The sequence below is a fragment of the Pan troglodytes genome, chromosome 11 (genome assembly GCF_028858775.2).
Source record: "Pan troglodytes isolate AG18354 chromosome 11, NHGRI_mPanTro3-v2.0_pri, whole genome shotgun sequence".
Lineage (NCBI taxonomy): Eukaryota > Metazoa > Chordata > Mammalia > Primates > Hominidae > Pan > Pan troglodytes.
Window position 1 is genome coordinate 25,406,919 of NC_072409.2, and position 72,089 is coordinate 25,479,007.

Sequence of the window (72,089 nt, forward strand, 5' to 3'; positions counted from 1 at the left end):
CTGCACCGCAAACTCTACGGCGCCCTGCAGGACGGCGGCCTCCTGCCGCTTGGACGCCAGGAGCTCCCCGGCAGCAGCAGAGCAGAAAGAAGGATGGCCCCGCCCCACTTCGCCTCCCGGCAGTCTCCCTCCCGCCGGCTCACGGAGAGAGATGGCTGCCTAGCTCCGGAAGCCTAGCTCTTGTTCCGGGCATCCTAAGGAAGACACGGTTTTTCCCTCCGGGGGCTCACCACATCTGGGACTTTGACGACTCGGGACCTCTCTCCCATCGAATGTTTGCGCGTTTTCTGGGAAAGTGAAATGCCTAACCTTGTTTTTACTCTAAGTCGCTACTTTGAATCTTCCCTGTTTGTCTCTTTAATCACCTAGCCTTGCTTCTCATGTAAATAAGGCTCTCTGTAGCTGGGAATGCTGGACAAACTCCAATCGACCCCTTAATTTACGAGACACGAAGGGCTCCTTACCCAACCCCCTTCCGCAAGGAGTTGACCTGTGTAAGCAGATACTCAGCATTTCAAGGGAGCCCAATCAACTGATAAGGTACTGGCACAAACAGTGCATGAAGTTCCCAGGATTTTTCTCCAAGAGATAATAACAACATAAAGCCTTGAGTTCGTGTCCAGCACAGCACCTATATCTAAGTGTCATGAAGGGTTTAGAGCCCTGCACCTGGTACCGTTGCTTTTTGTAACCATTTGCCTTTTAAAATTGTTTATCTCTCTGTAACCATTTGCTTCTTTTGATTCCTGCATGTTTTTACTCCTGTAGAATTACCGCATTTGAGTTCCCCTCCCCTTCCTAAACCAAGGTATAGAAGTTAATCAAGCCCCTTCCTCGGGGCCGAGAGAATTTTGAGCGTTAGCCATCTCTTTGGCCGCCGGCTTAAATAAAGGACTCTTAATTTGTCTCAAAGTGTGGCGTTTTCTCTAACTTCTGTGGGTATAACAAAAGGAAGAGGTGTGGGCTTTGGGCTTGGACCTGTGATTGTCCTTCTTTGAGCCGAGAGCGTGGAGAAGCCTACCTGGAGTGACACCCGGAGAGAGGCCGAGCCATGCCGATTCGCGGAAGTGGGGGTGGGGGCTTGGGGAGGTACCTCGCCATAGGTGATTTCCAGGGGAAAGTGAAATGCCCCCGCCATAGGTCATTTGCAGTGGAAAGGAAAATGCCTGGTCGGTCAGCTTCTCCGTGTGTCCCGAGAAATGTCCTCAATGTTTCCAACCTCTGCCCCCAGGGTCAGGAAAATATTCCTGAGAGGGTTTGGTGAGCCTCTGGAATCTCTCCACCATTCCGTGTTTGCACCCTCGGCTTTGGCGTGGGTGAACTGCATCCACGTTTTTGGAAAACAGTCGTCAAGTGTTTAATGACCCTTGTGGCTACCTCTTCGAGTCGTGTGTGTGTGTGTGTGTGTGCGTGTGTGTGTGTGTTCACGACAGCGTCCTATGCCTTGTAACTGAAACCTGGGGGCTTCTCTCCCTAACCTGTGATGAACACCTGGGCAACTTTGGAGAAGGAGGTGGAAGGGGAATGTCCCACTGGGTGTCTTGGAACGGTGGCTTCTTTCTTGGGAAAAGAAGTGGGACGGAGAGAATGCACCCGAGCTCTTCAGAAAGGACCTGCACCGATGGGTGATAGGCAGCATGGGCTCAGGAGAGCAGGGAGAGTTAGGGGAGACACCCACGTGCCTGGAATAGTGGAGGGCCATTTGGAGCAAGCCCCAGATGGAGAGCGACGTATCCTGGTGTTCGGTCAATCCTCGTGAACCCGAGAGCGTTCCTACGCACGTTAGACTCTCTTAGAGGTGATCTCTCTTTGAAGTTTTGTCTTGCGATTTAATTATTTCCTTCGCCCGCCGGTGCCTCCAAGTATGAATGACAGTAAACATGATACACACGTACCGTGCGTGACGTCTTCATTAGGGAATTCACTAGAATCGGCCGAACTCACACACCTATCGCCCCACATGCGTCCCCTGTCCCTTTCGGGAGAATTTTCAGCTCTGCTCCCGTGGGTATATTCAGGAGAACCTTACATTCTGCTCCACCGTACTCACGTTGCCCTGCCATGGATATCCAGGAAGCACTCCACCTGTCTCTGGGAAACTTTGTGCCCTTTGACCCACATCTCGCACTGGCATCTTTTCCCTGCCCCTACCCCGGCCCCAGGCCCGGCCAACCACCTTTCTCCTCTCTACTTTCGCGATCCTCGCCGCTTTCCATCCCACATCCCAAGGAGATCACGCAATACGGGTCGGATGGGCCTGGCTGATTTCACTGGGCACCATGACTTTTGGGTCCATGCATGACGTCCCAGATGACAGGCTTTCCTTTCCTTTCCCTGATGTGTTTCTTCTGGGAACCCCGTTCCTTTGTCCTTCTCTAGTCATCTGCTGATGGGCACTTAGGTCGATTGCACGTCTTGGTTACAGGCAGCGTGCCAACAACCAACGCAGCAGGACACATATTTGCACCACATCCCGATTTCGTGTCCTTAGGCGATACGTCCAGAAGTGGGATGACTGGACGTATCCCGCTGGACTGGAATCCCAGTTCCAGCGGTGATTTCTTGAGCAACCCCCCGTATCGCTCTCGACCACCCCTTGACCAGCCCTTACTGTGTTGGCACCTCCCACACCCAGCTGGCCACGCAGCCCTGTCCTCAGGCCTCACTCCTCTCTGCGCCAGGTCCAAGGTGGAGACAGCGAGCCTGAGATGTCCCTGAAAGCCGTCAGGGCGTGACCGGATCCCACGGCACCGGCCCTGCGGACATTCCATTTCCTTTCGCCCGCTTCCTTTCTGGCGGACGTCTCCGCGCACGCCGTTGCTAAGACTCGCCTGGGACAGCCTGCGCCTCGCACGTCTCACTCTCCCTCTCTTCTCTTACCGAGTTTCTCCTCCCCACACCCCGCCGGGTCCTGCCTAGAGTCGTGCCCCTTCCTTGATTCACGTGCTCACCGAGCGAGCGAGGCGGAGGGCTGTGGCCACACACACACGATGATCCCATCCGCAGCCCGCCGGGATGGTCCTGATCTCAGAGCAACACCCGTCGGGTACAGAAAGGGGAGGAGAAAATCAGACCGTGAGGCCTAGGAGGAACGAACTCAAACCTGGCTGGTCGTGGGCAAAGTGTGGCCCTCTGGCCCACTCTCCTCTGCTGCCTGTTTCTCCATAGAAAACTAAGTTGGGACGAAAGCACACCCTGTCCTTTCCTAACGTCGGTAGATGGATTCCTGCCGCCGTGGCAGAAAGGAGTTTTTCCTCCGCAGACTGCAGGAGCAACAGAACCTGCGGGACTCGGTCTCCCTTCACTCGAAATTTGCCCGACTCTCGGCATAGTGTGCACACACCCAGGCACGCGCGCGCGCGCGCGCACACACACACACACACACACACACACACACAGGCACGCACACACGCAGGTGCGCACCAGGAAGTGGAGAAATCGTCCAACGCAGAGGTAGAGAGGACTTCGAAATGGGCAACGAAGTAGGGCACTTTCTTTGAAATTACCGTGAAGCCCACAGCTACCTTTGTCTCTGTTGTGCCACTCCGCAAAACTGCTCATCACTTGCCGGGGAGAGAGCGGCAGGGACCCAGGGAGAAAGCAGAACCCCTCCAACCCGCCTAACCTAATCAAGGTAGCCTGCCACTGTGGGCGTGTCCGCAGCCAATCCTCCTGGGAACACCCAGCGGGGGGTCCTGGCTCCCTATAAAAGCCCGCCGGCTGCGCCCAACCGGCCACTTCCCCGCTTGCGCTGCCCAGGCTGCCAGAGGGTAGAGCCTCCTCGCCGGGAACACAGAGCTCTTTCCTGGATGGGGAAGCTGTCCTTTGAGGAGACGGGAGAAGACAGACCTCCCTGTGCAAAGCAGGGGAAGATGGAGACCCGCAAGAACCGGGAGGGCTCTGAGAGAGGACGAGGTGAGTGAGGGTCGAGTGTCTCGTCTGTGCGGATTGGTGTGTGCAGGGGGTGGCAGGGGCCAGGGAGGCAGGAGAGTTAGAGCTGGGGTGACAAAGGCAGCGGCCCCCGCCCCACGGGCCCCGATCCCGCAGGTGGTGGGGAAAGCTGAGGTCAAAGAAAGGCAGACTTTTTGTGTGCTGGGTGGCTCCGCCAGCTGGGCCATCCTCTGGGTGCGCCCGCGGAGGAGGGTTTGCTGGAGGGTGCCAGGCAGCTGGGGAACAGCCAGAGTCAGGAGACAGGAAGGGACCCGGGGAGTGGGGCCTGGAGGTCTTGGGCAGCTGGAGAAAGAGGAGGGGGTGGGGGGGCACCTGGGAGCAGAGCCATTCCTGCCTTGAGGTCACTCTGGGAGCTTGGCCCTTGCAACCCTCCCGCAGCCGTCTGCGGACGGGTCATGGCCCACTCACTGTCGACCTCCTCTTCCCCCGCAGCTTTCAGCGGGCACAGCCGGGAGGCCTCTGCGTCCAGGCACAAACGGTGGAGAAGCCCCGACGGCTCCCCTCGCAGTCCCGGCAGAGAAACCGGAAACCGAGGGCGGAAGGTCAAGCCACCACCAGCCCCAGCCGGAGAGAGAGGCCACGACAAGCCCGAGTCCAGCAGAGCACGACGCCCCCACGAGCGCAGAGGAGGCAGGTTTAGGGGCTGGGAGCTTGGAGGGGTGGGGAGGAGGGCGCAGGGCCCCGGGAAGGGGAGCGGGGAGTGGGGGGCCCCGAGGGGGCCGAGGAAGCCCTCAGTGCGCCAGGAACCCGGGCCCCCGGTGGCCCCAGATGAGATGTGCTTCAAGTTTGAACGGGCGGAGAGGAGGGCACCCCGGACGGGGCACCGGAGTCCCCAGGATGCAGGGAGGGGCCAAGAGGATGGGGCGCGGAGGCGAGCCGCGGAGGGGTGGGGGATGGAGGGCAGGGGGAGGCGGGGTCGGGAGGGGCTTTGGGACCTTGGAAATGGGTCCCCTAGCGCTGCGCGCAGTCCCTCGGACACCTCCCGCTCTGTCTCCCGCGCAGGTTCTGTTCCCAGCCCGAGGCGCCCGGAGGAGCCAAAGCACCGGCCTAGATCGCCAGGGAGGACGAGCGGCCCGCAACGCCGCGCTGACGTCCGGGAGGAGCGACCCACCTCCCCAAAGCGCCGCCGACGCCACTCCCCAGAAGCCTGGGTCTCCCTCCCGTGCCCGCTCTCGCGAGCCGTCAACCACCTGGGCGGGCTGGAGGTGGCCCTGGGCGAGCTTCGGGCCCCGGGGGGCGCCTTCCTCCCGGGGCCCGCCGGCGGCACGCAGCCCAGCGCCTCGCAGCGCGCCTGGCTCACCTGGCAGCTGGCGCACGCCGGGGCCGCCCTGCACTGGGCGCTGGCCACGCTCGACAACCTGCTGGCTGCGGGGCCCTGGCCCGCGGGCCCGCCGCCCTTTGCGCCCGCTCCTGGGAGGCCTTAGGTGCGCACGGGAGCCAGCACCCTCGCCTTGGAAAAGCTCGAACCCTCTGCCCCAGAGGCGATCCCGACTCTGCACCGCAAACTCTACGGCGCCCTGCAGGACGGCGGCCTCCTGCCGCTTGGACGCCAGGAGCTCCCCGGCAGCAGCAGAGCAGAAAGAAGGATGGCCCCGCCCCACTTCGCCTCCCGGCAGTCTCCCTCCCGCCGGCTCACGGAGAGAGATGGCTGCCTAGCTCCGGAAGCCTAGCTCTTGTTCCGGGCATCCTAAGGAAGACACGGTTTTTCCCTCCGGGGGCTCACCACATCTGGGACTTTGACGACTCGGGACCTCTCTCCCATCGAATGTTTGCGCGTTTTCTGGGAAAGTGAAATGCCTAACCTTGTTTTTACTCTAAGTCGCTACTTTGAATCTTCCCTGTTTGTCTCTTTAATCACCTAGCCTTGCTTCTCATGTAAATAAGGCTCTCTGTAGCTGGGAATGCTGGACAAACTCCAATCGACCCCTTAATTTACGAGACACGAAGGGCTCCTTACCCAACCCCCTTCCGCAAGGAGTTGACCTGTGTAAGCAGATACTCAGCATTTCAAGGGAGCCCAATCAACTGATAAGGTACTGGCACAAACAGTGCATGAAGTTCCCAGGATTTTTCTCCAAGAGATAATAACAACATAAAGCCTTGAGTTCGTGTCCAGCACAGCACCTATATCTAAGTGTCATGAAGGGTTTAGAGCCCTGCACCTGGTACCGTTGCTTTTTGTAACCATTTGCCTTTTAAAATTGTTTATCTCTCTGTAACCATTTGCTTCTTTTGATTCCTGCATGTTTTTACTCCTGTAGAATTACCGCATTTGAGTTCCCCTCCCCTTCCTAAACCAAGGTATAGAAGTTAATCAAGCCCCTTCCTCGGGGCCGAGAGAATTTTGAGCGTTAGCCATCTCTTTGGCCGCCGGCTTAAATAAAGGACTCTTAATTTGTCTCAAAGTGTGGCGTTTTCTCTAACTTCTGTGGGTATAACAAAAGGAAGAGGTGTGGGCTTTGGGCTTGGACCTGTGATTGTCCTTCTTTGAGCCGAGAGCGTGGAGAAGCCTACCTGGAGTGACACCCGGAGAGAGGCCGAGCCATGCCGATTCGCGGAAGTGGGGGTGGGGGCTTGGGGAGGTACCTCGCCATAGGTGATTTCCAGGGGAAAGTGAAATGCCCCCGCCATAGGTCATTTGCAGTGGAAAGGAAAATGCCTGGTCGGTCAGCTTCTCCGTGTGTCCCGAGAAATGTCCTCAATGTTTCCAACCTCTGCCCCCAGGGTCAGGAAAATATTCCTGAGAGGGTTTGGTGAGCCTCTGGAATCTCTCCACCATTCCGTGTTTGCACCCTCGGCTTTGGCGTGGGTGAACTGCATCCACGTTTTTGGAAAACAGTCGTCAAGTGTTTAATGACCCTTGTGGCTACCTCTTCGAGTCGTGTGTGTGTGTGTGTGTGTGCGTGTGTGTGTGTGTTCACGACAGCGTCCTATGCCTTGTAACTGAAACCTGGGGGCTTCTCTCCCTAACCTGTGATGAACACCTGGGCAACTTTGGAGAAGGAGGTGGAAGGGGAATGTCCCACTGGGTGTCTTGGAACGGTGGCTTCTTTCTTGGGAAAAGAAGTGGGACGGAGAGAATGCACCCGAGCTCTTCAGAAAGGACCTGCACCGATGGGTGATAGGCAGCATGGGCTCAGGAGAGCAGGGAGAGTTAGGGGAGACACCCACGTGCCTGGAATAGTGGAGGGCCATTTGGAGCAAGCCCCAGATGGAGAGCGACGTATCCTGGTGTTCGGTCAATCCTCGTGAACCCGAGAGCGTTCCTACGCACGTTAGACTCTCTTAGAGGTGATCTCTCTTTGAAGTTTTGTCTTGCGATTTAATTATTTCCTTCGCCCGCCGGTGCCTCCAAGTATGAATGACAGTAAACATGATACACACGTACCGTGCGTGACGTCTTCATTAGGGAATTCACTAGAATCGGCCGAACTCACACACCTATCGCCCCACATGCGTCCCCTGTCCCTTTCGGGAGAATTTTCAGCTCTGCTCCCGTGGGTATATTCAGGAGAACCTTACATTCTGCTCCACCGTACTCACGTTGCCCTGCCATGGATATCCAGGAAGCACTCCACCTGTCTCTGGGAAACTTTGTGCCCTTTGACCCACATCTCGCACTGGCATCTTTTCCCTGCCCCTACCCCGGCCCCAGGCCCGGCCAACCACCTTTCTCCTCTCTACTTTCGCGATCCTCGCCGCTTTCCATCCCACATCCCAAGGAGATCACGCAATACGGGTCGGATGGGCCTGGCTGATTTCACTGGGCACCATGACTTTTGGGTCCATGCATGACGTCCCAGATGACAGGCTTTCCTTTCCTTTCCCTGATGTGTTTCTTCTGGGAACCCCGTTCCTTTGTCCTTCTCTAGTCATCTGCTGATGGGCACTTAGGTCGATTGCACGTCTTGGTTACAGGCAGCGTGCCAACAACCAACGCAGCAGGACACATATTTGCACCACATCCCGATTTCGTGTCCTTAGGCGATACGTCCAGAAGTGGGATGACTGGACGTATCCCGCTGGACTGGAATCCCAGTTCCAGCGGTGATTTCTTGAGCAACCCCCCGTATCGCTCTCGACCACCCCTTGACCAGCCCTTACTGTGTTGGCACCTCCCACACCCAGCTGGCCACGCAGCCCTGTCCTCAGGCCTCACTCCTCTCTGCGCCAGGTCCAAGGTGGAGACAGCGAGCCTGAGATGTCCCTGAAAGCCGTCAGGGCGTGACCGGATCCCACGGCACCGGCCCTGCGGACATTCCATTTCCTTTCGCCCGCTTCCTTTCTGGCGGACGTCTCCGCGCACGCCGTTGCTAAGACTCGCCTGGGACAGCCTGCGCCTCGCACGTCTCACTCTCCCTCTCTTCTCTTACCGAGTTTCTCCTCCCCACACCCCGCCGGGTCCTGCCTAGAGTCGTGCCCCTTCCTTGATTCACGTGCTCACCGAGCGAGCGAGGCGGAGGGCTGTGGCCACACACACACGATGATCCCATCCGCAGCCCGCCGGGATGGTCCTGATCTCAGAGCAACACCCGTCGGGTACAGAAAGGGGAGGAGAAAATCAGACCGTGAGGCCTAGGAGGAACGAACTCAAACCTGGCTGGTCGTGGGCAAAGTGTGGCCCTCTGGCCCACTCTCCTCTGCTGCCTGTTTCTCCATAGAAAACTAAGTTGGGACGAAAGCACACCCTGTCCTTTCCTAACGTCGGTAGATGGATTCCTGCCGCCGTGGCAGAAAGGAGTTTTTCCTCCGCAGACTGCAGGAGCAACAGAACCTGCGGGACTCGGTCTCCCTTCACTCGAAATTTGCCCGACTCTCGGCATAGTGTGCACACACCCAGGCACGCGCGCGCGCGCGCGCACACACACACACACACACACACACACAGGCACGCACACACGCAGGTGCGCACCAGGAAGTGGAGAAATCGTCCAACGCAGAGGTAGAGAGGACTTCGAAATGGGCAACGAAGTAGGGCACTTTCTTTGAAATTACCGTGAAGCCCACAGCTACCTTTGTCTCTGTTGTGCCACTCCGCAAAACTGCTCATCACTTGCCGGGGAGAGAGCGGCAGGGACCCAGGGAGAAAGCAGAACCCCTCCAACCCGCCTAACCTAATCAAGGTAGCCTGCCACTGTGGGCGTGTCCGCAGCCAATCCTCCTGGGAACACCCAGCGGGGGGTCCTGGCTCCCTATAAAAGCCCGCCGGCTGCGCCCAACCGGCCACTTCCCCGCTTGCGCTGCCCAGGCTGCCAGAGGGTAGAGCCTCCTCGCCGGGAACACAGAGCTCTTTCCTGGATGGGGAAGCTGTCCTTTGAGGAGACGGGAGAAGACAGACCTCCCTGTGCAAAGCAGGGGAAGATGGAGACCCGCAAGAACCGGGAGGGCTCTGAGAGAGGACGAGGTGAGTGAGGGTCGAGTGTCTCGTCTGTGCGGATTGGTGTGTGCAGGGGGTGGCAGGGGCCAGGGAGGCAGGAGAGTTAGAGCTGGGGTGACAAAGGCAGCGGCCCCCGCCCCACGGGCCCCGATCCCGCAGGTGGTGGGGAAAGCTGAGGTCAAAGAAAGGCAGACTTTTTGTGTGCTGGGTGGCTCCGCCAGCTGGGCCATCCTCTGGGTGCGCCCGCGGAGGAGGGTTTGCTGGAGGGTGCCAGGCAGCTGGGGAACAGCCAGAGTCAGGAGACAGGAAGGGACCCGGGGAGTGGGGCCTGGAGGTCTTGGGCAGCTGGAGAAAGAGGAGGGGGTGGGGGGGCACCTGGGAGCAGAGCCATTCCTGCCTTGAGGTCACTCTGGGAGCTTGGCCCTTGCAACCCTCCCGCAGCCGTCTGCGGACGGGTCATGGCCCACTCACTGTCGACCTCCTCTTCCCCCGCAGCTTTCAGCGGGCACAGCCGGGAGGCCTCTGCGTCCAGGCACAAACGGTGGAGAAGCCCCGACGGCTCCCCTCGCAGTCCCGGCAGAGAAACCGGAAACCGAGGGCGGAAGGTCAAGCCACCACCAGCCCCAGCCGGAGAGAGAGGCCACGACAAGCCCGAGTCCAGCAGAGCACGACGCCCCCACGAGCGCAGAGGAGGCAGGTTTAGGGGCTGGGAGCTTGGAGGGGTGGGGAGGAGGGCGCAGGGCCCCGGGAAGGGGAGCGGGGAGTGGGGGGCCCCGAGGGGGCCGAGGAAGCCCTCAGTGCGCCAGGAACCCGGGCCCCCGGTGGCCCCAGATGAGATGTGCTTCAAGTTTGAACGGGCGGAGAGGAGGGCACCCCGGACGGGGCACCGGAGTCCCCAGGATGCAGGGAGGGGCCAAGAGGATGGGGCGCGGAGGCGAGCCGCGGAGGGGTGGGGGATGGAGGGCAGGGGGAGGCGGGGTCGGGAGGGGCTTTGGGACCTTGGAAATGGGTCCCCTAGCGCTGCGCGCAGTCCCTCGGACACCTCCCGCTCTGTCTCCCGCGCAGGTTCTGTTCCCAGCCCGAGGCGCCCGGAGGAGCCAAAGCACCGGCCTAGATCGCCAGGGAGGACGAGCGGCCCGCAACGCCGCGCTGACGTCCGGGAGGAGCGACCCACCTCCCCAAAGCGCCGCCGACGCCACTCCCCAGAAGCCTGGGTCTCCCTCCCGTGCCCGCTCTCGCGAGCCGTCAACCACCTGGGCGGGCTGGAGGTGGCCCTGGGCGAGCTTCGGGCCCCGGGGGGCGCCTTCCTCCCGGGGCCCGCCGGCGGCACGCAGCCCAGCGCCTCGCAGCGCGCCTGGCTCACCTGGCAGCTGGCGCACGCCGGGGCCGCCCTGCACTGGGCGCTGGCCACGCTCGACAACCTGCTGGCTGCGGGGCCCTGGCCCGCGGGCCCGCCGCCCTTTGCGCCCGCTCCTGGGAGGCCTTAGGTGCGCACGGGAGCCAGCACCCTCGCCTTGGAAAAGCTCGAACCCTCTGCCCCAGAGGCGATCCCGACTCTGCACCGCAAACTCTACGGCGCCCTGCAGGACGGCGGCCTCCTGCCGCTTGGACGCCAGGAGCTCCCCGGCAGCAGCAGAGCAGAAAGAAGGATGGCCCCGCCCCACTTCGCCTCCCGGCAGTCTCCCTCCCGCCGGCTCACGGAGAGAGATGGCTGCCTAGCTCCGGAAGCCTAGCTCTTGTTCCGGGCATCCTAAGGAAGACACGGTTTTTCCCTCCGGGGGCTCACCACATCTGGGACTTTGACGACTCGGGACCTCTCTCCCATCGAATGTTTGCGCGTTTTCTGGGAAAGTGAAATGCCTAACCTTGTTTTTACTCTAAGTCGCTACTTTGAATCTTCCCTGTTTGTCTCTTTAATCACCTAGCCTTGCTTCTCATGTAAATAAGGCTCTCTGTAGCTGGGAATGCTGGACAAACTCCAATCGACCCCTTAATTTACGAGACACGAAGGGCTCCTTACCCAACCCCCTTCCGCAAGGAGTTGACCTGTGTAAGCAGATACTCAGCATTTCAAGGGAGCCCAATCAACTGATAAGGTACTGGCACAAACAGTGCATGAAGTTCCCAGGATTTTTCTCCAAGAGATAATAACAACATAAAGCCTTGAGTTCGTGTCCAGCACAGCACCTATATCTAAGTGTCATGAAGGGTTTAGAGCCCTGCACCTGGTACCGTTGCTTTTTGTAACCATTTGCCTTTTAAAATTGTTTATCTCTCTGTAACCATTTGCTTCTTTTGATTCCTGCATGTTTTTACTCCTGTAGAATTACCGCATTTGAGTTCCCCTCCCCTTCCTAAACCAAGGTATAGAAGTTAATCAAGCCCCTTCCTCGGGGCCGAGAGAATTTTGAGCGTTAGCCATCTCTTTGGCCGCCGGCTTAAATAAAGGACTCTTAATTTGTCTCAAAGTGTGGCGTTTTCTCTAACTTCTGTGGGTATAACAAAAGGAAGAGGTGTGGGCTTTGGGCTTGGACCTGTGATTGTCCTTCTTTGAGCCGAGAGCGTGGAGAAGCCTACCTGGAGTGACACCCGGAGAGAGGCCGAGCCATGCCGATTCGCGGAAGTGGGGGTGGGGGCTTGGGGAGGTACCTCGCCATAGGTGATTTCCAGGGGAAAGTGAAATGCCCCCGCCATAGGTCATTTGCAGTGGAAAGGAAAATGCCTGGTCGGTCAGCTTCTCCGTGTGTCCCGAGAAATGTCCTCAATGTTTCCAACCTCTGCCCCCAGGGTCAGGAAAATATTCCTGAGAGGGTTTGGTGAGCCTCTGGAATCTCTCCACCATTCCGTGTTTGCACCCTCGGCTTTGGCGTGGGTGAACTGCATCCACGTTTTTGGAAAACAGTCGTCAAGTGTTTAATGACCCTTGTGGCTACCTCTTCGAGTCGTGTGTGTGTGTGTGTGTGTGCGTGTGTGTGTGTGTTCACGACAGCGTCCTATGCCTTGTAACTGAAACCTGGGGGCTTCTCTCCCTAACCTGTGATGAACACCTGGGCAACTTTGGAGAAGGAGGTGGAAGGGGAATGTCCCACTGGGTGTCTTGGAACGGTGGCTTCTTTCTTGGGAAAAGAAGTGGGACGGAGAGAATGCACCCGAGCTCTTCAGAAAGGACCTGCACCGATGGGTGATAGGCAGCATGGGCTCAGGAGAGCAGGGAGAGTTAGGGGAGACACCCACGTGCCTGGAATAGTGGAGGGCCATTTGGAGCAAGCCCCAGATGGAGAGCGACGTATCCTGGTGTTCGGTCAATCCTCGTGAACCCGAGAGCGTTCCTACGCACGTTAGACTCTCTTAGAGGTGATCTCTCTTTGAAGTTTTGTCTTGCGATTTAATTATTTCCTTCGCCCGCCGGTGCCTCCAAGTATGAATGACAGTAAACATGATACACACGTACCGTGCGTGACGTCTTCATTAGGGAATTCACTAGAATCGGCCGAACTCACACACCTATCGCCCCACATGCGTCCCCTGTCCCTTTCGGGAGAATTTTCAGCTCTGCTCCCGTGGGTATATTCAGGAGAACCTTACATTCTGCTCCACCGTACTCACGTTGCCCTGCCATGGATATCCAGGAAGCACTCCACCTGTCTCTGGGAAACTTTGTGCCCTTTGACCCACATCTCGCACTGGCATCTTTTCCCTGCCCCTACCCCGGCCCCAGGCCCGGCCAACCACCTTTCTCCTCTCTACTTTCGCGATCCTCGCCGCTTTCCATCCCACATCCCAAGGAGATCACGCAATACGGGTCGGATGGGCCTGGCTGATTTCACTGGGCACCATGACTTTTGGGTCCATGCATGACGTCCCAGATGACAGGCTTTCCTTTCCTTTCCCTGATGTGTTTCTTCTGGGAACCCCGTTCCTTTGTCCTTCTCTAGTCATCTGCTGATGGGCACTTAGGTCGATTGCACGTCTTGGTTACAGGCAGCGTGCCAACAACCAACGCAGCAGGACACATATTTGCACCACATCCCGATTTCGTGTCCTTAGGCGATACGTCCAGAAGTGGGATGACTGGACGTATCCCGCTGGACTGGAATCCCAGTTCCAGCGGTGATTTCTTGAGCAACCCCCCGTATCGCTCTCGACCACCCCTTGACCAGCCCTTACTGTGTTGGCACCTCCCACACCCAGCTGGCCACGCAGCCCTGTCCTCAGGCCTCACTCCTCTCTGCGCCAGGTCCAAGGTGGAGACAGCGAGCCTGAGATGTCCCTGAAAGCCGTCAGGGCGTGACCGGATCCCACGGCACCGGCCCTGCGGACATTCCATTTCCTTTCGCCCGCTTCCTTTCTGGCGGACGTCTCCGCGCACGCCGTTGCTAAGACTCGCCTGGGACAGCCTGCGCCTCGCACGTCTCACTCTCCCTCTCTTCTCTTACCGAGTTTCTCCTCCCCACACCCCGCCGGGTCCTGCCTAGAGTCGTGCCCCTTCCTTGATTCACGTGCTCACCGAGCGAGCGAGGCGGAGGGCTGTGGCCACACACACACGATGATCCCATCCGCAGCCCGCCGGGATGGTCCTGATCTCAGAGCAACACCCGTCGGGTACAGAAAGGGGAGGAGAAAATCAGACCGTGAGGCCTAGGAGGAACGAACTCAAACCTGGCTGGTCGTGGGCAAAGTGTGGCCCTCTGGCCCACTCTCCTCTGCTGCCTGTTTCTCCATAGAAAACTAAGTTGGGACGAAAGCACACCCTGTCCTTTCCTAACGTCGGTAGATGGATTCCTGCCGCCGTGGCAGAAAGGAGTTTTTCCTCCGCAGACTGCAGGAGCAACAGAACCTGCGGGACTCGGTCTCCCTTCACTCGAAATTTGCCCGACTCTCGGCATAGTGTGCACACACCCAGGCGCGCGCGCGCGCACACACACACACACACACACAGGCACGCACAGGCACGCACACACGCAGGTGCGCACCAGGAAGTGGAGAAATCGTCCAACGCAGAGGTAGAGAGGACTTCGAAATGGGCAACGAAGTAGGGCACTTTCTTTGAAATTACCGTGAAGCCCACAGCTACCTTTGTCTCTGTTGTGCCACTCCGCAAAACTGCTCATCACTTGCCGGGGAGAGAGCGGCAGGGACCCAGGGAGAAAGCAGAACCCCTCCAACCCGCCTAACCTAATCAAGGTAGCCTGCCACTGTGGGCGTGTCCGCAGCCAATCCTCCTGGGAACACCCAGCGGGGGGTCCTGGCTCCCTATAAAAGCCCGCCGGCTGCGCCCAACCGGCCACTTCCCCGCTTGCGCTGCCCAGGCTGCCAGAGGGTAGAGCCTCCTCGCCGGGAACACAGACCTCTTTCCTGGATGGGGAAGCTGTCCTTTGAGGAGACGGGAGAAGACAGACCTCCCTGTGCAAAGCAGGGGAAGATGGAGACCCGCAAGAACCGGGAGGGCTCTGAGAGAGGACGAGGTGAGTGAGGGTCGAGTGTCTCGTCTGTGCGGATTGGTGTGTGCAGGGGGTGGCAGGGGCCAGGGAGGCAGGAGAGTTAGAGCTGGGGTGACAAAGGCAGCGGCCCCCGCCCCACGGGCCCCGATCCCGCAGGTGGTGGGGAAAGCTGAGGTCAAAGAAAGGCAGACTTTTTGTGTGCTGGGTGGCTCCGCCAGCTGGGCCATCCTCTGGGTGCGCCCGCGGAGGAGGGTTTGCTGGAGGGTGCCAGGCAGCTGGGGAACAGCCAGAGTCAGGAGACAGGAAGGGACCCGGGGAGTGGGGCCTGGAGGTCTTGGGCAGCTGGAGAAAGAGGAGGGGGTGGGGGGGCACCTGGGAGCAGAGCCATTCCTGCCTTGAGGTCACTCTGGGAGCTTGGCCCTTGCAACCCTCCCGCAGCCGTCTGCGGACGGGTCATGGCCCACTCACTGTCGACCTCCTCTTCCCCCGCAGCTTTCAGCGGGCACAGCCGGGAGGCCTCTGCGTCCAGGCACAAACGGTGGAGAAGCCCCGACGGCTCCCCTCGCAGTCCCGGCAGAGAAACCGGAAACCGAGGGCGGAAGGTCAAGCCACCACCAGCCCCAGCCGGAGAGAGAGGCCACGACAAGCCCGAGTCCAGCAGAGCACGACGCCCCCACGAGCGCAGAGGAGGCAGGTTTAGGGGCTGGGAGCTTGGAGGGGTGGGGAGGAGGGCGCAGGGCCCCGGGAAGGGGAGCGGGGAGTGGGGGGCCCCGAGGGGGCCGAGGAAGCCCTCAGTGCGCCAGGAACCCGGGCCCCCGGTGGCCCCAGATGAGATGTGCTTCAAGTTTGAACGGGCGGAGAGGAGGGCACCCCGGACGGGGCACCGGAGTCCCCAGGATGCAGGGAGGGGCCAAGAGGATGGGGCGCGGAGGCGAGCCGCGGAGGGGTGGGGGATGGAGGGCAGGGGGAGGCGGGGTCGGGAGGGGCTTTGGGACCTTGGAAATGGGTCCCCTAGCGCTGCGCGCAGTCCCTCGGACACCTCCCGCTCTGTCTCCCGCGCAGGTTCTGTTCCCAGCCCGAGGCGCCCGGAGGAGCCAAAGCACCGGCCTAGATCGCCAGGGAGGACGAGCGGCCCGCAACGCCGCGCTGACGTCCGGGAGGAGCGACCCACCTCCCCAAAGCGCCGCCGACGCCACTCCCCAGAAGCCTGGGTCTCCCTCCCGTGCCCGCTCTCGCGAGCCGTCAACCACCTGGGCGGGCTGGAGGTGGCCCTGGGCGAGCTTCGGGCCCCGGGGGGCGCCTTCCTCCCGGGGCCCGCCGGCGGCACGCAGCCCAGCGCCTCGCAGCGCGCCTGGCTCACCTGGCAGCTGGCGCACGCCGGGGCCGCCCTGCACTGGGCGCTGGCCACGCTCGACAACCTGCTGGCTGCGGGGCCCTGGCCCGCGGGCCCGCCGCCCTTTGCGCCCGCTCCTGGGAGGCCTTAGGTGCGCACGGGAGCCAGCACCCTCGCCTTGGAAAAGCTCGAACCCTCTGCCCCAGAGGCGATCCCGACTCTGCACCGCAAACTCTACGGCGCCCTGCAGGACGGCGGCCTCCTGCCGCTTGGACGCCAGGAGCTCCCCGGCAGCAGCAGAGCAGAAAGAAGGATGGCCCCGCCCCACTTCGCCTCCCGGCAGTCTCCCTCCCGCCGGCTCACGGAGAGAGATGGCTGCCTAGCTCCGGAAGCCTAGCTCTTGTTCCGGGCATCCTAAGGAAGACACGGTTTTTCCCTCCGGGGGCTCACCACATCTGGGACTTTGACGACTCGGGACCTCTCTCCCATCGAATGTTTGCGCGTTTTCTGGGAAAGTGAAATGCCTAACCTTGTTTTTACTCTAAGTCGCTACTTTGAATCTTCCCTGTTTGTCTCTTTAATCACCTAGCCTTGCTTCTCATGTAAATAAGGCTCTCTGTAGCTGGGAATGCTGGACAAACTCCAATCGACCCCTTAATTTACGAGACACGAAGGGCTCCTTACCCAACCCCCTTCCGCAAGGAGTTGACCTGTGTAAGCAGATACTCAGCATTTCAAGGGAGCCCAATCAACTGATAAGGTACTGGCACAAACAGTGCATGAAGTTCCCAGGATTTTTCTCCAAGAGATAATAACAACATAAAGCCTTGAGTTCGTGTCCAGCACAGCACCTATATCTAAGTGTCATGAAGGGTTTAGAGCCCTGCACCTGGTACCGTTGCTTTTTGTAACCATTTGCCTTTTAAAATTGTTTATCTCTCTGTAACCATTTGCTTCTTTTGATTCCTGCATGTTTTTACTCCTGTAGAATTACCGCATTTGAGTTCCCCTCCCCTTCCTAAACCAAGGTATAGAAGTTAATCAAGCCCCTTCCTCGGGGCCGAGAGAATTTTGAGCGTTAGCCATCTCTTTGGCCGCCGGCTTAAATAAAGGACTCTTAATTTGTCTCAAAGTGTGGCGTTTTCTCTAACTTCTGTGGGTATAACAAAAGGAAGAGGTGTGGGCTTTGGGCTTGGACCTGTGATTGTCCTTCTTTGAGCCGAGAGCGTGGAGAAGCCTACCTGGAGTGACACCCGGAGAGAGGCCGAGCCATGCCGATTCGCGGAAGTGGGGGTGGGGGCTTGGGGAGGTACCTCGCCATAGGTGATTTCCAGGGGAAAGTGAAATGCCCCCGCCATAGGTCATTTGCAGTGGAAAGGAAAATGCCTGGTCGGTCAGCTTCTCCGTGTGTCCCGAGAAATGTCCTCAATGTTTCCAACCTCTGCCCCCAGGGTCAGGAAAATATTCCTGAGAGGGTTTGGTGAGCCTCTGGAATCTCTCCACCATTCCGTGTTTGCACCGTCGGGTTTGGCAAGGATGAACTGCATCCACGTTTTTGGAAAGCAGTCGTCATATGTTTAATGACCCTTGTGGCTACCTCTTCGAGTTGTGTGTGTGTGTGTGTGTGTGTGTGTCTGTGCGGGCGCGCGCGCGCCCGTGGGTTTGTGTGTGTTTGTTCATGCCAGCGTCCTATGTCTTGTAACTGAAATCTGGGAGCTTGTCTCCCTAACCTGTGATGATCACCTGGGAAGTTTGGAGAAGTAGGTGGAAGGGGAATGTCCCACTGGGTGTCTTGGAACGGGTTGCTTCTTTCTTGGAAAAAGAGGTTGGATGGAGTTAATGCACCCGAGCTCTTCAGAAAAGACCTGCACTGATAGGTGATAGGTAGCATGGGCTCAGGAGAACAGGGAGAGTTAGGGGAGACACCCATGTGCCTGGAATAGTGGAGGGCCATTTGGAGCAAGCCTCAGATGGAGAGCCACATATCGAGGTGTTCGGTCAATCCTTGTGAACCAGAGAGTGTTCCTACGAACGCTAGACTCTCATAGAAGTAATGTCTCTTGTAAGTTTTTTTGCCTGATTTAGTATTTTGTTCCCTCCCCACCGTGCCTTCAAGTATGAATGACAATAAATAGCATACATATTTCCCATGTGTGACGTCTTCATTAGGGAATTCACTAGAATCAGCCGAATTCACACAGTTATCACCGCACTTGCTTCCCCTGTCCCTTTTGGGAGAATTTTCAGGTCTAGTCGAATGAATATACTCAAGAGTACAACATTATGTTCTGATCCTCCGTACTCACTCATCTCTACCACATATATATATATATGTATATATATTTTTATATATGTGTATATATGTATATATATGTGTATATATGTATATATGTATATATGTGTATATATGTATATATATGTATATATGTATATATGTGTATATATGTATATATGTGTATATATGTATATATGTGTATATATGTATGTATATGTGTATATGTGTATATATGTATATATGTGTATAGGTATATGTATGTATATATATGTCTATATATGTTGGTTTCAAGAAAATCCTTGAGAAACTGAACTGCCTCTCTGATTTGTGAGGAAGAAAGGAAAGGAGAGGTATTGAAAAAAATATTGTACCTTTTTATGACTCTAATATCAGGAACAATTAAAGTCAGGAACATATCTGAGGCAGAAACAAAGCAATTGCCTATCCCTACAAAGGTGATGCTCAAAGAATACTCTCTCGGGAACACAGTGTAGGGGGCCGTGTCTTAAGTAGGTGAAGAGTAATGTCAAGCCATCAATTATTTTTCAGTCTTCACTGAGTCCTTAGTTTAGTATTGCTGGATAACAAATTATCACCAGCTTTAGTGGATTAAAGTATCACAAACCTATTATCTCACAGATTCTGTAACCTGGAAGTCTGTGTATGGCATGGTTAGGGTGATGGTTAATTTTATCTGTCAACTTGACTGGGCTAAAGGATGCCCAGAAAACTGGTGAAACATTGTTTCTGGGTTTGTTAGTGTGTTTCTGGGAAAAGATTAGCATTTTAATTAGCAAACTGAATAAAGAAGCCCCCACCAATGTGGGTGGCCACCACCTAATCCACTGAGGGCCTGAAAGGACAAAAAGGAAAAGGAAGGGTGAATCCTCTTTTCTATTTTTTTAATCTTTAACTTTTGTGGGTACATAGTAGGTGAGTATATTTATGGGGTACAGGAAATAGTTTGATACAGGCATGCACAGTGTAATAATCACATCACGGAAAATGGGGTATCTATCCCCTCAAGCATTTATCTTCTGTGTTACAATCCAATTATACTTTGTTATTTTGAAATGTACAACTAAATTATTATTGGATATATACACCTGTAGTGCTATCAAATACTAGGTCTTAGTCCTTCTTTCTTTTTTTAAAAAAACCCGTTAAGTATCCCCACTTCCCTCCCACCTTTTCTTTTTTCTTGAGCTGGGACATTCATCTTCTGCCCTTTGACATTGGAGCCCCTGGTTTTCCGGCCTTTGGACTCTGGACTTACATCATCCCTACCCCTCTCCACTCTTTTTCCAGTACCTTGCATAGCGCAGCACCTAACCTGCACATATTCAGTGAATGCAATTAATGCATGAAATGGCGCATTAAGGAATTATTTCTCCAAGTGCTTGATTATTCTGGTGAAATATCTTCACCAAACCTGGGCTCTCACGGAGGAGTGGTGTGTTTACTTAACTTTCTGTTTCAGTTTTTCTTATTGTTCTTATACTATATATAAAAAGATTTATCGTATATCTCAAAGATTAACGTCCTCTCCCTATAAAATAATGTTATTTGTTCGACCAGGCTTTTCTCCGTTCTGCTTCCAATTTCTCGCATCCCACCTTTCTAAAGTCCGCACTAAGCATTGTGATTCCCGGACTTCTAGCCGCTGGCCGCACTGACATGTATTCGGAAAAGCAATTCCAAATTCTGTAAAATATCTTCCGGCAGTGATGCGATCCGAACGCCGGCAGTGGGTTGTCAGGCCCAGGTCAGTCCTGTAGTGCGTAACGGAACTGGGTTCCGGCTGGCTCTGATCGCATCACTCCTGCATCCTGCAAGTAACGCCCTCGCCAGCTTCCACCTCCCGATCTAATTGTCCCAGAAGTCCCCGCACTTCCGCTGTACGGCTGGGTCTTTGCCAAGATGGCCGCGCCCATGCTCTATTACCGAAGGGCGCCGCCATCGCAGCTGCCGGACCCGCTAAGGCCGCCCTCCGGGTAGCCGCCATGTCGGTCTCCAGCGGCGACCAGATTCTGACAAAGCCAGAGACCGTGGACCGGAGGAGAAGTGCGGGAACGACCAAAGAGGCCGGGCGACCACTGGAGATGGCTGTGTCCGAGCCCGAGGCCAGCGCCGCGGTGAGAGCTGTGATGAGACAGGGTGTTTTGGCGGTCAGGGATGGTGTACTTGCGGGGCAGTGATTGGAGTAGTCTGTGACGATAGGTGATTTGGGAATTGGTGGAATCGATGCTAGATGGTCTTTTGGGAGGTCGGTGTTCTGAGTTATCTGTGGGGTTAATGATTTGGCTTCAGGATATCAGTATTAGGAGGGATCTGCAGAGACAATGATGGGGAGGCGTCTGTGGCAGTCACTGAGTGTCAGAGTTTGGAAGGAGATCAGAAATGGAGGCTTTGTGATGTGTCAGAGATAGGGAAGGACCGTGGGGGTTGGCGGTTTGGGATGTCTATGGGAGCCAGCGATTATGGGTGCCTGTGGTGGTTAGAGCCTGGGTTATCAAAGAGAGTCAGTGTTAGGATTTGGGAAATTCAGTGATTGGGAGCATCTGGGAGCATCAGAGATTGGGGCTTGGGAGTCAGTGACGGTGATGTCTGTGGAAGTTTGATTAGCAGTATCTTTGAGGGTCAGTGGGTAATGGAGGAATCGGGGGGCCAGTGAGGGGGGAATATGACTGTTGGAGTTTGGGGAGTCAATGTTGAGGTGTCTCTGGGGATGGTAGATGATTCGTATGTCATCTGGGGAGAAAAGGTAATTGGGGATGTATGCAGGTCAATAATTAGGTGGTGTCTAGCAGTAATAACTGTGCTTTGAGTAATGAGGTGATTAGTAGGAATTAATGTTTGAAGATCCTCTATGATTCTGTGACTAGAAGTCTAAGGGGGTCAGGAGTTTGAGGGGACTGCTGCATTTAATGATTGAGGGTTCTTTGGTGGTCAGTGATTGGAGGTCTGTGGAGGTTAATGATTGTTCTGTGGAGAGTGATAGTTGGGAACTTGCAGAGATCCATAATTGGGAGAAGTTTGTGAAGGTTAGTGATTGGGGAGTATTTGGGTGTCAGTGATTGAAAACTTGCAGGAACAGTAGGAACAGTCTGTAAGATGAGCATTTATTTTATGCCAGGGGGTATTTTTTATTTTATTTGTTTGTTGTTGTTTTGCAGTCCCTGCTTTGTCCTCAAAACCAGGGAATGTTTTAAATGCTGGAGACACACCAGGAAACAAAACCAGAATCCCTCCCTCAATGACTTACATTCTAGAAATATGAAAGATATCATAAAATATAAACAAATAAAAGTATTCCAGACACTAATAAGTGCTGAAGTAAGTAAAAGAGGATGATGTGGTACAGAGTGATTGAGGGTAGGGAGTGCATGACTTTAGCCAGGTTAGTCATGGAAAGCTTTCCTTAGCGAATGACAGTTGGGTTGAGGCATAAATCATCACAAGGAGGCAGCCATGCGGAGATCTGAAGAAAGAGTGTTTCAGGAAGAAAAAAACATCAACTGCAAAGGACCTGAGGTAGGAGTAAACTTGGTGTGCTTAAAAAAGAGAAGGAAGATTAGTGCTGTTGGAGCACAGTCAGAGAGAAAGTAGAAAGCTGTGAATCATAGTGGTAGGAAGGTATCAGATAATGTAGGATTTTATTGGCTAGTGTAAGGATTTGGATTTTATTCTAGATGCAGTGAGAAGCCATTGAGTTTAAGCAGGGGAATGATCTGTTCTGATTGACACCTTGAAAAGATCACCATGGCTACCTCATGGAAGATGGACTGCAGAGGGGCAAGAGTAGGTAGATATAGGGAGGTCAGTTAGGAACTTTTTGCAATAGTCAAAGACAAGAGATTATGGTGATTTAGAATAGAGTTATAGCAGCAAAATGAAATCAAATTCAGAATACATCTGGAGATAAGCAATAGAACTTACTAATGTATTGATATATGGAGTATGAGGGAAGAGAAGAATCGAGATTTACATCTAGACTTTTAACCTGAAGAACCGGATGGATGGTGATTCTATTTTCTGAATGGAAAGGGTTATGGTGGAAAAGACTAGATTTGGTGGATGGAAATGGGATCTGGGGTGATGTCAGTGGCTCTATTTTGGCCGTGTCAAAATGCTCATTGCACATCTACCTAGAGATATTGGGTAGCCACTATATATATGAATCTGGAACTTAGGAAAGGGGTGAGCTAGGGAACCATTTTTGAAATGCATCACAATAAAGATGGTATTTAAAGCCTTAAGATTGGCTCGGGTCACCTAGGAAGAGAAGACAGATAGGGAAGAGAAGAGAGCCAGGGACAGAGGGCTGGGACACTCTGACATTTAAAAGTCTGGTAGCAGACCAAAAACAACAGAGAGAATAAGGGGTGCCCATTGAAGTAAGAGGAAAACTGCGCAAGTGGGTGTCAAAGTAGCATAGAGAAGAAAGCCTTTCAAGACAATAGAAGTAATCAATTGTCATATATGCTTTTGAGTCCTAAAAGCAGGACTAGAGATCATTTGATTTTGTCAGTATGTAGCTCAATGGTTATTTTGATTGATTAGAACTCTTTTATTGGAGTTAAGGGGATAATATCCTGTTAGAGTGAGTTGAAAGAATGAGAGGTAATGAAGTGGAAACAGCAAGTATAGGCAACAGTTCTGAGGAGTTCTGCTGGTAAAGGAAGCAGAGAAATGGACGTTGTATAGGATATGAAATCAAGAGGGGGTTTTCTTTAGATGAATGATATTAAGACAACTCTGTGTCAATGGGAATGATCCAAATAAAAGGGAGACACAGATGTTACAAAAGAGAAAGAGGTACTTGCAGGAGTGAAGTCTTTGGGAAGGCAGTTGGGGATGGGATTGAGAGCACAAATGGAGAAACTGGCCTTAGGTGAGAGAAGGAAGACTTTCCATTTTAACAGAAGAGAAGGTGTATTGTATATGAGTTTGGAAACAGGTTGGTGGAATTGGTGGTAACAAGACAGGGTAATTCTTGTCCATTTGGATTTATTTTCTCTTGAAAGCATAAAGCAAATTCATCAGCCAAGAGTGGGAAAGGAGTAGATGTTGGAGTTTTCAGAGTTAAAAAGGAGAATGTTCAAAATAATCATCTAGGAAAAAGGAAAGGTGTATTTTCTAGGGTTAGGTAGTAGGACTACTGACAGGATTAGGTGTCCATTTGGCAAATGTGTTATAAATTTGAAGTTAGTACACTCAGCAGTTTGATTTTTCTCTTGCAATGTTCAGTTGCAAGGTTTCAGGCAGAGATTAAGAGGAGAGTTGGATTTAACCAAGGTTGAGGCTTTGACAGGTGAGTACAGTGGAGAAGAAGAGGAGCAAGGAAGTTAAAACTTTATAGTTTTCAATTGATTGTGTATGGTGCTAGAACAAGGAATCTGAACAAGAAAGAAAGGCTAGGTAAAGGTGGAAGATTGTGAAAAAGTGGTTAGGATCAGAGGGCTCAATGAGTTTGGAGAATTATTGGAGTGAAAGTACTAGAAAAAGTAGCAGGATAGGAAATGATGGTCAGAGGGTGGAATGTCTTAGAGATTTTTGCAGGTGGTATAGTGATGGCAAGGTGTAAGTGCAGATGATTGATGAATAGGTGGCTGAATTTGAGTGGAAGAAGAGGTTGCTGACCTCATGAAAAAGAGAGGCAAGGGTGTTGAATGGCTCTTCCACGTTGATACGGAGGTAGTGCAGCATTATGGCAGGAATGTAGCTGGTGCTAAAGTTTTCAGTGAATGGGGTGGGATGACTGCAGAACAGAGTTAACATAGAAGTGAAAAACTGCTATCCTTAGACAGGCCTGCTGCAAGGTCTGCTTTTTGCTGGCATCTGGGAAATTAGATTTCAGGAAGGATCCCACCATTCCCGGAAATGATTAAGAGTAGTTCCGAGTGCTTAAAGAATACACAGTGTGGTTTATGCTGAACACCTACTTTCTTCTGGGAGTCTGGAATTTTTGTACATGCAGGCAGAGAGTGCCTACCTGACCAGCCCCCAGTGAAACCCTTAGGCAGTACTGGTCTCTAATGAGCTTCCCTAATAGACAACATTTCATACATGTTATTATAACTCATTTCCAGAGGAATTAAGCATGGTTTATATGACTTCACTGGGAGAGGACTCATGGATGCTGGTGCCTGGTGTCCTCTGGACTTTACCTCATGCTGATTAACTGACTTTGTACACTTTTGCTACAATAAATAATAGCTATGAGTACAATTATATACTGAGTCATGTGAGTCCTCCTAGCAAATCACCGGACCCAGAAGGGTTAATGGCTGAAAACCTGGTGATACTATAAATAAGCTATGAATTTTGAAGGAAGAATGAGAAATTGTTGAAAGTAATCATTTACCTCATCTTTAGACCCTGAGGTACATGGGTCATGGCAGGGAGAGGGGTGGTGCAGGAAAGACAGCCTCCACTCCTCTGAGGCTCCTGTAAGGAAGCAGGATCCTCAGGAGACAGGTAGATTTCAGGTAAAGCATGCAAATGAAGGGAGTGGCTAAAGAGGTTGAGGGAGGAGTGGAATTTGCTGGCAGTAATTAGAGTTTCTATAAAGGCCACTGCTTGAGAATTCTGTTTAGTGATTGGGGATTGATAAGATGAGGGATTTGGGGTAATGGGAGATAGATTACCAGTGTCCTGTGGGTATCATTGGTTGAGGAACCTGTGAGAATATGTGATTGGAGTGTCTGTGGGGGCAAGTGGCTGGGGAGATCTGCTGCTGCTACTGATTGGGAGGTTTGCTTTACCCAGTCATTTTGGAACTATAGGCCCAGTAATTAGGCAAGGCTGTCTGTATCAGCTCAGTGATTGGAAGGCCAGTGACAATCAATGATGGGAAATTATTGGTAGTCAGTGACTAGAGGTCTGTGGGGCTAATTTGATGACTTTTGCAGGTAATTGAATGGTGGTCTGGCCAGGCACAGTGGCTGACATCTGTAATCTCAGCACTTTGGGAAGCTGAGGTGGAAGGATTGCTTGAGCCCAGGAGTTTGAGCCCAGCCTGGGCAACATAGCGAGAACCTGTCTCTACAAAAAAATTTAAAAATCAGTCAGGCATGGGTGGTGCATGCCTGTAGTCCCAGCCACTTGGGAGGCTGTGGTAGGAGAATTGCTTGAGTCCAGGAATTCAAGGTGTCGGTGAGCTATGATTACGCTATTGCACTTCAGCCTGGGCAATAGAGTGAGACTTTATCTGCTCCCCCACCCCACTGCAAAAAAAAGAAGGAAAAAAAATTTGGTTGCCTGTAAGGATAAGGGATTATCTTTAAATGTTAGACAAACATGTTTGAATGTATATTTATTAGTATCAAAATTCTCTAATAGCTGTGCCATCCTCCCCCACCTGCCTAATAAGAGGACTTCAACATAGTCTAATTTCTTCCCTACTCCCACCCCCCTAGTTAGGGTTCTGCTTATTTTTTAATATCATACCTCTTGATTTTAAGGATACTTTCATAACAGTTGTACAAGCACATTATCAAGTTACTTAGATTTAACTAGACATTTTACTGGTTGTATTTTTCATAGCTCTGTCTTGCATATTAAGTCTTTCCCAATTTTGAAATCTTTATTCTGATCCATTTTTACTTCTTTTAAAAATCATTCATTCTCTTTTTCTGCTTCTTTTCCTCTTTCTCCTCCCCTTCCCCCTTCCTCTATTTCTCCCCAACTTTCTCCTTTATTTCTAAAGAACATTGGTAGTGTACTTTCTGCATTCTTACATGCCTAAAATATCTTACTTTTGCTGCCAAACATAAATGACTTTTTTTTTTTTTTTTTTTGAGATGGAGTCTCTGTTGCCCAGGCTGGAGAGCAATGGCTTGATCTTGGCTCACTGTAACCTCCACCTCCTGGGTTCAAGCAGTTCTCCTCCCTCTGCCTCCCAAGTAGCCGGAATTACAGGTGCCTGCCACCATGCCTGGCTCATTTTTATATTTTTAATAGAGACCATGTTGGCCAGGCTGGTCTCAAACTCCTGACCTCACATGATCCACCTGCCTTGGCCTCCCAAATTGCTGGGATTACAGGCATGAGCCACTGCACCTGGCCCATAAATGATTTCTTTGACTGGTTATAAAAATCAAGGGTCTCAATTCTTCTACCTCAGAACTATAAATACTGCTCAATAGCCTTGTAGCATCCCCTGTTATAGAAGAGGAGACAAAGATTGATTCTGTTCCTTTTTTCTTTTTTCTTTTTTTTTTTTTTTTTTTTTTTTTGGCTATTTGTCTTTCTCTCCGATATGCACGTGATTCTATCCTCTTGAATAAAGAAATCCACAATAGGGACATTTCTGTTTGTCGAGACAGGGTCTCACTCTCTCAGCCAGGCTGGAGTGCAGTGGTGTGATCTCAGCTCCCTGTAGCCTTGACCTCCTGGGCTCAGGTGATCCTCCTGCTTCAGCCTCCTGAGTAGCTGGGACTACAGGCATGCACCACCATGCCCAGCTAAGTTTTGTATTTTCTTGTAGAGATGGAGTTTTGCCATGTTGCCCAGGCTGGTCTCAAACTCCTGAGCTCAAGCAATCCTCCTGCTTTAGCCTCCAAAAGTGCTGGGATTATAGGCATGAGCCACTGTGCCTAGCTCAGTAGGGACATTTCTTAATATGGTTTTTGTTTCTCAAAATAATGAAAAATTGAGTAGAGAATAGGTATCCTTTATAATATCATGATCAACAGTGAGTAGTCAAGGTAAGAACAAATTATTATCTTGTCCAAATCGCTCACCAAATGTGGATAACATTAGCATGAACAGGAATATGCTATCACAGGTATCAGTAACATTCAAACATGTGACTATGGCCTTTACCCAGAAGGAATGGAAGCAACTGGATCCTGCTCCGAGGAACCTGTATAATGATGTGATGCTGGAGAACTACAGCAACCAAGCCTCAATGGGTAAGAACAATTCCTTTGTAATTCAAAATGTGTCCACTGTGATACCTTCTCTCTGGAGTCCTTGATAAGTTTGGCCTTCATTTTTGTGGGTCAAAGGGCTTTCTTCTTTTTTGGGTACTAGGCAGGATATTTGTGCCCCTGCCTCCAAAATGGAAGGTCTATTTAGCTGACCTGGCATTCATACTGTGAAACTCCAGAAGCCATGTATTCTTTAGGCCCTGAAGTACAAATGCTGGGGCTTCATTTCTGGGATGGTTGTTCTAACACTCAGTTTCTGCTATTTCTCATGAGCAGGGTGTCAAGCTCCCAAACCAGACATGATCTCCAAGTTGGAAAAAGGAGAAGCACCATGGTTGGGGAAGGGGAAAAGACCCAGTCAAGGTTGTCCAAGTAAAATAGCAAGATCCAAGCAAAAAGAAACTGATGGAAGTAAGTTGTAACTTTGAAATTTTTCAGCAAATAATTTATTCTGAAATTCTTCTTAAAGATCCTAGACCTTTCTTTCTTAACTAGAAAATAGCAGTAGAAAAAATCAGGATTTCCTGAGGAAAGAATATTTCAAACTACAAAGATTCTGTAACCTGAGAGATTCTAATATCTCTTCCTTTTATGAACTTGTTCACATGAGAGGTTCTTTGTGAGGTTCGCTATAGTAGTGAGCTAGTGTTAACTATGGGAGTTTGGTTATATCACCTGTATCAGTCAATTTCCACTCAGTTTTGCTCCATGAAGGAATGAGCCCCCTGAAATCTTAGTTACTTACAATAAGAAAAATTGATTGCTTGCTCAAGCCACAGCCCTATTCCATATTATCTTTATTTGGGGACCTATGCTGAAAGAGCATTCCCCATTTAGCAAATTCTGGTCTCACGGCAGAGGCAAAAAAAAACAGGGTGAGTGGAACCACATGGTAACTCTTAGTCACTGCTTGGAAGTTGTAGATATCCCTTTCAGCTCATATTTTATTGGTCAAAGCAGGCCATCTGGCCACTCCTGAGTTCAACATGGTAGGAACGTATAATCCTTCCACTGGGAAGTGTGCTATAATTCAAAAGGCTATGCATTTGGAAGGGGCTGGGAGGTATAATCTTGCCACAGGAAGCAATAATACTATCTGTCACACCACTCAGGTTGTGGTAGGATAAAAGGTGAAAATCAAGACTCTGAAACTTGGTACCAGCCCCTCAGATGCCTAACTGACCCTTCCATAGAGCCACATATCCTTATTCCTGTGCTCAATTGCTCGGTCTTCAGAAGGAGCAGTGACCCTCTTAGCTATTCTCGATCTCACTCCTGCTTACCTTATATAAATCAGTGCGTTTTCAAAAAAGCATCCTCCCTTTTCCTAATATCCTCAGCTTTTCTCCTTTTCTCCACCCATACTCCGAGACCCTACGGTATCAAATTTTCTCCTATGTATTTGGACATTCTTAGATCTGTCCTCTTTCCAAATCTCTTGGCATGATGCTCCTGCCCTGAGTTATTTCCGTTTCTCTCCTTTCACTAGGAAATTCTCTAGACCCATGATCTATAGCACATCATCATTTCCATTTTCTCCTTAACTCCTGCAGTCAAATCCCACAGAATTCATGCCTCTATCTAAATTTCTGACTTTAAGATCACCACTGCTTACTTTTCAGTGCATACTTTAATCATTTTTGTTAGCTTGAAGTTCTCACTTACCCAGTTTGAATTGTACAACTTGAATCAGATCTTATCTTCTAAGTGCTTCTTTATCATTTACTTACTAGCTTCTCTTCCTTCTCATTTTGCTGAGGTGTCCCTAAGGTTTTGTCTTCTACCATCTGTTCTTCTTTAAAATTGTATTGATTATTCATTGTGCAAATAAAGCTATTTATTCTACACTCGTGACTTCCAAATGGGCATCTCCAATTCCTTTGTCTTATACTCATATTTGACCTACTTACACAACAGCTTATTCTTAGGATATCAGAAATGGAAAGCTTTGTCTTTCTCTCTAAATTAGAGGTTCTTTTCATCTTCCCTGTTTTTATCAGGGTGTGCTCTGATTATAGGACTGTCTCCCATAGAGTTACTATCCTGTCTTCAGTTTCTGGTTCTTTTTCTCAATTTTCAGTGTCATCACACAAATCAGGTTCATAGTATCTCATACTTAATTTTTCCAATTCTTAGGTAAATTTGCTAAATCCATTTTTTTCCCTAATTTTTTCTCTTTTTTTTCATAGAGACAGGGTCTTGCTGTGTTGCCCAGGCTGGTCTTGAACTGCTGGTCTCAAGCAGTTCTCCCTCCTCAGCTTCCCAGTGTTGGGATTACAGGTGTGAGCCACCATGCCCAGCTTTAATTGATCTTAGATGTTACCACCAAACATTAAAATATTCAGTTATTATTTATGTTACCATAGTCCCCAAATTATTAATAGCAGAATATCTGCTATGTCTTTTAAGTTTCTTTTGACCCCAAGTTGTCCAAGACTGTATGAATTCCCTGAGACCAGAGGAACCAGTCTTTCAAATGACAAATGAAGAGACTCAATGGAGTTTCTGATTCATCCATTAATGGCTCCAGTTTTGGCTATCCTTACTTTTCTTGTTGACATTTTAAATTACAGCTAAAAAACAATCCTGAGTCATTTAATACATCTTTATCATTGCTACAATGACTCTCTTCTTGGTTCAGGTTCTCTTTTTTTTTTTAGACGGAGTCTGGCTCTGTATCCCAGGATGGAGTGCAGTGGCTCAATCTCGGCTCACTGCAAGCTCCTCCTCCCGAGTTCACACCATTCTTCTGCCTCAGCCTCCCAAGTAGCTGGGACTACAGGTGCCCACCACCACGCCCAGCTAATTTTTTTTGTGTTTTTGGTAGAGACGGGGTTTCACCGTGTTAGCTAGGATGGTCTCGATTCCTGACCTCGTGATCCACCCGCCTTGGCCTCCCAAAGTGCTGGGATTACAGGCTTAAGCCACTGCGCCCGGCTGGTTCAGGTTCTTATATACTACTTAGGAGGCTCTTCAAAGAAGGACTGTTCTATTCTCTCCAATAATTTGCTGGGCCAAGTGAGCTCCATATTTGTTTCTGAAGTTACAGTTGTTTTAGCTTAGCATTTATGTTTTAGTTACTGTCTCAAATTCAGGAAAAACTTCCAGCCATAGTCAATTGCTCTTCCAGACCCAACTCTTCTCTGGTATTGCCATATTACTATACCAATTTACTTGTTCAAATTCTCCTCCTTTCCTTCATGGTGATATTTTCTTGTAGTATCTTATGTCTTTTCCTGCCGGCAGATATCAGTTGGGACCAGCCAAATTCATCATTGTAAAGGTTCTTATAATATTACATGTCAAGGGGAAAGTTTTCAGTTTTGATTCCTTTCTTTCCAGAAGGAAATTTTTCCTCAATGTTTTCCATCATCCTTGGGCATTGAAAGACACGGCCTTGTCATGGTACCTAAAAGTTTGTTATACTCTCTGCATCACTTAAAATTTCCTAAATGAAAAAGCAGCCAGCAACTGCACTTCTCTAGACTCCCTAATATATATATAGATATATATCTGCCTGTATATATATAGATATTTATCTGTCTATATATATAGATATATATCTGTCTATATATATAGATATATATCTGTCTATATATATAGATATATATCTGTCTATATATATAGACAGATATATATTTTATTTTTCAAAAACTGATCTTCTGCAACATGGGAATTAATCTCTCTAATGTCCTTTATAAAAGTAATAATATTTCCTTTCTATCCATTCAGATACCATAACTCTTTTCGGTTTGAGTCCAGTTTTCACTTTCTCAGTGTAATGTTTCTTTACCATCAAGGTGGCTATTCACTTCCTGCTTCTTTCTCTCTGAAGTCATGGGGATTTTTATATCTGCTTCTCTCTAAGACTGTTTAATTCTCACTCTGAAGCTTTTTCTGCTATTCCATGCTATAGCATGTAGCTGAAAAATGACACCCCTAAATGGTGGCCCCAGCTCTTAAGATTATAGGTTTTTATACATGTAGTATCCATAGCTAACTAACAGAAGTCTATAAATTTCAATTTCAGGTTCTTAGGCAAAAGAATATTATTGGACTACCTGGTGTTTACCACGGTCCAATCAATTGTTTTTAGCCAGAATTTGGATTATGTAATACAAACATAGTGGCCCACAGCTTTCAGTGTGGGTAATGGTCTCAGAGAAGGGAAGCAGGGATTAAGAAGACATCTCAAAATGTGTAAGTGTATAATGTATGGCAGAAAGAATATGAGCAACCACTTAGAGCTGGGAATAAACTTAAAATTTATAACTGACAATTAGAATGACCTGAAAAGAACAAATATATATTCCATAGCAAACTATTGGAAAACAAAACAAGGTTGGATGTACACTACAAATCAGATTGAGTAAAGTTTGTTTGCTAAGCTAATTACTATGAATTTTATCATTTGATGAAAGCATCAGGTAATTTAAGAAACTAGGGATTTTTAAAGTACAAGAATATCATTTTAGGGGTCATTTCAACGGTAGCAATAGAAAGGAAAAGATATGTCAGCAGGAAAAGATCTAAGCACTACAAGAAAAATTCACCATGAGTAGTATAAAGTGGATAACCTTTCCTATTTATTCTCTCAGCCACTTATCAGCTCATCAGTACTTCTTGGTGGACTCACTTTATTTTTCTTTTCTCGCTCTTTTGGATATAATAACAAAAGTTTATGTTAGCTAGCTTCAGTAAATACAGGAATTTGTGATAAGGACCTGGGTATATCCCTTACAAGCTAAGGGCAAGATAGTTCAGCCAGTCCTCACCAGGGACTAGAAATAGGAACTAGGAAGGAACTAGGAAGCCACTGGGAATTGAAATTGTGCAAATGATCTCTTTAAAGATGCAGTTCTTATGTCTCTGCTTCTCGGCGTGTGGATGGTTCATACTTTGACTTGACGAGCTTTCTGTTTACGTAGAGAAAATATGGCTTACTAGTACCTGCTTTATATAATTTCTAAATTTAAGTACCAAGTGGAGACTAACTGGAGTCAAATTTGTTAGAAGAAAGAATCTTGTTGGACATCTTGGTTTGAGTCAGATTTGTCTCCAACTGTGCCCATGGAGAATTGGGGTAATATAGTATAGGCTGCAGGAGCAATATATTATGGCCAGCTTGGGAGTTATCAGAACTGGGCAGCTTGGGCTTATAAGAAACCTCAAAAAGTATCAGCTACAATCATAAGCTCTTTTAACTCCATCTATTCCCTGTTCACTTCTCCCTGTGTGTATTTCGTCTTCTATCCCAGGTTGCTCACTCATATTTTTAAGCAGCAAAAACTTTAAAAAAATCACTATTGTCACTTTTCCCACCTCTTTTTACTACAACATTTTCCCCCTCAAGTCCATTCACCCTAGTTGTTTCATTCACATTGGTATACCAGGCTTGAATAAAAATTTAACCCTACAACAGGTCATTTCTTTACCAGTTTTATTCCAAAATATAAGAGTACAAAGATTCACAAGAATATCTCACTTAATTCCATTTTAGAAGTCCAGAAAGATGATGACCAGCTTGAAAATATCCAGAAATCTCAAAACAAACTCCTCAGGGAAGTTGCAGTCAAGAAGAAAACTCAAGCTAAGAAGAATGGCAGTGACTGTGGTTCACTGGGGAAAAAAAATAATTTGCATACAAAACATGTTCCTTCAAAGAAAAGGCTTCTTAAATTTGAGTCACGTGGAAAAATTTTGAAACAGAATTTAGATTTACCTGATCACTCAAGAAACTGTGTAAAAAGGAAATCTGATGCAGCTAAAGAACACAAGAAGTCATTCAACCATAGCTTATCTGATACAAGGAAAGGCAAAAAGCAAACTGGAAAGAAACATGAGAAATTATCCAACCATAGCTCATCTGATAAATGTAACAAAACTGGCAAAAAACATGACAAATTATGCTGTCATAGTTCATCCCATATTAAACAGGACAAAATTCAAACTGGAGAGAAACATGAGAAATCACCCAGCCTTAGCTCATCTACTAAGCATGAAAAACCTCAAGCTTGTGTGAAACCCTATGAATGTAATCAATGTGGAAAGGTTCTCAGCCATAAACAAGGACTCATTGACCATCAGAGAGTTCATACTGGGGAGAAACCATATGAATGTAATGAATGTGGGATAGCCTTTAGCCAAAAGTCACACCTTGTTGTACATCAGAGAACTCACACCGGAGAAAAACCATATGAATGTATTCAGTGTGGCAAAGCCCATGGTCATAAACATGCACTCACTGACCATCTAAGAATTCATACTGGAGAAAAGCCCTATGAATGTGCTGAATGTGGGAAAACCTTCAGACACAGCTCAAACCTTATTCAACATGTGAGATCTCACACAGGTGAGAAGCCATATGAATGTAAGGAATGTGGGAAGTCTTTTAGGTATAACTCATCTCTTACCGAACATGTGAGAACACATACAGGTGAAATACCATATGAATGCAATGAATGTGGAAAAGCCTTTAAGTACAGCTCATCCCTTACTAAACACATGAGAATTCATACAGGTGAGAAACCCTTTGAATGTAATGAATGTGGGAAAGCTTTCAGCAAGAAGTCACACCTCATTATACATCAAAGAACTCATACTAAGGAGAAACCTTATAAATGTAATGAGTGTGGAAAAGCCTTTGGACATAGCTCATCTCTTACTTACCATATGAGAACTCATACAGGTGAAAGTCCCTTTGAATGTAATCAATGTGGGAAAGGCTTTAAACAAATTGAAGGCCTTACTCAACATCAGAGAGTTCATACTGGAGAGAAACCGTATGAGTGTAATGAATGTGGGAAAGCCTTTAGCCAAAAGTCTCACCTCATTGTACATCAGAGAACTCATACTGGGGAGAAACCTTATGAATGTAACGAATGTGAAAAAGCCTTTAATGCAAAATCACAGCTTGTTATACATCAGCGATCCCACACTGGAGAAAAACCCTATGAATGTAATGAATGTGGGAAAACTTTCAAACAAAATGCATCCCTAACCAAACATGTGGAAACTCATTCAGAAGAGAAATCTCATGAGTGAAGTTAATGTGGGAAATTTGTTAACTAAATTTAAGGTTTTGTTGAACCTTGGAATAAAGAGTGTTAGAAAGCCTTTAGCAAGATGTCACACCTTGTTGTACATGAGAAACTTTGAAAATGGATCTTCATATAGAATCAGTGGATGGAAACAAGGGTTTAAACTTGATACAAAACCTTTTATAAAAATATTGTTTTAACAGTACTCAATTATTATAAATGATCTACATGTTCAGATTGAAATTGAAAGCTTTAAAAATTGTGAATAATTTGAATATTCAAAGCAATGGAGAAACAAGTTATATATGCTGACAGTTCCTGTGTTTCTTCTTGTTTTGTACTTAAGCACCATATATTAGAGTTGAATTTGCATATCTGTTTACTGCCTTATGTAAATGAGTGTGGCCATCTGTATAAGCCTCTTTGACATTTTCACCCAGCTCTTTCTTAATGTCTGTGTTGGCTTCTGCATCAGCAGAAATCTTTTTAAAAGGGTTGTTATATATGTAAAAAATGTTAACAGGAAAATGAGAGAAAATAAAGCAGCTGAGGATACAAATGTGCTGGTAGGGAGCGATATTCAAGATATATTGTGAAGTGTGAAAAAGTAGGTTGCTGAACCATGTATATAGTATGTTCCCCTTTGTGTACAAAAGGGTATGTTTGTTTAACCTCTGTCTCTTATCTCTGTATGTGTATGTATCTTTGTATGCATATATACATGTATCTGTATGTGAATAGACTTTGAAAAAATACAGAATAAACTTCATGGTGGTTGCCATTGGGCAGAGGAGTATAGGACTGGGGTCTAGGATAGGAGCAAGACTTCCTTGTATATTTGGATTTTAAAATCATGCACATGTATTATTTTTATAATTAAAATATTTTAATATGCATAAATCAACATTATTTAAGGTTGTCACTGAGCCCCTCCACAATGTTGTTTGACAGAGTTAAAATCTTTGTATGCTTATTCATGAATGATGATGAATCTAAAGTATATAGTATGAAACTTGATGTTGAATTCATAAAGACTTTTTCTATCACACACAAGTTCTTTCATTAACATAGTGAATTATAACAGCACTGTTTCCACATTTGCCATTTTTTGATGTTGAATTGTGATTGCAGGTGATGATGAATTGTGATTGCAGGTGGATGAAAGTGATTTTATGGATAATCACCCCGTTTTATCTCATATTCAAAGAACTAACACACAAACACCTCAATCAGGGAATTCGAATGAAACAAATGTCACCCCTCCCTGTTCTCGCTCAATATTGGGCATTATTTACTGGATCACTGTACTCTTTCTGAGTGAACCCAGAGTTGGCCTCAGAATCATTGTGCAGCATGCATTCCAGAAGGTACTATGCATCAACTTGGACTGTCACAGGAGACCTATTTGCCATTGCACACCTGGATTTTTTTTACTCTTGAGCCATAGATTAAAAATACTTCTGGCTGGGCATGGTGGATGCCTGTAATCTCCAGCACTGTGGGAGGCCAAGGTGGGTGGATCACTTGAGGCCAGGAGTTTGAGACCAGACTAGCCAACACAATGAAACCCCATCTCTACTAAAAATACAAAAAATTATCTGGGCATGCTGTAATCCCTGTAATCCCAGCCACTCAGGAGGCTGAGGCAAGAGAGTTGCTTGCACCCAGGAGATGGAGTTTACAGTGCACTCCAGCCTGGGCAGCAGAGTGAGGCTCTGTCTCAAAAAAAAGAAATACAAAAAATGCACAAAACTTCTGAACTATTTTGAAATCTAAGTTGTTACACTAAAAGCAGAGACATAAGTACAGAAATGGTTTTCAAAAACATCATACCTTTATTTTAATACAATATTAATTTACATAATATAAAATATTATAATTTGGCATGTTATCTTTTATATTTTTTAAAGCACAATCCCTACATTATTTCATTTATTCCTCAGAACTAACATATGAGCAGTAATCGGGACTTGTCTAGTCATGTTCAATCCTGTTGAGTAAATATTTCACCTAGACAGTAATTTAGCATAATAATGGGCCCCAAAGAAATATGTGCTTAAATGCCATCTTTACAAATATTTATCATTCAAGCTCCTTCCTTCCTGACCTCATTTCAGAGAATTATAATGTGTTAATATAATATATTGAGAATGGAATATGTGTTCGTGTATGTGCATGTGCACACATGCATACACATGCACGGGTTGAAAGCTCAACTCATGAATATATCCCCTCATTTCCAAGTAACTTATTTATCACATGGGAAGAAAATGCAATATGAAAGCCATTTCTACCAGTAATTTCTTAACAATTGGAAATATAGCACTATGCACAGAATGAGTCATCACTGTCTAGAGCTGTAGAAAGCCTGCACTTTTTAGATGGATGAAACAGTTGCAGGTTATGGCTATGTTGAATTTCCACATGTCTTGGGGAACCCATAGTATTGCCACATCTGAGACAGTGAGAATTATAGGTATGCCTGAATGATATAAATGAATGCTGAAAGCCACTTTGTGCAGTAATAAAATGAATTAAAAGTTAGCATTGATGAATGAGGAAAGGATGTCTAAATACAGTTGGAGGTTAGTATAGGAAAACAGACACACAGTGGTAAGTCTGAATCAATGATACATAAACTTTAGTGTGCATAAAAATTGCCTGAATGATTTGTTAAAACACAGACTTTAGAATGGAAATTCTTGGGCCTCGTCACAGACATATTGGATCAGAAACCCTGTGGGTGGGCCTTGAGAATTTGCATTTTAATAAGTTTCCAGTGGATTCCTGTGCTGCTGGTCTGGGGACCACCCTTTGAGAACCACTAATCTAAATCATGGTGTAAGTAAGTTTAAAAAATTATTTTTAAACTGTTTTTGAGATCCTCTTTAAGAAAATGAAGGGGCATAAAAGTAAATTATTATTAACAGTTTTGAAACATTTATTTATTCAAGTGATATGATCATCTAAGTGCCTGAGATACAGCAGTCTACAAAACAAAAAGAAAGCAAACAAACAAAACAAAACCCTGTTCTCATAGACCTTAATTCTAGAGGAGGACATAGGTAATAAACAAACAACTACAATATAAAGTATAACAGATCACTGGATGGCAAAAAGCAAACGAAGGAAGGGGAGGGAAGTGTTGGGGAATGTAATTTTAAATATAGTGATGGGAAGCAGGCAGTAAGCTTACTTAGACGGTGACAAGCAAAGACCCAGAGAGGGTAAAAGAGCAACCCATGTATATATATATGACGGAAGAGCATTCCAGGGATATATCTTTTAGAATCTGAGGGTGTGGGAAGAGAAAGATGCTAAACTCCTCTGACATAAACAAGAGGAAAAAAAGTGGAAACATTTTTTAAAATCAAGATTAAAAAAAAAAATTACATTTGTGAGAGGTAGAAAACAATCTGTCACACACTGCTTTTGGTAGTTGTGTAAGTTTGTACAACCTACCAAAATGTAAATCTGACAGTATACATCAAAGCCTTATGATGGTTGGCAGTCCATCGAGGAATCTATTCTATGTTGCACAATCAAGGCGTACTATAATATTTATTGCAGAACAGAGAGAAATAGCATATACATTGCTAGTTAATTGATTAAATAAAGCATGATACCTTCAAAAATTGAGTAATATGACATTAAAAACCACAATTTCAAACTATATTTAAGAAGATACAAATAATTCTTTATTATTACTTTTACTCTCAGGAATGTGTTTGAGTGATGCATCTCCAGGCATCAAGTGAGTAATCCAATATTGAAGAAAATTAAAATTTTCCACAAAGTCCCCCTTCTAGAAGAATGTGCTCACATCTTTTGACCAGAAATGAGTCACATGACCACACCTAGTTTCAGGTGGCTTGAGGAAATTGAATCTTTCTTTTTTTGTTTTATTTTGTTTTGAGACAAAGTCTCTGTCACCCAGACTGGAGTGTGCAGTAGTGCAATCTTGGCTCATTACAATCTCTACCTCCCAGGCTTAAGCGCTCCTCCCACCTTAGCCTTCCTAGTAGCTGGGACTACAGGTGCATGCCACCAAGCTAATTTTTTTTTTTTTTTTTTTTTTTTTTGGTGGAAACAGAGTTTTGCCGTGTTACTCAGGCTGGTCTCAAACTTCTGGGCTCAAGTGATCTGCCCACCTTGGCCTCCCAAAGTGCTGTGATTAAAAGTGTGAGCCATCACATTTGGCCAAATCTTTAATTTCTTAACCTTCATAGTAAAGGAAGTAAAGAGACATGGGCAGTGAAAAATGGATGTTGTACAAACCAACCTGTAGCATCTAAAATACTAAATAAAAAACAGGTTACAAAACTATATACACATTAGGATTTTAATTTAAATATAGATATTGTTTATACACACAAATACATATGATGAAAAATGCATATTATCATTATGTGGATAGTGGTTCTTCTGGGATCGTGGGTTTAAGAGTAAGTTTTGTGTTTTTCTAAACAATTTTTATATTTTCATGAATCAATTTTTTTTTTTAGTAATAACATTTCTGATATGGCCAAGAGGATTCCTACTGAGCATGGCCCTCCCACAGATAATTATAAACTCTGGACAAAACACAAACACACACACACCCCAATGATCCAGTGGTACTGAAGAATGAACAAAAAGCAGGCATATTATGTGAAAGAGTTGAATCTTGGAAGAAAGGAATGGAAGGGGGTTAGATCACATTTTTAAGGCTGTTTGCTTGAAGATAGGCTGAATTTAGTGTAACAGAGGGGGATAATTTGATAGAAAAAATATTTTTGACATGAAAAACCATAGGACAAAGTTCAGGGTAACCACAGTCACTGGAAAGTGAGGGAAGAATATCAGAAAAGAGGAACTCAAAGAGTGGACATCCCAACTTCTGTGCATAAGCTGCCCAAGTCTCTGGATGACACCTGAGCTATGCGCGCATAGGATACGCTAAGGACAAAAGAACTGAGCTTTCATTTGTGCTGCTGGCCTAGAGACAGCATTTGAAGTTTGAGTTTAACTAAATTCATTATTTAATGAAGCAAAAACATTAGCACTCTGCAGAGGAGCAAAATAGAGTCCAGAGTCTCCACATCTTAACCATTCATGTTATGTAGGACACAACTTTTAAAAATTGCCTGACATTCAAAGAATTAAGAACATATGACCCCCCATTTCAAGAAAACAGACAATCAACCCAGGTGATGGAATGAGCATATGAGAACATTAAGGTAGATATTTTAACTATGCTTAATAAATTAAAAAAAATTCTCACAAGGAATGTGGTTTTTAAAAAACTTAGTGAAACAGAAACTACAAAGAAATACAAATGAAAATTCTACAACTGTAAATACACTGAAATTAAAAAATCACTGAATAAATTTGCCTGCAGAATAAAAATGACAGGGGAGCCAGTTAACTTGAAATAGATCAGTAGAAATTACCCAAACAAATGAGTAAAAAAAATAAGAAGAAATGAACAGAACCTCAGTGACCTTTGGGACAATAACAAAATGTCTTAGATAAGTGTAGTTGAAATCCCATGAGGAGAGAATGGGACACACAAAATATTTTACGATATAGTGGTTGAAATTTCCCCAAATTTGGTGAATAATATAAATGTACAGATTTGAGAATCTCAGTGAATTCCAATCAGGATAAATGTGGGGAAAAAAAAAAAAAACCTGTAAGGCACATCCTAGTCAATCTTCTGAAACACAAAGATAAAAAGAAAATCCCTGGGCTAGGTACAGTGGCTCACACCTGAAATCCCAGCATTTTGGGAGACCAAGATGGGTGGATCACTTGAGCTCACGAGTTCAAGACCAGCCTGGGCAACATGGTGAAACCCCATCTCTACCAAAAATACAAAAAAATTAACCAGGCATGGTGGTGCACACCTGTGGTTCCAGCTACTTGGGATGCTGATGTGGGAGGATCACTTGAGCCTGGGAGGCAGGGGGTGCAGTGAGTCAAAATCACACCACTGCACTCCAACCTAGATGACAGAGTGGGGCCCTGTCTTAAAAGAAACCAACAAAATACCCAAAGAAAATCATCAAGGACAGAGAAAAATTACACATTAAATGTATTTCAAAACACAATAAAAACGACTGGTGACTTACCATCAAAGACTACAAGGGCCAGAAGACAGTGTATCTGTATCCTTCTTATAGGAAAGAAACAAAACTGAATTTAAAAACCTTCACCCTCAAAATTTATATCCAGCAAAAAGTATTATTCATGAATGACTGTGAAATAATCACATTTTTCAGATAAAAGAAAACTAAAACAATGTATACCCAGAGAACTCTATGGTTCTTCAAGTTGAAAGGAAATCATAGTAGATGGAACCTCAGAAAGCAATTATGAGTATCAGAAAAGGTAAATATGTTGATAAATATAAAAGACTGGTTTTTGTTTTTAAATTCTTTAAAATATTTCAGATTATTTATAACAAAACATTATCTTATGTGGAATGTAAGGTATTAAATGCAATACATATGACAAGTTTACATAATGAAAGGAGGGCACACCTATCTTATAGCAAGTTTACAATAAATTTCATGTGATATGGTACAATATTAATTTCAAGTAGACTGTGAAAGCCAAGGATGTATAAAGCAATCTATAGAGAAACCACTAAGGAGTAACGCAAAGAGGTATGGCCAAAACACAACAAATAAATTAAAATAAACCTCTGCAAATATTCAAAAGTTCCTGATGGAATTATGAAGAGAGATACGGAGGAACAAAATCTGAGGGGACAAACAATACAAATAATAAGATGTTAGAGCTGAATCCAACCCTAACCATAATTACATTAAAAGTTAATGGACTAAACATTTCAATTCAAAGACAAAATTTTCACAATGGCTAAGAAAGTGAGACCCAATCTCTACAACATCCAGACTTTAGAAACCACAGATATGTTAAAAGTAAATGAATTGAAAAAGATATACCGTAGAAATAGTAAGCATAAGATGTCTGAAATGTCTATATTCATATCAGACAAAACAGAATCCTTGATAATTAGTATGAGCAGAGATAAAAAGGAACACTTAAAAAATATAAAGGGATCAACTCAACAGAAAGACATAACATTCGTAAGTGTCTACGCACCTAAACAGAGCTCCAAAGTACATGAAGCAGATATTGGAAGAATTAAAGGGAGACACTAACAATTCTACAATCGTAATTGGAGATTTTAATATCCCTCTTTAAGAAATTGATAGAACAGTGAGAAAAATCAATAAGGACAATGATTATCTGAAGAACGCTATCAGCAACCTTGATCTTGACCTAATTGATGTTTATAGAACCTGCAACTGCAGAATATACCTTTTTTTCAAGTGCTCAGGGCATGTGCACTAAGATAGTAAATACATTGGGGCACAAGACAAGTCTCAATATATTTAAAATAATTGGAATCATACAGAGTATGTTATCTGACTACAATAAAATTGTGTTTGAGTTCCCTGGAGGCAGGTGTTGAAAAGGAGTTTGTCTTACTACTTTTTGTGTTGCTGTAAAAGAATGTCTGAGACTGGGTATATAGGAAGAAAAGAACTTCTTATAAAGAGAAGTTTATTTAGCTCATGGTTCTGCTGGCTGAGAAGTTCCAGGACATGGCCCTGGCTTCTGGCAAGTGCTTTTGTGCTGTGTCACAACATGGCAGAGAAGGTCAAAGGAGAAGTGCATACATGAAAAGCGGAAAACCTGAGGGGTGTCCTGGCTTTAAAACAACCCACTCTCATGGGAACTAATTCATTGCTGTGAGACCTAATCCAGTCTTATGAGAGTGAGGACTCACCACTATGAGAACAGCACCAAGCCATTCATGAGGGATCCATCCCCCATAACCCATACAACTACTATTCTAGCCTGTATCTCTCAACACCACAACATTGAGAATCAAATGTCAACATGAATTTTGGTGGGGACAAACTATATCCAAATAATAACAGAGTTGGAGTTATCAGATATTTATTAGAGATCGACACCCATGAAAGGAATGGAGAGAAAGAGGATTGGGCAGAGGAAGAAGTTGAAATTTTATTGCAAGCCTAACGAAGCCTTGCCAACCTGGAGAGGAGCTCTGGAGTAAATGTTTCCCCCAGCTGAGTGTCCTGCCTTGAGCCTTTATACCTCCACCTTGCTCATTCACAAGATGTAGGCTGTCTTGCAAAGGGCATGACTTTAGGTAAGGGAGCTCTCTGTAGATGAGGCCCACTGTGAACTAGCTGATAGCTAGAAGTTGTCTTCTGATGGCACTCCTGTCATCTAGGCAACAAGTCCTTCCTTAAACGAGAATCTGGGCATGCAACTCTGTGTCTATTACAGTCCATTCCTTGCTCGGCTCAGATATAATTATCCGTATATATCTGGGAAGTACTTCCTCCAGGATTTCTGTATGCCTCTATGCCTGAGGAGGAATTAGAAAAGGGAGATCAGTGGGATGAACCATGGCCCCTGCTGCTACACTGATCTCAGGGTCACAATAGGTAACTAACTCATCATCTCCCTTCTTCATTATTCATTCTCAGCTATCAACTCTGCTGACCTGAGACATTGGTCATTATGCCCTTCTCAGTCCAGAGCTGCTGGGCCAGTGCATTCATATCAAAATTAGATGAGAGATACTAATCACTAGATTTCACATGTGTTTCTCCCTGCCCACATTGTGCGATAGCAGTCCATTTCCTACCGATATCAGTGTTATTTACCTGTACCAAGAGAGGGACTCCTCCTCTTTCCTCCTGGTCCCTGAACACAAAGAGCTCAAAGTATCCAGGAAGTAGCCATAGTTTATAATTTACTGAGACTAACAATGTGTCCTCTGGTGAAAATGTGCCCCCTTTAGGGAAGTGCCTCTTTCTAGAATTGGCATTGGCAGTGATGGTAAATAGGCTCCACTCCCACTCTCATCTCTTGGTTAGTGGACTGATGTATTCTTCCCAGTGGATGCACACCACCATATAAAGTCTTTGATTCAATGCATACATTGGCAGGAAAGTTTTTGTAGGGAAAAGAAAGAGAGATCAAATTGTTACTGTGTCTATGTAGAAAAGGAAGACATAAAAAACTTCATTTTGATCTGTACTAAGGAAATTGTTTTGCCTTGAGATGCTGTTAATCTGTAACTTTAGCCCCAACCCTGTGCTCACAGAAACATGTGCTGTATGGAATCAAGGTTTAAGGGATCTAGGGCTGTGCAGGATGTGCCTTGTTAACAAAATGTTTACAGGCAGTATGCTTGGTAAAAGTCATCACCATTCTCCATTCTCAATTAACCAGGAGCACAGTGCACCATGGAAAGCCTCAGGGACCTCTTGGGCTTTCTTGGTCCTTTTTTCTATTGGGTTTTTGATCAATGCCTTTATAATTTTCTGAAGAAATGTGTTTCTTCAATAATAATTTAAAATTTGACTTTGTTTTTGGTTCCATTGTGAATTTAAAATTTGTTTATGTAGTCAATTTTTGTTTTCTTGATTTCTCTTGTTTTTGATCTCTTGCGTAGTAGCTTGGAAACTTCCTCCTTTATACCCAGGGATCACTGTCCACTAGGAATTCACTCTCTTATAGGCCTTTTACTTCTCCTTTTCTTCTGTAGTTTTCTTTGCTTAATCTCTGACCTGTTTAAATCATCTTGAGCTTTCCCACATCAGTCTTTGACCTGCTTAAATTCTCTGAAATTAAAAATACCATCTTGTAACCTGCATTCTCATCTTTCTTTCCCTTAACACACAAGCTTTTGAAAACTGATACTATCTTGGTGTTTCTGCTTCCTCACTTCACATACACACTTCAGTATCATGCAGTAGAGCTTCTGTGTTCATCATTACTCTGAAACAACTTCTGTAATACGAAGTCCATCTTGCTGTTATCAAATCCAAGGGATATTTTCTTGTCCTTAGTAGATTTTTTTGTTGCATCTAACATTTAATCGTCCACTCTTCCTTGAAATATGTCACCATTTGTTCTTTTGACACCGCCTTCCTTCATCTTCTGCTCCCTCTGTTTCTCCTTATTTCTTTCATCAGCTCCTCTTTCTCTTCTTATCCTTTGCCAGTTGGTATTTTCCAGGGCTTCATCTTTTGTGCCTTGCATTTCCTTGTCTGTGTGGTTTTCCTGATTGATTACATCTCTTGTTTATAATAATCTATAAGAATCGCCTCTTTTAGATGTGTCTTGATCGTATTTGACTAACTGGAGACAATATTTGGATTCTAAATTTGTATTGCAGTAAGTAGCATAATAAAATACATTTGTGTTGCAGTAAGTGCACATATGCACACGTCTGCAGCACATAAGATTTGTTAAAGCAAACTAAATATGGCCTGAGAAGGATTCTGTACTTCTATGTTTGAGTCCTTGTGGATAAACTGTAACCTAGCTTAACAGGCAGACAAGATTGAAAACCTAACTTAGAAGTGTGGGCCTGTAACAATAGCTGAGTCTTGGCCAATCCCAGCAGCCGTACTTCAACCACTCATAGTCTGCTAAGTGTTCAAACTGTGTTCAAATAAGGCAAATGCCAACCTGTAACCAATCCAGCTATTTTTGTACCTCACTGCCAGTTTCTGTATGTCCCTTCCCTTTTTTTGTCTGTAAATTTGTTCTGACCTTGAGACATCCCTGGAGTCTCTCTGAATCTGCTGTGATTCTGGGGGCTGCTTGATTTGTGAACGATTTACTGCTCAATTAAACTCCTTTTAAATTTAATTCAGCTGTTTTCTTTTAACAGATTTGATATATATTTTTCCTCATATGCATAATACCATTTTCATGTAATGAAATTTCCATTTAATACCTTTTCCATGTAATACCATTTTCATGTAATGTCTGATTCTTGCCTCCTCTCACCTTATATCTAGCTGGGAGTGGAAGGAAACATGGAACAGAACATCCAACACACCATGATCATCCTGGAGTTTTTGGACAGTAGGAATTACTTTCATTGTTTAAAGTAAGGTAGACATCATACACTAGTGGGAGTAACATTTAAAAATTCACCAGAATGCATTTGTTTATTTCTAATTTTTAATGTGGTAAAATACACATAATATAGAATTTACTATCTTCATCATTTTTAACAGTACAGTTCAGTGTTATTAAATGTATTCATAATGTACAACCATCACCATTCTCCATCTCCATTACTCTTTTCCTCTTATAAAACTGAAACTCTATACCCATTAAAAAATAACTCCTCATCCTCCCTACCCTCCTGCTCCTGGAAACAACTATTCTACTTTCTGTCTTTATGCTTTTGCCTAATCTAAGTGGTATATTTTGAATGTGTGCCTCAAAATTCATGTGTTGGAATTTTGGTCCCTGGGTAGAGGTGTTGGGAGATGGAGCCTTTAAGAGGTGATTAGGTTGTTAAGAGGAATTAATGCCACTCTCCCAGGACTGGGTTAATTCTTGCTGAAGTGAGCAAGTTCTCACTCTTACAGGACTGAATTACTAACCACTAAAGCCAATTGTTATGGAGCAAGACCTCCCCTTGTGATTTGCGCCTTTCACATGCACTCATTTCCTCTTCCACGCCTCTGCCATGTTATAATGCAGCACAAGATCTCCCCAGAAACTGACCAGGTGCTGACACCCAATATTGGACTTCCCAGCTGCCAGAACCAGAACCCCTTGTGATAGTTTGCTGAGAATGATGGTTTCCAGCTTCATCCATGTCCCAACAAAGGACATGAACTCATCTTTTTTATGGCTGCATAGTATTCCATGGTGTATATGTGCCACATTTTCTTAATCCAGTCTATCATTGATGGACATTTGGGTCTTTGCTATTGTGAATAGTGCTGCAGTAAACATACATGTGCATGTATCTTCATAGCAGCATGATTTATAATCCTTTGGGTATATACCCAGTAATGGGATAGCTGGGTCAAGTGGTATTCCTAGTTCTAGATCCTTGAGGAATCGCCACACTGTCTTCCACAATGGTTGAACTAGTTTACAGTCCCACCAACAGTGTAAAAGTGTTCCTATTTCTCCACATCCTCTCTCCAGCACCTGTTGTTTCCTGACTTTTTAATGATCACCATTCTAACTGGTGTGAGATGGTATCTCATTATGATTTTGATTTGCATTTCTCTGATGGCCAGTGATGATGAGCATTTTTTCATGTGTCTGTTGGCTGCATAAATGTCTTCTTTTGAGAAGTGTCTGTTCATATCCTTTGCCCACTTTTTGATGGGGTTGTTTGATTTTTTTCTTGTAAATTTGTTTAAGTTCTTTGTAAATTCTGGATATTAGCCCTTTGTCAGATGGGTAGATTGTAAAAATTTTCTCCCATTCTGTAGGTTGCCTGTTCACTCTGATGGTAGTTTCTTTTGCTGTGCAGAAGCTCTTTAGTTTAATTAGATCCCATTTGTCAATTTTGGCTTTTGTTGCCATTGCTTTTGGTGTTTTAGTCATGAAGTCCTTGCCCATGCCTATGTCCTGAATGGTATTGCCTAGGTTTTCTTCTAGGGTTTTTATTGTCTTAGGTCTAACATTTAAGTCTTTAATCCATCTTGAATTAATTTTTGTATAAAGTGTAAGGAAGGGATCCAGTTTTAGCTTTCTACATATGGCTAGCCAGTTTTCCCAGCACCATTTATTAAATAGGGAATCCTTTCCCCCATTTCTTGTTTTTGTCAGGTTTGTCAAAGATCAGATGGTTGTAGATGTGTGGTATTATTTCTGAGGGCTCTGTTCCATTGGTCTGTATCTCTGTTTTGGTACCAGTACCGTGCTGTTTTGGTTACTGTAGCCTTGTAGTATAGTTTGAAATCAGGTAGTGTGATGCCTCCAGCTTTGTTCTTTTGGCTTAGGATTGTCTTGGCAATGTGGGCTCTTTTTTGGTTCCATATGAACTTTAAAGTAGTTCTTTTCCAATTCTGTGAAGAAAGTCATTGGTAGCTTGATGGGGATGGCATTGAATCTATAAATTACCTTGGGCAGTATGGCCATTTTCATAATATTGATTCTTCCTATCCATGAGCATGGAATGTTCTTCCATTTGTTTGTGTCCTCTTTTATTTCATTGAGCAGTGGTTTGTAGTTCTCCTTGAAGAGGTCCTTCATATCCCTTGTAAGTTGGATTCCTAGGTATTTTATTCTCTTTGAAGCAATTGTGAATGGGAGTTCACTCATGATTTGGCTGTTTGTCTGTGAAATTTAATGTATTTCTATGTAATCCAAAGTCATTTGTAGGCTTTAAAAGTGTAGTTTTCTATAAAGTGGTAAGAAGGGCACCAGAATAACACAAAAGAGGGCAACAAAGTGGCAGCTGACAGGCTTGCCATGCTACACACTTGAGTAGTTCTGCACATGGAACTCCTGTTTACACACTTCTGTTAGTTTTAACTCAGTATAGTATTGAGATAAATACTGTTATGCATAGCATAAGTTCTTTGTTTCCTTGTGGTGATCACAGTGAATTTTTTAAAGCTTTTATTGGATGTTTCTGCCACACAGGAATTTTGTTAAGCAATTTAGCATATACTTTTTTAATTTTAGAAACAGGATCTTGCTCTGCCACCCAGGCTGGAATGTGGTGGCACAATCATAGCTCACTGCTGCCTCAGCCTCCTGGGCTCAAGCCTCAGATTGTGAAATAGCTGGGGCCACAGGTGTGCATCACTGCACCCAGCTATATATATTTTTATTTTTTTGTAAAGATGGGGTCGCACATTGGTGCCCAGGCTGATCTCAAACACCTGGGCTCAAGCAGTCCTCCTGCCTCATCCTCCCAAAGTACTGGGATCATAGGTGTGAGCCACTGCACGTGACCTATACTTCTTATTTAATTATTACAAATCTGTGGTCTGTGAGGTACAGCAAATCTGTGAGACTGGCATTTTCTCCATTTTGTAAATGAAGCAAGTAGAGCCCAGGAAGAGTCCCTGCCCCCGCTAAGGCCACATGGCTAGTAAGTGTAAGATGGTGCTTCAGACCAAGTTTTTAGCCCCCACACTGTTCTGTTCCACTGGGCACATGGAAGGATAGGTGCCACATCACCTCAACTCCAAACGTTATTGAATTTAATTTGATCAGGCATCATGGCATTTTGTATCCTCTCCCTGCATTTTGTTCAACAAGTTAACAAGAAACATGTATTTTAAAACCATTATTAGATTCGTATTCCTTATATGTAGAAGGTATTGGAAATGTTATATCTTGGGGGTATTGCTTCAGGTATGTCAGTTTTACTGCCCTACAAATTTCCTTTTGACCAGCCTGAATATTGGAAGTTATACCATTATTTTTTAGTTTGAAAAAAATAATCTTTCCTTCATTGAGCTGTCATTTTATTTTCAGAACTTTTCCTACAAATTCTGTCATTATCTAAGGCATGATTGCCTTTTGAAGCATAACCTAATCTTACATGTTATAAATTTTCATTGTCAAGTAATACGAAAAGGATTGGTATCAAAAAACCTTTTAAGCCTTTTCTTGAGTGAAGATGAAATTGATATACCCTATTGAACTTGAACCCAGTTTTTCTTACATCAAATTTTTCTTTTGTAGGTTTATAAATTAAAAATAGTGTTTTTAAATTGAACATAGTGAATAATAACTATGATTTTTAATTTAAATTTAAAAAATTAAAATTTCAAGTAATGATTTTTAACTAAGTCTGTTGCAGTCATGATCTGGGTAATGGTTGTATTAGTCATTTTTGAAGATGAAATGTTGGGGTGGGACTGTAAATCATGAGACTGGTTTTCTAAACATGTCAAACTGAAATACCTATATCTGTCTTGCTCTTCAACATTGTCATTTTTGGAAAATAAATGATAATGCAGATTATACAGTGTCACTAATAATTTGTGGAACACCTGTCTTTTAGAATTTCCTGCAGATCCAGTTTACTATTATGTTTCATATGAAACCAAGTAATATTTTCAGAAAGCAATTATTATTAGAATTTATTGTCTTTCTTGTCCTTATCCTGCCCACATAGTCATCACCACCATTTCTATTAATTCTGTGCATGACTTCAGCAAGAAGAAAGCCCATGCCCCTTCTATAGTCATTTCTGGTCTCAGAATATCCAATATCTTTATTTCACCATTTTGCCTTCTACTTCATGGTCTCTTGCTAGTATTGCAATGAACATCAAATAGGTAGGAAATTCTTGTGCTTCTCCTCTTTACTTTTCTCCCCAAATATTTGACATCTAAGCCTTATTTACATTTTTTCTCTTTAAAATACTGTCTCCTTCCTACTTCAGTAATTTTACTATTACTAATTGTCTTAGCCCATTTTCTCTGGTATAACAGAATACCACAGACTGTGTAATTGATAAAGTTTATTTGGCTCATAGTTCTGGAGGCTGGGAAGTCCAAGATTGAGGATCCACATCTGGTGAAGACCTTCTTGCTGCATGCTAACTTGGAAAAGTATCACATGGTGAGAAGGAAGGAGCATGAAAGATAGACGAAAGTGGGAGCAAAATGTATCCTTTTATTGGGAGTTGACTCCTCATAAACTATCCCAATTCTATAGTAATGGCATCAGTCCATTCATGAGAGCAGAGCCATTATGAGCTAATCACCTCTTATCCCTTTTCCCATTTGCCCCAAGAATACTCATCAGCAGTGCTTGCAGCTGCAGCATTTACCCCAAGATAACATTGCCATGAAATATCTCACTTTTATTATATTTTCACATTGCCCTCATATATGAACTTTGGAAACAAAAGACATTATTTTATTTATAGCCTTCTGTTTTTAGTAGTGCTATTTCCATTTACAAAATATAGTAATTCTCAATCACTGGAAAGGTCAAATCCTAGAAAATGTAGCATTCCTATGTGTGATGTTAACATTGCTCTCAAACAGTTGTTAGCTGAAGATATATTTGATGAATCTGATTTTTCCAAAATAGATGATTCTGATGATTCAGAAGATTCTGCTGTTAGTTCTGTTTAGAAGTGACTCCAGTAACAGTTTTGTATTTTATTTTCACATTGAAAATCAGTCAGATTTGCTTTAGCTTGAAAGAGTATATTTATGTAAAATTAAGCAAGCACTGGCAGTGATCTGCACTTTTTTTTTTTTTCCAAATAGGAAAGAGGCTAAAGGCTCTACTTCCCAGTACCATTATACTGGCAATTAAATTTGAACATGAATTTTGTAGAGGTTGTTCCAATTATAGCACTTATGTATACTGGGCTCTGAGTCAGTTACCATTCTCATTTTAAACAACTGAGATTTGAGTCACAAAGAAAATAACTTGTTAAAGTCGCACAAGAAAGCACAGCTCATACCTAGAGACTCTGAAACATTGCACTATACGTAAACTCTTACAGATATTTCAAAAATTTCAGGCAGAATTAAAAGTTGTAACAAATGGGACTACCTTAGTGCTAAAAATATGGTAAAAATTGTTTGCAAATTAAATGACTAAATAGTTAATTATGCCTTCCAATGAGATACTAATGTTTATTTTAAATGTATGTACTGATGTGTATAGATATGCTGATGCTTAGGTGTTACATTTATTTAAAATTCTAGTTCAAGGTCTTACCATTTTCACAGTTGAATCTACCCTATTTCAGACATTCTTAGGGTATAACAGATTGAAATGGAATTATGCAAGTGTGTGGTGAATGGGATAGGAGGGAGTCACACTGCAGACTATTTTTTTTCTGACAAGGTGCAGAAAATGGAATTTCAAAACCCCTTTGGTAGCTTAGGTAGAGATTAGTCAAGACAGTATGGCTCTTGCAGAATAGCTTCTGAGCTGGATGGAGGAATTACAAACGGCCTATTTCATTTTTAAAGTTCTTACTAACCAAACTGAGTACTCAAATCCTGGAAAGGAACAAAGAAGTGTATTCATTGTCATGAACAGTAAAGTAGAACCAACAATTCCCCTTTGCTTGCATTCTGATTTCAGGGCATATTGTATTATCCAAAGGCAAAAGACGGATAAGCAAGACATCCATGAATATTTTAGGCTTTACCAAGGCTCCTTTTTGGAGGACATTAGATTAGAATTGGGTCTTGGCAGCATCTTAAAAACAAAAAGCATGCCAACCTCATCACCAAGACTCAATCACTTTGTGGTGTTGACACACACACTCTTAATTGCTATCTTCTTTAGCACTAGATATTCAAGGTTTGGAGGATTTTCTATGCAGAAGATTCATTTTTGTTGTCTCATGTACCACTAAAACACAGAGGAACAGGTATTTCATCATTACTTGCTTAATTGCTTTATCTTATCTAGTGAAACAAAGTTTAATGAATAAAGAAGTGAAAATGTCTTGTGGCTACATTGTGCTGTTTAAAACTTTACTAAAAGCAATATTTGCTTAAAACAGCACATTCTAAATAAAAATGTATATGCAAAATGACTTTAATCAATATTTTATCTAGGGTGAAACAGCCAAGCAATAGTTTGTAGAAAATTTTTTTGTACATTAGCAGAAAGTTGAGGGGAGGGGGGGGTGTCACACAATAAAAAACTAAAACAATCATGGTTCCTGATTTTGCAGGTTAACTGCAATTGCTTGGGGGAGACAGAGGAAGAAAGATCTGTAGAACCTGGCTGAGACCGTTTCCCTTCTTTAACTAAAAAAAAGCACTTGAATTCAAATGTAACTATGCAAGGTGTCTTTTTAATATGGTTATAGTGTTTTAAAAATACTAGTTTGTGATGTAAAGGAAATGAAGATATTTTAAATCACAGAATAAATTAATACCACGTAATAGGATTGAAGTGGAAAGGGAAATGCCAAGACTGAAATGTTGACCATATAAGAATAGCTTTATTTAAAGATATGTCTTAAATGACATTCTTGCGCTCATCATTCCTATCAGTCATTGTTTCTTCCTCCTTCCCTGAGTTTTCTGTCCTCTCTGGCCTAATATAGCTGCAAGCTGTCAGAGCTGCCCCAAAATGCCTTGAGGAATATTCATAAAGACCATCAGAAGAGATGTGGAATTTTGTCAGTCAGGGCAGAGACCTTAAAAAAAAAATAGCCACAAATCCACTTCCAGAATGGTGGTAGGAGGTCTGAGTTCCTTTTTCCCAGTAAAGCAAACATAACTCGTGACATTTGTAATATTATAATTTAAGACACTCAAAATTGTCCTAAGGGAACACAGCAAAGGAAAAAACATTTATTCAAGAAAATCTAAATCTCATTAAGGACAGTGGGAATCTGTAGCATGTGTGCCATGACCCATCTTCTCCCTCCCACTTTCCTACTTCATCTATCATGGAAGCTCCACTCTAGGAAGTGGCTAAGAAGATAGGGCTCCTCCAGTTTCCAATCAAGCCACCCCATGAGGGGCAGGCCACCAAAATTTCTCATCCCCTCACCACCAGGTCCACACTGTGAAAGCTAAATTTCAGGCAAATACAGCTGAGAGGTCAAGTGCTTCTTTCTTCCACTGACCCCTTTACACAAGCCAGAGGTTTTACCCTATCCATGACAGGTATTGAATACTGGGGCACCAATCACCCTTGCTTCAGCTTACTCATCCAGGAAGTTCCGTGGCAGGAGAAGCAAGCTGAGAACAGAAACTACCACACCCATACAGTACCTTCTCACAAAACAGGAGTGTTACTGCAGGAGAAGTGGGCCACTGTCCTCCAACCCTAGCTCTAAAGCAACGACTCAGAGATTCTGTCCAGAGGACAGGAAGACCGTAAGAACAGACAGCACTCAAGCTGACCTTTTCCCCACCTCCAAAATTGACTTCATTTAGAACAGAGTGAAGGGAAATTCAAGCCTAAGTGTGCTCTCAAACACAACAGAGATTTTGGCAATAAGTATTTAAGAGGAATCCAGTAGCTCCATGAAGACAATAAGCCCAAACTATAACCCATTTAGTTTACCAGACAGAAGGAGGGAAAGAGACACCTAGAAGGGCCCTCCTGGAGTCTGAAAAAAACCTTAAAGATAGGCCTCAAAAGCTACCTCTAAAAAGACTGGAGCAACTTATGCTTCAGGGTATTGCTGAAAACAATAGAACAGCAGCTGGCAACTTGTGGAGCCTAACAGCTGGATGTGATACCAACTGAGGCAGATGGCTTAACAGAGAGATTTGATTAAGACAGAGACAACTCTGCTAAATCCATTGTCATCCCAGAGTGACTGTACTTATGCCCAAGGCTGAACCCTCTGATAAGTTACATCAGAGACTTCACACTATGGGGGAAATATTTTGACTAAAATTGTCTAGCCAAGTTGTTAAACAAGTAAATGAGCAAACAGCAAACCCTGGGAGGAATCCATATCTAAACTTGCTATGATATATTATCTAAATCATCTACTTTTTGACAAAAATTATGAGACATGAAAATAATCAGAATGATGTAACCCATACACAGGGGAAAAGCAAGCTACAGAAACTGTGAGAAGACACATATGTCAGACAATACACAAAGACTTCAAATCAGCCATTATAAACGTGCTCAAATAGTTAAAGGAAATTATACCTAAAGAAGTGAAGGATGTTATGACAACCTCATCAAATACAGTATATCAACAGAGACAAAAATGATAAATAAGCAAAATATTTCAGAGTTGAAAAGTATAATTTAAATGAAAAAATCACTTAGTGATTACAGTAGATTTCAACTGGCAGAGGAAAGGATCAGTGAACTTGAAGATAGAGTGACAGAGATTATGAAATTCAGAAAACAGAGGGAAAAAAGAGTGAAGGTAAATGAACACAGCCTCAGAGAAGAGTGGGATATCAATTAGCACATCAACATATATATAATGAAAATTTCAGGACAACAGAAGAGAAAGAAAAATATACGAAAAAAGTGATGGTTGAAAACTTCCCAAATTTGATGAAAAACATTAAAATACATACCTAAGAAACTCAATGTCCTCCAAAAGGGATACATGCAAAGAGAACTACACCCATTGATATGGTTTGGCTTGCTCAAATCTCAACTTGAATTGTAATCCCCATGTGTCAAGGGCGGGACCTGGTAGGAGGTGATTGGATCATGGGGGTGGATTTCTCCTATGCTGTTCTCATGATAGTGAGTTCTCATAAGATCTGATGGTTTAAAAGTGTGGCACTTACTCCCTCACTCTCTCTCTCTCCTGCCACCATGTAAGACATGCCTTGCTTCCCCTTCACTTCTTTTTCTTTTTTTTTTTTTTTTTTTTTTTGAGACAGAGTCTTGCTCTGTCACCCAGGCTGGAGTGCAGTGGTGTGATCTTGGCTCACTGCAACCTCTGCCTCCCAGGTTCAAGCAATTCTCCTGCCTCAGCCTCCCGAGTAACTGGGATTACAGGCATCCACCGCTACACCTGGCTAATTTTTGTATTTTTAGTAGAGACAGGGTTTCACCATATTGGCCAGGCTGGTCTTGAACTCCTGACCTCATGATCTGCCCACCTCAGCCTCTCAAAGTGCTGGGATTACAGGCATGATCTACCACACCTGACCTACCCTCTACCTTTTTGCCATGATTGTAAGTTTCCCGAGTCTTCCCCAGCTATGCAGAACCGTGAGTCAATCAAATCTCTTCTCTTTATAAATTACCCAGTCTCAGGTAGTTCTTTATAGCAGTGTGAAAACAGACTAATACACCCAGATACATTATATTAAAATGTTGAAATACAGAGAAAATATTGAAAGCAACAAGAGAAAAACAACTTGTCATTAAAAGGGAGCCCTTATAAAATCAAGAGCTGACTCCTCATCAGAAAAAAAATGGAGGCTACGATGCAGTGGGATGGCACATTTAAAGTCCTAAAAGAATTCTTGGCCAAGAATGGTGGCTCATGCATATAATCCCAACACTTCTGGTGGCTGAGATGGGAGGACTGCTTGAGCCTAGGAGTTTGAGTCCTGGGCAACATAGCAAGATCCTGTTTCTACCCAAATTTTAAAAATTAACCAGGTGTGGTGGTGTGCACCTGTAGTCTCAACTACTTGAGAGGCTGAGGTGAGAGGATTTCTTGAGCCTGGGAAGTTGAGACTGCAGTGAGCCATGAATATGTCACTGCTCTCCAGCCTGGCAACAGAGCAACACCCTGCCTCATAAAGAAAATTGTCAACTAAGAATTTTATATCCAGCAAAACATAAAACATTTATCTTTCAAAAATGAATGCAAGAGATAATTCATTACTAACTGAGCCACCTTACAAGAAATAATAAAGGAAGTTCTTCAGGCTGAAAGCAAGCGACCCAAAACACTAATTTGGGAAAACACTAGTCTCGGATAAAACAGACTTTAAACCAACAAAGATCAAAAGAGACAAAGAAGGCCATTACATAATGGTAAAGGGATCAATTCAACAAGAAGAATTAACTATCCTAAATATATATGCACCCAATACAGGAGCACCAAGATTCATAAAGCAAGTCCTGAGTGACCTACAAAGAGACTTAGACTCCCACACATTAATAATGGGAGATTTTAACACCCCACTCTCAACATTAGACAGATCAACGAGACAGAAAGTCAACAAGAATACCCAGGAATTGAACTCAGGTCTGCACCAAGCGGACCTAATAGACATCTACAGAACTCTCCACCCCAAATCAATAGAATATACATTTTTTTCAGCACCACACCACACCTATTCCAAAATTGACCACATACTTGGAAGTAAAGCTCTCCTCAGCAAATGTAAAAGAACAGAAATTATAACAAACTATCTCTCAGACCACAGTGCAATCAAACTAGAACTCAGGATTAAGAATCTCACTCAAAACCGCTCAACTACATGGAAACTGAACAACCTGCTCCTGAATGACTACTGGGTACATAACGAAATGAAGGCAGAAATAAAGTTGTTCTTTGAAACCAACAAGAACAAAGACACAACATACCAGAATCTCTGGGACGCATTCAAAGCAGTGTGTAGAGGGAAATTTATAGCACTAAATGCCCACAAGAGAAAGCAGGAAAGATCCAAAATTGACACCCTAACATCACAATTAAAAGAACTAGAAAAGCAAGAGCAAACACATTCAAAAGCTAGCAGAAGGCAAGAAATAACTAAAATCAGAGCAGAACTGAAGGAAATAGAGACACAAAAAACCCTTCAAAAAATTAATGAATCCAGGAGCTGGTTTTTTGAAAGGATCAACAAAATTGATAGACCACTAGCAAGACTAATAAAGAAAAAAAGAAGAATCAAATAGACGCAATAAAAAATGATAAAGGGGATATCACCACCGATCCCACAGAAATACAAACTACCATCAGAGAATACTACAAACACCTCTACGCAAATAAACTAGAAAATCTAGAAGAAATGGATAAATTCCTCGACACATACACCCTCCCAAGACTAAACTAGGAGGAAGTTGAATCTCTGAATAGACCAATAACAGGATCTGAAGTTGTGGCAATAATCAATAGCTTACCAACCAAAAAGAGTCCAGGACCAGATGGATTCACAGCCGAATTCTACCAGAGGTACAAGGAGGAGCTGGTACCATTCCTTCTGAAACTATTCCAATCGATAGAAAAAGAGGGAATCCTCCCTAACTCATTTTATGAGGCCAGCATCATTCTGATACCAAAGCCAGGCAGAGACACAACAAAAAAAGAGAATTTTAGACCAATATCCTTGATGACCATTGATGCAAAAATCCTCAATAAAATACTGGCAAAATGAATCCAGCAGCACATCCAAAAGCTTATCCACCATGATCAAGTGGGCTTCATCCCTGGGATGCAAGGCTGGTTCAATATACGCAAATCAATAAATGTAATCCAGCATATAAACAGAGCCAAAGACAAAAACCACATGATTATCTCAATAGATGCAGAAAAAGCCTTTGACAAAATTCAACAACCCTTCATGCTAAAAACTCTCAATAAATTAGGTATTGATGGGACGTATTTCAAAATAATAAGAGCTATCTATGACAAACCCACAGCCAATATCATACTGAATGGGCAAAAACTGGAAGCATTCCCTTTGAAAACGGGCACAAGACAGGGATGCCCTCTCTCACCACTCCTATTCAACATAGTGTTGGAAGTTCTGGCCAGGGCAATTAGGCAGGAGAAGGAAATAAAGGGTATTCAATTAGGAAAAGAGGAAGTCAAATTGTCCCTGTTTGCAGATGACATTATTTTATATCTAGAAAACCCCATTGTCTCAGCCCAAAATCTCCTTAAGCTGATAAGCAACTTCAGCAAAGTCTCAGGATACAAAATCAATGTACAAAAATCACAAGCATTCTTATACACCAACAACAGACAAACAGAGAGCCAAATCATGAGTGAACTCCCATTCACAATTGCTTCAAAGAGAATAAAATACCTAGGAATCCAACTTACAAGGGATGTGAAGGACCTCTTCAAGGAGAACTACAAACCACTGCTCAAGGAAATAAAAGAGGACACAAAGAAATGGAAGAACATTCCATGCTCAGGGGTAGGAAGAATCAATATCATGAAAATGGCCATACTGCCCAAGGTAATTTATAGATTCAATGCCATCCCCATCAAGCTACCAATGGCTTTCTTCACAGAATTGGAAAAAACTAAAGTTCATATGGAACCAAAAAAGAGCCCGCATCGACAAGTCAATCCTAAGCCAAAAGAACAAAGCTGGAGGCATCACACTACCTGACTTCAAACTATACTACAAGGCTACAGTAACCAAAACAGCATGGTACTGGTACCAAAACAGAGATATAGATCAATGGAACAGAACAGAGCCCTCAGAAATAATGCCGCATATCTACAACTATCTGATCTTTGACAAACCTGAGAAAAACAAGCAATGGGGAAAGGATTCCCTATTTAATAAATGGTGCTGGGAAAACTGGCTAGCCATATGTAGAAAGCTGAAACTGGATCCCTTCCTTACACCTTATACAAAAATCAATTCAAGATGGATTAAAGACTTAAACGTTAGACCTAAAACCATAAAAACCCTAGAAGAAAACCTAGGCATTACCATTCAGGACATAGGCATGGGCAAGGACTTCATGTCTAAAACACTAAAAGCAATGGCAACAAAAGCCAAAATTGACAAATGGGATCTAATTAAACTAAAGAGTTTCTGCACAGCAAAAGAAACGACCATCAGAGTGAACAAGCAACCTACAAAATGGGAGAAAATTTTCGCAACCTACTCATCTGACAAAGGGCTAATATCCAGAATCTACAATGAACTCAAACAAATTTACAAGAAAAAAACAAACAACCCTATCAAAAAGTGGGCGAAGGAGATGAACAGACACTTCTCAAAAGAAGACATTTATGCAGCCAACAGACACATGAAAAAATGCTCACCATCACTGGCCATCAGAGAAATGCAAATCAAAACCATAATGAGATACCATCTCACACCAGTTAGAATGGCAGTCATTAAAAAGTCAGGAAACAACAGGTGCTGGAGAGGATGTGGAGAAATAGGAACACTTTTACACTGTTGGTGGACTGTAAACTAGTTCAACCATTGTGGAAGTCAGTGTGGCGATTCCTCAGGGATCTAGAACTAGAAATACCATTTGACCCAGCCATCCCATTACTGGGTATATACCCAAAGGACTATAAATCATGCTGCTATAAAGTCACATGCACACGTATGTTTATTGCGGCATTATTCACGATAGCAAAGACTTGGAACCAACCCAAATGTCCAACAATGATAGACTGGATTAAGAAAATGTGGCACATATACACCATGGAATACTATGCAGCCATAAAAAACGATGAGTTCATGTCCTTTGTAGGGACATGGATGAAATTGGAAATCATCATTCTCAGTAAACTATCGCAAGAACAAAAAACCAAACATCGCATATTCTCACTCATAGGTGGGAATTGAACAATGAGATCACATGGACACAGGAAGGGGAATATCACACTCTGTGGACTGTTGTGGGGTGGGGGGAGGGGGGAGGGATAGCATTGGGAGATATACCTAATGCTAGATGACGAGTTAGTGGGTGCAGCGCACCAGCATGGCACATGTATACATATGTAACTAACCTGCACAATGTGCACATGTACCCTAAAACTTAAAAGTATAATAATAATAAATTAAAAAAAGAAAAAAAAAGAAAATTTGAATCTGTATGCATACATTCGTGCATATGCACACACACACACACACACAGAGAGAGAGAGAGAGACAGAGAGAGAAAGAATAATAAAGGTAATTTTTTTAAAAAAAACTATATTACCAGGGACAAAAACAGACAATGGTTAATTCATAAAAACATAGCTAGCAATCCTAATTAAGGGTGACTACACCTAATTAAAGATGTTCAAAATAAACAGAAAAAAATGACAGAATATAAAGTAGAGTCAGACAGACTTACAGTTATAGAGCTCAGCACTTCTTTCCCAATAGTGATAGAACAAGTAGACGAAAAGTCAGCAGGAAGGTGATAGACATGACCAATCCTATCAAATTCATTTAATTGACATTTATAAACATTCCACTCAACATCTGCATACTATATGTTATTTCAAGTGCACAGGAGACATTCAACAAGTAAGACCATTTTCTGAATGACTTTTTAAAAGTCATAATACATTTTAAAATATTGAAAAGATTCAGAATATATTCTGTGAACAAACAGGATTAAGCTGAAAACCAGTAACCCAAAGATAACTGAAGTGCCCTCAAATATGTGGAAATTAAACATCACAATTTTGAATCACTCATGAGTCAAAAGATACAAGACAATCAGAAAATGTTTGGATAATACTGAAATGAAATAAAAAAACAAAAAAAAAAATTGGGATGCCCTGGTGCACAGCTTAGAAAAACAATTATAGCTTTATATGTTTTGTTAGAAGAGAATAAATGTCTAAAATCAATGATGTAAGCTTCCACCATATGAAGAAAGAAAAATGCAAACAAATTAAACCAAAATTAAGTAGGAGGATATGAGTAATAAATATAAGAGCACAAATGAGTGAAGTAGAACAGGGGTCAGACAACTGGCCGAATTGGTCCAGTGACCTGTTTTCATAGAGGTCTTAAATTAAGAATCATGTTTGCATTTTTTGAAGGCATGTAAAACACAGCAAACAATATAAACTATGAAATTTGACAGCTTAGATGAAATGGAAGATTTTCTTTAAAAATATTTTACCAAAACAGGGTATAGAAGAAATAGAATGCCTAAGTAGCCCAATAACAATTAAATAAATTGAAGCAGTAATTTTAAATCTTCCCCAAAAGAAAACTCCAGGTCTAGATGGCTTCACTAGAGTATTCTGTCAAATACTTAAGGAAGAAATAATACCAATCCTATAAAAACTCTTTGAGAAAGTAGAAGAGAATTAAATACTTTTCATCTCATTTTAGTGGATCAGTATTATCCTGAAAGCAACACCAAAGACATCATAAATAGGAAAACCTCCAAATCAATATCCTGGATGACTATAGATTTATAAATTCTCTAGAATTTAGTACATTAATTAGTATATTGAATCCATTAATACATAAAATGTAGAAATTTGTTCTGATTAATTGGAATGGCATTTCAGAAATGCAAGTTTTTAATTTAATTGTGAAAATAATGTAATTTAGCATAATAAAGTAATGCAAAAACTTACACAATTATGTCTATAGAGGCATACAAACATTTTACAAAATTCAACATCTATTCATGATGAAAACTCTGAACAAATGAACGAGAGATTGTAAGTTTTTTTTCTACCCCTATCAGTTTTCTGGTTACTGCTTTGTATGTAAGATCAAAAACAGAAAAAAATTATCTGTTCTCATTTTTATTCAACACTGTAATATAAATCCTGGCCAGTGTAGTAAGAGAAGAAAAATAAATGAAAAGCAGACAAGTTGAGAAGGAAGAAGTAACACTTACTTATTCACATCAATATGATCATAGACATATAAAATACTAAGGAATCTACAAATATTAACCAAAACTAATAAATAAATTTATCAAGTTCCCAGGGTAAAAGGCCAATATACAAAAAGCAATTGTAAGCCAGACATGGTGGCTCAGACCTGTAATTCCAGCACTTTGGGAGGCTGAGGCAGGCAGATTGCTTTGAGTTCAGGAGTTCTAGACTAGCCTGGGCAACATGGCAAAACCCCATGTCTACAAAAAAATACAAAAATTAGCCAGACATTGGTGGCTTGCACCTGTAGTGGCAGCTACTCAGGGGGATAAGAATGGAGAGTCGCTGGGCACCGTGGCTCACACCTGTAATCCCAGCACTTTGGGAGGCCAAGGAGGGTGGATCATGAGGTCAAGAAATCGAGACCATCCTGGCCAACATGGTGAAACCCCATCTCTACTAAAAATACAAAAATTAGCTGGGCTTGGTGGTGCATGCCTGTCGTCTCAGCTACTTGGGAGGCTGAGGCAGGAGAATCACTTGAACCCGGGAGGCAGAGGTTGCAGTGAGCCAAGATCGTGCCACTGCACTCCAGCCTGGTGACAGAGTGAGACTCTGTCTCAAAACAAAAGACTGGAGAGTCACTTGAGCCCAGGAAGGGGAGGCTGCAGTGAGCCAAGATCACACCACTGTACTCCAGGCTGAGCAACAGAGCGAGACTCTGTCTCAAAAAAATAAAAAAGTAATTGTATTCTACATATTAAAAATAAAATATTAAAAAATAAAATTTAACAATCCAATTACAACAGCATGTTAGATGATAAAATACTTAGCAGTAAATTAATGAAGATAAGCTCTGAAAACTATAAAACATTGCTGAGAGAAATTTTTTAACTTTTATCTTAAGTTCAGGGGTACATGTGCAGGCTTGTTATATAGGTAAACTCATGTCATCAAGGTTTGTTGTACAGATCATTTCATCACCCAGATATTAAGCCTAGTATCCATAAGTTATTTTTCTTGATCCTCTCCCTCCTCCCACCCTCCACTCTGCAGTAGGCCCCAATATGTGTTGTTTCCCTCTATGGGTTCATGTGTTCTGATTATTTAGTTTCCACTTAAAGGTGAGAACATGCAATGTTTGGTTTTTTTGTTTCTGCATTAGTTTGCTAAGGATGATAGCCTCCAGCTCCATCAGTGTTCCTGCAAAGGACATGACCTCATTCTTTTTCATGGCTGCATAGTATTTCATGGCATATATGTACCACATTTTCTTTATCCAGTCTACTGTTGATGGGCACTTAGGTTGATTCCATGTCTTTTGCTATTATAGCGCTGAAATGAACATACGCATGCTTGTGTCTTTATGATAAAACAATTTCTTTTCTTTTCTTTTCTTTTTGAGACAGAGTTTTGCTCTTGTTGCCCAGTCTGGAATGCAATGGTGTGATCTCGGCTCACTGCAACCTCCACCTCCCGGGTTCCTGCCTCACCCTCCTGAGAAGCTGGCATTACAGGCATGCACTCTGGCGACTAGGTTCATTGTCACTGAGCAGTAATATTTTGAAAGGAATCTTTCTCTGAGCAACAGTTCTCAACAATGGGCTTAATATATTCAGTAAACCATGCTATAAACCAGTGTCATCCTGGCTTTCTTGCTTCATTTGTAGAGCACAGAGTATATTTAGCAAAATTCTTAAGGGCCCTAGGATTTTTAGAATGCTAAATGAGCATCGGCTTCAACTTAAAGTTACCAGCTACATTAACCTGTAACAAGAGAGTAAGCCTGTCCTTTGTAGCTTTAAAACCAGGCATTGACTTCTCTCTAGCTAAGAAAGTCCTAGACGGCATCTTCTTCCAGTATAAGGTTATTTCATCCACACTGAAAATCTATAGTTCAGTGTAGCGACCTCCTTCAATCATCTTAGCTAGATCTCCTGGATAACTTTCTGTAGCTTCTAAATCAGCATTTGCTTCTTCATCTTGCACATTTATGTTATAGAGAACACTGCTTTCTTTAAACCTCATGAACTAATCTCCACTAGCTTCCAAATTTTCTTCTGCAGCTTCCTCATCTCTCTCAGGCTTCATAGACTTGAAGAGAGATAGAGCCTAGCTCTGGATTAGACTTTAGCATAAGGGGATGTTGTGAATGGTTTAATCTTCTATGTAGACCACTAAAACTTCCTCTATATCAGCAATAAGCCTTTTTTGTTTTTTTATCATTTGTGTGTTCACTGGAGGAGCGCCTTTAATTTCCTTCAAGAGCTTTTCCTTTGCATTCACAACTTGACTAATGGCTTGGCACAAGAGGCCTAGCTTTTGGCTGATCTTGGCTTTTTATATACCTTCCTCTCCAAGCTTAATCATTTCTAGCTTTTAAAAAAATTGTTGGCCAGGCGCGGTGGCTTACGCCTGTAATCCCAGCACTTTGGGAGGCCGAGGTGGGCAGATCATGAGGTCAGGAGACTGAGACCCATCCTGGCTAACATGGTGAAACGCCGTCTCTACTAAAAATACAAAAAAAAAAAAAAAATTAGCCAGGCATGGTGGCGGTCGCCTGTAGTCCCAGCTACTTGGGAGGCTGAGGCAGGAGAATGGTGTGAACCTGGGAGGCGGAGCTTGCAGTGAGTCGAGATCGTGCCACTGCACTCCAGCCTGGGCAATAGAGTGAGACTCCATCTCAAAAAAAAAATTGTTAACAATTTTTGTAGACAGGATATTACTATGTTGCTTAGGGTGGTCTCAAACTCCTGGACTCAAGTGACCCTCCTGCCTCTGACTCCCAAAGTGCTGGGATTATAGGCATGAGCTACCACACCTGGCTTAGCTTTTGATTTAAAGTGAGAGATGTGTGACTTTTCCTTTCACTTAAACACTTACAGGCCATTATAGAGTTATTAATTGGCCTAATTAATCAATATTGTTTTATCTCAGGGAATAGAAAGGCCCAAGGAGAGAAAAAGAGATGGCAGAATGGCCAGTAGGTGAAGCAGTCAGAACACACACAACATTGATTAGGTTGGCTGTCTTATATGTGCATGGTCTGTGGCACTCCAAAACAATCACAATAATAACATCCATAATTGCTGACCAGAGATCACCATAACAGATATAATAATAATGAAGAACTTTGAAATATTGTGAGAATTACCCAAATGTGACGCAGAGACATCAAGCAAGCACATACTGTTGGAATAATGGTACCGATAGCCTTGCTCAGTGCAGGTTGCCACAAACCTTCAATTTGTAAAAATGCATTATCTGCTAAGTGTAATAAAGTGAAGCACAGTAAATAAGGTATGCCCATATATAGAAAACTTTAAGAAGTCTACAAAAAATTCTTAGAATTAACAAGCAAATTCTTTACTGAATTTGCAGGATATAAAAAAACTTTCAGGATACAAAATCGACATGTAAAAATCAGTTGTGTTTCTATACACTAACAATAATCTATTCAAAAAGGAAATTAAGAAAACAATTCCATTTACAATAGCATCAAAAAGAATAAAATACTTAGAATAAACTTATCAAAGGAAATAAAAGACGTAGACATGGAAAACGACACAACATTGGGAAATTTTGAAAGACACGTAAATGGAAAGACATCCTACATTTGTGAATTGGAAGAATTACTATTGTTAAAACATCTGTCTTAGTCTATTTGGTGCTGCTATAACAGAATACGATAGACTTGGTCATTTATAACGAACAGATATTTGTCGTCTCACAGTTCTGGAAAATGGAAAGTCCAATATCCAAGTTTCAGCATCTAGATAGGCCCTTTTTGCTATATCATTACATGATGGAAGGCATCACATGACAGAAGGGCAAAGAGAGAAGAGCAAAGGGGAAGCAAATGCACTTTTTTTTTTTTAAGTATAGTTAGGCTATTTCATTTTATTATACTTTCAGTTCTAGGATACATGTGCACAACGTACAGATTTGTTACATATGTATACATGTGCCATGTTGGTGTGCTGCACCCATTAACTCGTCATTTACATTAGGTATATCTCCTAATGCTATCCCTCCCCGCCCCACCCCATGACAGGCCCCAGTGTGTGATGTTCCCCTTCCTGTGTCCAAGTGTTCTCATTGTTCGATTCCCACCTATGAGTGAGAACATGCGGTGTTTGGTTTTTTGTCCTTGAGATAGTTTGCTGAGAATGATGGTTTCCAGCTTCATCCATGTCCCTACAAAGGACAGGAACTCATCCTTTTTTATGGCTGCATAGTATTCCATGGTGTATATGTGCCATATTTTCTTAATCCAGTCTATCATTGATGGACATTTGGGTTGGTTCCAAGTCTTTGCTGTTGTGAATAGTGCCGCAATAAACATACGTGGCAAACGCACTTTCTTGATAGATAAAGGCATTAGTCCATTCATGAGGGCACAGCTCTCACAACCTAACCACCTCTTTAAAGTCCCACCTGTCAATACTGTCACAATGGCAATTAAATTTCAACATGAGTTTTGAAGAGGACAAAGATTCAAAGCATAGCAATGTCCATACTTCCAGTAGTGCCCTATAGATACAGTGCAATCACTAGTAAAATCCCAATGGCATTTTTTTTTTACAGAAAAAATCCTGAAATTCATTTGGAACCACAAAAGACTCAAATAACCAAGGAAAATTTGAGCCAGACTAACAAAGCTGGAAATATCATACTCCCTAATTTCAAAATATATTATAAAGCTACATTAATCAAAACAGTGTATGACTAGCATAAAAACAGACGTCTAGACGAATGGAACAGAATAGAGAGCTCAGAAATAAACCCACAATGATGAAAAGATAGTCTCTTCAATAAATAGTGTTGGAAAAATTGGATAGCCACATGAATGAAACTGGACTCTTATGTTATACTACATGCAAACATTAACTCAAAATGGATTAAAGTCTTAAACATAAAACCTGAAGCAATAAAACGTTTAGACAAAAACATGGGGGAAAATATTCTAGACATTGTGCTGGCCAATGATTTATTGGATATGACACCAAAGTGGGATTATACCAAGTGGGATTACATCAAACTAAAAACCTCCTGCACTGGCCGGGTGCAGTGGCTCACGCCTGTAATCCCAGCACTTTGGAAGGCTGAGGCGGGTGGATCACGAGGTCAGGAGTTTGAGACCAGCTTGACCAACATGGTGAAACCCCATCTCTACTAAAAATACAAAAATTAGCCGGGCGTGGTGGCGTGCACCTGTAATCCCAGCTACTCAGGTGGCTGAGGCAGGAGAATCGCTTCAAACCAGGAGGTGGATGTTGCAGTGAGCTGAGATCATCACGCCACTGCACTCCAGCCTGGGCGACAGAGCGAGACTCCATCAAAAAACCAAAAACAAAAAAAAAAACAAAAAAAAACAAAAACCCTCCTGCGCAGCAAGAAACAACAAAATAAAAAGATAAAAAAGCAACGAACAGAATTTATTTTTTGAAGAAAATATTTTCAGACCATATATCTGATAAGAGGTTAATATCCAGAGAGTTAATATCTGCCTGACAAAGGAATTCCTATGCATCAATGGCAAAAAACAAATAACCCAATTAAAATTGGGTGAAGCATCTGCATAGTCATTTTTCCAAAGAAGACATACAAATAGCCAACAGGTATATGAACAAGTGCTCAGTATCACTAGTCATCAGGGAAATGCAAATGAAAACCACAATGAGATATCACCATACTTCTGTTAAAATAGCTATTATAAAAATAAATACATAACAGATGATGTAGAGGAAACAAACCCTGTGTACTATTAGTAGGAATGTAAATTGGTCCAGCCACTATGGAAATCAATATAAATGTACCTCTAAATATAGAATTACCCTTTGATCCAGCAATCTCACTTTTGGGTATATATCCGGAGGAATGGAAATCTGGATCTCAAAGAGATATCTGCACTTCCACGTTTATTGCAGCAGTATTCACAGTAGCCAAGATATGGAAACAACCTAAATATCTATTGGTGGACAAGTAAAGAAAATGTGGTATATACATATAATGGAATATTATTCAGCCTTATTAATAATGAAATCCTGTCATTTATGACACCATGGATGAAACTGGAGGATATTATGCTAAGTGAAAGAAGTTAGGCACAGAAAGACAAATATTGCATGATCTCACTTATATGTGGAATCAAAAATAAGGAAATACGTAGAAACAGAAAGTAAAATGGTGAAGGGGCTGGTGAGGGAGAAATGGGCAGGTTTTGGTCAAAGAGTACAAAGTTTCAGTATTTATTTATACAAAATAAATAAGATCTGGATGTCTTCTTACCATAAAGAGCCTATGATTCACAATAGTGTATTATATACTTAAAAATAAGTAAAGAGGGTAGATCTCACATTAAGTGTTCTTACCACAAAAGGTGGGGGAAGCCCAAAGGGGTGGAAACTTTTGGAAGTGATAGATGAATTTATGGGATTGATGGCATGATGGCTTAATGGTTTCACAGGTATATATACTTATCTCCAAACACATCAAGTTGTGTATATTAACTGTGTACAGTTATATCAATCATAGCTCAATAAAGCAATTTTTAAAAGTATGTATAGTTTTATACTTGAGAATATCTAATTATACAGAATTTGTATATATATGCATAGAAATTACATATTTAACTATATAATAGGGAGTATCTTGGAGTGAACTTTTATCTGACTAATTTTGTTCTTTTTCCTTACCTCTATTCTCTGTTATCTACAATCTATCTATCTATCTATATTCGTTTGTTTAAGAAAAAAGTTAAGATATACATATTCCCTCTTCATTATATTCGTTTTTTGGACGTTTTTGTCAAGAACAGATGTGGAGGAGTGAACAGATTACTCTACAAGGATGTTCATCAGTATACTGTGTTTGGTAGCACTGAAGGGATCATAACCTAAGTTCCTAACAGGAAGAAAAAAGCTAGAAAAAAATTTACCCCAAAAGTATGACCTCATTCTTGGATGGAATCTCTCTGGTGCTTGCTCGCTGTCTCTCTCTCTGCCCCCTGTCTCTGCCCGCCCCGCACCCCTGCCACCATCCCCTCAACACACACTCATAACAAAGAAGCTAGCTATAAATCAGAGATTTACTTTTAGAATGCTAAAAAATATTAATCACTGCGTTAATAAATATTTCTGCACTGAATCCATCTGGGTAGTTTGGTTTTTTATCTGTTGAATAAAGAGTTATTTATAAATCATCTATTAATGTAGTGAATAGGTATTACTTTTGTGTCTGGGGTGTTGTTAACGCAAACTTTGCATCTCTTTGGATTTACAGTTGTTTATAGCAAAAGAAAAAATCTTTTTCTTTTTTCTTCTTTTCACGTAAACAACGATGGAAAAGACGCACGTTCGCAACCCGCAAAGCATTAGAAAGACACCGGTGAAAGACGCAGCTCAAGAGGGCGCTTTGCAGAAGATGCTGGGAAATGTAGTTCCTGGCGGCCGCGTGCGCAGGCGTACTTCCTGGCTTGGGAACCACATCGCCCGACTGTGCTCTTTATTTTTCCGTGGAGCAGGTGAGCTTTTTCTTTCCCGACCATTGCACTCGTGTGGGAGGTGGGGAGAGAGGTCCACTTCAAACACAACCATTTGGGCGGGTCGGGAGAGGCCTGAGAATGCACTGGCCGGGCCCGGGGGCGGAGGAAAGCCGATTAGGTCAGGCTGGGTATTTGGTTCACGTTGCAGTGGAGGGGTGGTGGTGACCTGGGCCAGCATCCCTCTTCGGGTTCAGGAGGAGGCAAAGCCCTGTCTGCTCATCCCAGCCTTAACAGTCAGGGGCTTGGGTTCTCTTCTGGGTTGGAGGGTCATGAGAACAGAGCTCAGAGCTTTTGGGCCTTGCTTTGACTGTGATGGGGGGCAGTTTATCTGGGGAGGGGCAACCACCCCAGACCTTGGTGGTAGGTAGACCTGGGAATTGCAAGAAAACCGTGATATACGTATTTAGTGCCAAGTAGAATTTAGGTTTCCCGACATCCAGTTCTTGCTCTTTCCTCAGAAACTCACCTCCTCTCTAGAGATAGCTTGTTTCGTTTTACTGGTAAATTTCTGAAGTCTCTTCTATAAAGAACTGTGGAATTGATTCCCTACACTCTGCGGGCGACGAAGAGCAATTGTTTGTTCTTTGAGATGGCATTTGTGAATGCACTTCGAAAAATTGTATATGCTTTACAAGTATTACTGTTAACAAACAAAGAGGGAGCTGGTGCACTCGGTGCCACCCATCATGGGAGGATAAAGTTAGCCCTGTTTCTGGTTTGTCAGATTGGACCAGTGACCAGAGATAGGAATGTAAGTGGCCTTTCACTTTGTACTCTGCAGGGAAAGAATCTGTTCCTAGATTCATTCTGACATTTTTACAGAGGGTGTGGGTTATATCCAGGTAGTCAGACAGGCTTCCCATAAAGACAGTCCTGATTTCTCAGGGCCCCTTTCCTTTTTCAGCTCTGCTTTCTCAGGTCTCTACTTACTTATATAAGATGGCATCAAGAAGAAGGACCTGACCACTGGCCCCTGACTACATGGTCTTTGGTGAGCAAAACTTTTCAAGGCATTTGTACCTTAAGCTGGGTTTAATTTCTAAAGTTCTATCTTGCAGTGTGGAAAAATCATATGCAATTAAATGTCCCTTGATAATCTCTTTTATTGCTCATTATTTGCTTTCAATTTTTTTTTTTTTTTTTTTTGAGACAAGGTCTCGCCCAGTTGCCCAGGCTGGAGTGCAGTGCACGATCTTGGCTCACTGCAACCTCTGCCTCCTGGGTTCAAGCGATTCTCCTGCCTCAGCCTCCTGAGTAGCTGGGATTACAGGCGTGCACCACCACGCCCGGCTAATTTTTGTATTTTTAGTAGAGATGGGGTTTCACCATTTTGGGCATCCTGGTCTCAAACTCCTGATCTCATGATCTGCCCACCTCAGCCTCCCAAAGTGCTGGGATTACAGGTGTGAGCCACCGCGCCCGGCCTAATTTTTCTTTATAACTGACAAATAAAAATTGTATATATTCATCATGTGTAACATGTTGTTTTGAAATATGTATACATAGTAGAATGGCTAAATCAAGCTAATGAACACACATCACCTCACGTACTTTTCATTTTTTGTGGTGAGAGCACTTAAACTGCTCTCATAGCAATTTTCAAGAATACATTGTTATGAACAATAGTTCATAACGTGCATGCACATGTAATGTGTATACAACCATGCAATAATATACATGTATAAATGTACCCCAACTATGTTCTTTAAACATTAAAATAACTCAGCATAGCAAGATGCTCACTTACGAGAGGGCTGTGAGAAGTGAGACTGAGGAAACAGGAGATTCTCCCATCTCACTCTTACCTTTAGATAACATACTTTCTTGAGCCTGTTGGGCAGATTTGTACAAATAAAATATACATGTGTGTCTGTAATGCAGCTGTGCTGTATTTTTTATTTCCTGAAATATCACCTCTGTCCAGAGGGAGGGAAAATTTTCTTTCTTTCACTCACTGAATAAATATTCATTGAGCGTCTACTTTTTGCCAGCTAATGTTCTAAGCATTGGGATATAACAGTGAATAACACAAAGTTCCTGCCTATGTGGAACTGACAGTCTTGGATGGGCACACAGACAATAATGTAAACACAGATGTTCCTCAACTGAGCATGAGGTTACATTCCAGTAAATGTGTAAGTTGAAAATATTAATTCAAAAATGTACTAATTCACCTAACCTACTGAACATCATTCATAGTGATGAATAGAGGAAACTATACCAGAGTAATGGGGCTAGGGAAGGCATAGGACAGCTGTTATTTAATATAGGGGAGTGAGAGAAGGCTTCACTGGTAGATGATATTATAGAAAATGAGAATATGGGCTGGGCGCGATGGCTCATGCCTGTAATCCCAGCACTTTGGGAGGCTGAGGCAGGCAGATCACGAGGTCAAGAGATTGAGACCATCCTGTCCAACATGGTGAAACCCTGTCTCTACTAAAAATACAAAAATTAGCTGGGCGTGGCGGCACACGCCTGTAGTCCCAGCTACTCGGGAGGCTGAGGCAGGAGAATCGCTTGAACCTGGGAGGCGGAGATTGCATTGGGCCGAGATCACGCCACTGCATTCCAGCCTGGGCTACAGAGCAAGACTCTGTCTCCAAAAAAAAAAAAAAAAAAAGGAATATGAGCCTTTTAGATACTTGGGGAGGGGAGGGGGATTAGGGAGGTTAAGTTCCTCAGCAGAAGCAACAGCAAATGCAAAGCCTCAAGGTGCAGATGTGCTTAACCTTTGTGGGAGCATCAGGAAGGCCACGTGGCCAGAGAGGGGTGAGTGATAGCAGCACAGCAGGAGTTGAGATGAGAGAGGTAAGGCGTGCAGACCACACAGCACACAGGCTAGTATGGCCACAGCCAGTTTGGCTTTTATGCTGAATGAGAAGAGAAAACGTAGGAGGTGATGGTGTTCGGTGTTATTGTTTATTCAGCTCTATTGAGATTTACATATAATTTACCAATTTTCATAGGAGGATTTTGAATAGAGAAGTGACATAACTTGACTTAGTTTAAAGGAACAATTTTGGATGCTCTGTTGAGAATAGAGTATAGGGTAGCAAGGTCAGACATGGATACTGGCTAGGAAGCTAAAGCAATCATCCAGGTGAAAGATGGATTTTTCTATTTCCTTCATTATCTGACTTCTTAAGCCAACCAACACTTCATCCACCCCAAACTTCCAATTCCTCTCCCCATCTCCACTCTCATGCTTCCTATTTCACTAAGAGAACTAGAAAAGAACTTCCAAATGCTCTCACCACCACATCCCCTAACCTTCCAGGAAGTATTCCCATTATACTCCATAGTAACAGGAGGGAACCTGTCTTCCCTCCTGTTACTATGGAGAAATGGCCTGGACTCTAATTTATGGCCAACTCCTCTACCAGTGCACTAGATCCCACTTTCTCTCACTTA

The 72,089-nt window shown here is 43.8% G+C and overlaps 2 protein-coding genes across 10 annotated transcripts in view; both read left to right on the top strand.

The window, feature by feature from the left end:
- Nucleotides 1-20,160: 20,160 nt before the first annotated feature.
- ZFP37 (ZFP37 zinc finger protein) lies at nt 20,161-38,679 on the top strand. Of its 5 annotated transcripts, none has more exons than XM_016961444.4 (4): nt 20,161-20,512; nt 27,214-27,295; nt 27,590-27,724; nt 32,814-38,679. In XM_016961444.4, exons 1-4 carry the CDS (start codon nt 20,381-20,383, stop codon nt 34,355-34,357), a joined length of 1,893 nt encoding a protein of 630 aa, XP_016816933.1. In that variant the 5' UTR covers nt 20,161-20,380; the 3' UTR covers nt 34,358-38,679. The 5 variants fall into 5 exon arrangements, with proteins under 5 accessions (XP_016816933.1, XP_016816932.1, XP_016816931.1 ...); XM_016961443.4 differs by having other exon boundaries at nt 20,279-20,512; nt 27,211-27,295; XM_016961442.4 differs by having other exon boundaries at nt 20,289-20,512; nt 27,169-27,295.
- Nucleotides 38,680-68,479: 29,800 nt separating this feature from the next.
- Nucleotides 68,480-72,089, top strand: part of ZNF883 (zinc finger protein 883) — a 63,624-nt gene continuing 60,014 nt past the window's right edge. For 2 of the 5 annotated variants that reach the window (XM_016961440.4, XM_016961439.4), the window contains exons 1-2: nt 68,480-68,654; nt 69,580-69,666. The gene's annotated coding sequence lies outside the window, so the exon portion shown is untranslated. The remainder of the gene's footprint in view (nt 68,655-69,579; nt 69,667-72,089) is intronic. The other 3 variants (XM_003312217.7, XM_063787602.1, XM_016961441.4) reach the window with 2 other exon arrangements.

Bases quoted from the DNA above. Each gene is read 5' to 3' on its own strand.
- ZFP37 (XM_016961442.4), top strand. From the start codon at position 20,381: ATGTCGGTCTCCAGCGGCGACCAGATTCTGACAAAGCCAGAGACCGTG. The intron at 20,513-27,168 runs GTGAGAGCTGTG...ATGCTATCACAG, and splicing joins AGCCCGAGGCCAGCGCCGCG to GTATCAGTAACATTCAAACA. The intron at 27,296-27,589 runs GTAAGAACAATT...TCTCATGAGCAG, and splicing joins CAGCAACCAAGCCTCAATGG to GGTGTCAAGCTCCCAAACCA.